At 34.7% G+C, this 72,089-nt stretch overlaps 1 protein-coding gene and 1 pseudogene across 1 annotated transcript; both read left to right on the forward strand.

Annotated features, from left to right (window-relative positions):
* The first annotated feature begins 41,579 nt into the window (after positions 1-41,579).
* On the forward strand, positions 41,580-42,005 carry LOC143613180 (putative mitochondrial protein AtMg00240 pseudogene; annotated as a pseudogene).
* A 2,349-nt stretch (positions 42,006-44,354) lies between these two features.
* LOC143613324 (heavy metal-associated isoprenylated plant protein 21-like) lies at positions 44,355-45,025 on the forward strand. Its single transcript, XM_077087063.1, has 2 exons — positions 44,355-44,563; positions 44,655-45,025. The coding sequence occupies exons 1-2, from the start codon at positions 44,416-44,418 to the stop codon at positions 44,945-44,947; spliced, it is 441 nt and encodes a 146-aa protein (XP_076943178.1). The 5' UTR covers positions 44,355-44,415; the 3' UTR covers positions 44,948-45,025.
* Positions 45,026-72,089: the final 27,064 nt, after the last annotated feature.

Consider the following 72,089-nt stretch of genomic DNA (forward strand, 5'->3'; position numbering starts at 1 on the left):
GTCATAATAATGCTGAGAATGAAGTATTGAGAAAGCTACTTAGTCAATATGATCCCATTCTTGAGATCTTTTCAGAAAATGGAAGAAATTGTTTTAAGATAAATACAACTGAAATTTGATCTCTAAATGCACCATTTGCTCTTAAACTATGATCTTTAATGAAAACTACATTTTGACAAGTAGTTTAAATAAAAAAGTGTTTCATTTTGCCTAAAAAGGTTTGAATATGTATTTTCGGGTAAAGTTTGATATTTTCTAACCTTTCCTAACACAAAACTGTTGAATAAGTATTTTCGGGTAAGGTTTGATGTTTTCTAACCTTTCAGAACACAAAACATTTGAATAAATATTTCCGGGTAAGGTTTGATGCTTTATAACCTTTTCGGGCAAGCTTGGTCACTTTTGACTTAGTTTATGATTTTCGGGCATGCTTTGAAGTGTTTACACTTTCCGGGTAGAGTACACTATTGTACTAATTTCCCGAGCAAGCTTGAAGTCTTGAGATGAATATGTGTTATAGCTAGCTTTTAACAAGGATTTCTTGTTCCGGGCAAGCTTTGCATTCTATATGCTGAATGATATACCAAGCAAACTTTGTGAACTTAGACTAGTGCACCAAGTAAGCTTTGTGATTTGTGTGAATATGTTTTTCTTTGAAATTACAAGTGTTTCCGGGAAAACCTTGTTTACCGGGCACACTTTGAGTTTTTCAAATGTTCCCTTAATATACTTGGGTAATTTCAAATCAGAATTTCCGGGTACATAGTATGCTATGAATCCCTTTCTAGCATTTTGTACTCTTGAAAGATTGTCGAGCATACTCTGTTTCAAAGTATACTTGACTGATTATTGTGAATGTTTACTAATACGGGTAAAGTTTGTGACTTGTGAAGACCCAAGCCCCGGTGTGGAAGCGTGAACAATCGGTATTATTGGTGGAACTCGGATCTAGGGTTAGGATCGAATCTCACTCCTATTCACTCTTGAAAGATGTTTGGACGGATGAGGTGTATTGAGAGAGAGCCTGATTTGATTAACAATCAATAATAGGATGAACAATTGTAATCAAAACACAAACAAGATAGAAATGGTAGTATGATAATATTAGTCGAATGATTCTCATAAAGATGAACCACTCATACATACATACATTCATACACACAATCGATTAAGAAATATCAGCCGCACCAGGAGAGCTCATCCTGGAGGCGGAGACTCTTTCAAAGGGATAAAACCCTAAATCTCACACATACACAATACACTCACTCATACTAGACAAATGAATAAAAACATCTATTTATACTAGTCTAGCATGACTTGGTCTTCAAGCCATCCACCCTTGGTTGAGACCAAATAATATATTTTTCACCCACAAATTAATTCGATGCGTCAGTCTAAAGTATAAGTTCCAACAATCTCCCCCTTAGACCGATGCCATCGAATTTCTTCCATGATCAACTCATAACTCGTTGTCTTTCGTTGAAATTCTCCCCCTCACATTAAGATTCGCCCATTGTTCATTTTGAATTATCACTCTTATACCACTTTTGGATATAGTTGTATGGGCATATGAACGAGGCTTTGAACTTCAAAGATCAACTTCAAGTAACAAGGTTACCACAAAAAGAAATAAACTCAATGTGATCATCAAATAATCTTCAATTCTTCAAATTTGTCTCTTCCCTTGTAAATCATCTTCAAACCATTCCCTGAATCAATATAGCATTCAAGTCAACCATAACCCGTTCTTGATTGTTCAAGTGACTATTTCATAGGAGGTTAATCTCTACTAATCATCCTTTCAAGATTGTTACTTGTGATGACTCTATCTTCTCATCCGTACTAGGAAATCTGAAAACTTACAAACGATGAAACATCTTTGAAAAACCTTGGATTATTTATCTTGATCAACTTTTCGTTAACTTGAGTCTTTTACTTGATTTGAAGCATGCCATATGCAATGAAATTCAAAGATTTTTACTCCCCCAATTTCGTTGCAATTGTCTTTAATAAATGTGTCAACAAATCAAGTGTGGGTGAAGCAATCTTGACCATCCTTATCAAGATTGTAAAAGTCTGAAAATAAACATATTCGTATGTTGGTTGACACTAAAAGTGATTAAATCCTTAAGCTTGGTCAACACTTGTTCTTGTAAAGCTTTTGATGAAGTCGTGAAATTGGATGAGGTTTGAATTCCATAAGCTTATTGATGATTGGAGAAAAATTACCAAAATACCCCTGAGTATATATCTTCCGTAGAGAACAGCTTGGTCAAACGGTCAAAGGCACCAAAAATCTCAAAAGTTTCTTCAAAACCTTGAATGTTTCACAAACTCTGTTTCCTAGCACACAGTGTGCTTGGGAGCACTTTCCTAGCAAGGCAGTGTGCTTGGGAGCCCTTTCCTAGCACAAAGTGTGCTTGGAAGCACTTTCCTAGCACAAAGTGTGCTCAGAAGCACTTTCCTAGCATAAAGTGTGCCCGAAAAGCAAAACGCTTGTGATTTTTTCATTTTTTCACTAGCACAAAGTGTGCTCGGAAGAACTTTCCTAGCACAAAGTGTGCTTGGGACTTAAAGATTGTTTTCTTGAGAAGACCAAGGATATACAAGGGGTTACTCGACACTGGAACTTGATGTGCCCGAGATAAGAAGTGCCCGAGATAAAGTGTGCCCGAACCAAAAATTTATGCTTGGGCAAAACACAAACTGTGCCCGAAGCAACACTTAACCATTATCATTACTCGAGAACAATCTTATATGTTTATTGTATGCCCGGTACATCAAAAATTCATTTCTGCATCATCAATCACTGATTTTCCCTTGCAGAACCTGCTTGAATATTCACTTTGCATTTGCTACAACAAACAATGATAATATTGCCTTTAGTACCTGTTCATTCTTGACTTGTACCTTCTTCATACAAGTTTGTACCAACGACAATGTTTTCCAACATACCATATCCTGTTTGTACAGCACACTTATCAAATTCAATATCGAGCAAACAAAACCCTAATTCTTTCAGATCGAAAAAGTAGTTCTGAAATCTGAAAAGAATCGATGAGCAATATCCAGGTCATCTCAAACTAAATAAAAGAAATCTATCTTCAATCTTATCCACAGCCTTTTCAGATCTGGAAATCATCAAATGAACAGAGTTGCCCCAAAACGAGCCAACTAACACTGTTACATAAGATCTAGACCATTCTGACCAAATAAACATGAAATTGATGTTGGATCTCCAAACGAGTCATCAACCCAAACATCAATCCATAAAATTTTCTCCAAATCATCAATTAATTTCAAAACCCCCAGAAATAATTTCAACGAACTTCATCATTTAACGTCCATGGTGGATTCAAGAGAGAAATGAATCTGTTTAGCGGTTAGTCTGAACGATTCGGTAACCCAGGCTCCGATCCCAATTTTGAAGACCCGAGCCCCGGTGCGGAAGCATGAATAATTGGTATTATCGGTGGAGCTCGGATCTAGGGTTAGGATCGAATCTCACTCGTATTCACTCTTGAAAGATGTTCAGACGGATGAGGTGTATTGGGAGAGAGCCTGATTTGATTAACAATCAATAATAGGATGAACAATTGTAATCAAAACACAAACAAGATAGAAATGGTAGTATGATAATATTAGTCGAATGATTCTCATAAAGATGAACCACTCATACATACACACATACATATATACAATCGATTAAGAAATATCAGCCGCACCAGGAGAGCTCATCCTGGAGGCGGAGACTCTCTCAAAGGGATAATATACACAATACACTCACTCATATTAGACAAATGAATAAAAACATCTATTTACACTAGTCTAGCATGACTTGGTCTTCAAGCCATCCACCCTTGGTTGAGACCAAATAATATATTTTTCACCCACAAATTAATTCGATGCGTCGGTCTAAAATATAAGTTTCAACATGACTAAATTTCTTAAATTAGCAAGGTAGTTAAATTAGATGTAAATTGTTTGGGCATCTTAACTGATTCCTAGTAAGAATGCATACTTGATGTGTTATACTTGATTAATGTTACTTGTGATTTAGTTCTCAAGAAATCTTGTATTTCGAGTAAGCTTTCTTCATTTTAACTTCTAATTTATACCAATTTATAATCGGGTAAGCTTTGAGTAAGTGGAAGTATACCAAGTAGACTTTGCAAAGATTTACTTTTCCGAGTAAGGTTTACTAAACCTAAATGATAAAAAGTTGTATGTTTTTCAAATGTTTTTAAAATATCAAGTGGATAATGTTATTGTATGACAGCTAAGAACTCACTAAACGACAAAAAGCATAACCCACTTTTCAAAAGGTATATAAGAGGGAGTGAGAGACGGTTTACACATTATTTTCCCTCTATCTCTCTCTCTCTCTCCTTCCACTGATTACACTAAGTAACACAAACCGACTCATCGCATTCGATTATTCCTAACCCTAACTTTACCAGCCCACAAATTCCGATTCGGTAAGCAATAATAACTTGTTTTCCGACCACGATTAGTTGATTATGAGCTTTGATTATGTACTTGATTACTAATACTCTGTTTTATTTTTAGGTTATTAATTTGTCGAAGATCAGGTTCTTAATAAAATTTCTCCCTTTCTTCTTCAAATTTATAACTTGAAATTGCTTAAAGTAATGAACTTTGATGCTAATTTCACTTTGAATATGTTTGATTGTGTTGTTCAGATATGGCAGAAGAAGATAATCAACCTAAATATGTCTTTGAAAAGAAGCATAATATGTGTGCCTTACTGCAAGTCACTCCTGACAATGAGACAGTGGCAAGGATGATTACTTGGATGGCTAGATCAAATGTGAGTTTTGCTTTCACAGAGTGCCCAATCATCAATAGAAATCATTCACTCGATTTCTGGCGCTCTGCAAGACTGGTTGATGACATAAATGGTCGAAGAATAGAAGCGATTGTTGCAAGACAAGAAATACACTTAACTGAAAGAATGATCAGGAGATGCTTGCAGTTACACGATGATGACCATAACCCTATAAACTTCAATATTGATCACCTGATGAGGATCTTTGAGCAGACGATGGGGTATCAGGGGACGGTACATGATGGGCAATTTCAAAAGGGGATGTTCCCTATGTTGTATAGATTCTTAATTCACCATGTGATACAGGGGTTTGCTCCAAGAAAAGGATCATGGACTCTGATGAGTAGTTACCTAGCAAATGCCACTGTTAGCATTATATATGATCTACCTTTCAACTTTTCAAATATGATATTTGAAGGCATGGTAGGAAACTTGAAGAAGTCCGAAGTGGATAGATTTCTTCAATACCCCAGATTCTTACAGATAATCTTTAATAGGGAGTTACAAGACTTACCTACAATTGGCACTACACATCTGTTACAGAATCCCGACACATATACAAGAATTTTTAATCCGGGAAGGGCAAACAGATTTAATCCCAACATTCCATTTGAAATTTTACCATGGCTGTTGAACCATGATTTGAATATTATGTTGGTGCCTGAGTTGAGCTCAGAGGAGGAAGTAGGGGAAGATAAGGAAGAAAGTGATGATGATGATGATTCTGATGATGGAGATAATGATGATGATGGAAACGAAGGAGGGGCTGGAGTAGCCATGGATGTTGATGCACTTGATCAGGGGGAGCAACATGAAGAACCAGAACAACCACCTCAGACACCACCACACCAACCTTTACCCACTGACCAACCCATACCATCACCACCACAAACTCCACCACACCAAACCACTCAATCACCTACCCAAACCTTAACCTTGAGCCATCCTGAAACATCAATTCACACATCAACTCATACATCCCCAACACAACAAACACCACCAACCAATAGCCCAATTCGAACAGATTCATTCATTCTAAGCCCACCCCATACACAATCACCACCCCATACACAATTACCACCCCAACCCATTATCCAAACCCAAACCATAAACCAAGAACAACCTGAACATGAACCTTTCTTTACATCACCACCTATAACCCCACATACTGATACAGACCTTTTTCAAAGAAATTTGGATTTAATGATAGAAAATGCTGAACTGAAAAGGAGGAATGAGGAGGTGACAATGGAGAATGTCATGTTGTTAGATCAGTTGGTTCGAGCTAAATTGAGAATTCAAGCCCTAGATCAGGAGGTTGAGAAGACCTCAGCTGCCCCAAAACAGGGGGAGAATATGAATGTGGTTGCAACTGATGCTGAGAATGTGGAAGTGATAAAGGAGACGGGTGATGAGACTGTGGATGGTTTAAAATATATTTTGAATACATATGATGATGATGATGATGATGATGATGAGGATAGTGAGAAGAGGAGAATGGAGGATGTAGACTATGAAGCTGACATGTCTGATGGTGGAGAACAAGATTATGATGTAAATGATGATATTGTGAATGTTGAGTGGAGAGAGGAAAATGATGAAGTGAGAAATGATGAGGAGACTGAAGGTAGAATTGAAAAGACAAATGATGAAGAGAATATGAATGATACTAATGAAGCAACTGATGTCTTAACTGACATTCAAACTGATGTGTAAATGAGGAAGATGCTGCTACTGAGGAGTTAATACTCACTGAACCTGAACAACCTGAAAGCTCCAAGAGGGTAGAGCATGATTCAGAGTTAGAAGCCCTTGAAAAGGAAATTGATGATTATCAACAATCTGAGGATGAGGAAGAAGTATAGAAAAGAATGGACAAAGGAAAGGCAAAAGTTACTGAAGAAGAGTATGTTGAGGCAAATCCTATGAAAGACATCTTGTTTAGAGATGATGCAGAAGCTTCTGCTGCTGCCAGGAGAGAACATGAAAATATTATGAGAGAAACAAGGGAGAGGGAGATACTGGCCCAAACCTTGACTCCTCAAGAATTGGCAAAGCAGGAAGTACTGATTTCTCAAGCCAATGTGGCCAAAATGTTAAATGAAGATGAGGCTGAGGATCAGATTGTTTTAGAAGCACTGATTAAGATGAAAAGAGTTGAGGAAGTAGACAACTCCTTAGCTATGGTGGTCAGCATGTTTCAACCCCAATGTCAACCAGAATAGAATTCAACAGAAACTGCTGAACCGACCAATGTGAATACAGAAATGATGACTTAAGAAGAGATTAGTGAGTCCATTACTTAAATGGCTGCCAAGAAATGGGCTGAGCAAGTAAGAGAAGATATCAAGAAGAACCCAACTGATAGCTGGCCACAAAGGGAAGTGTGACTCAAACTCATGAAACACTACAACAGAGGAAAGAAAGACTTTCCAATTTGTATGAACAATTTGCTGAGAAAGTCAACAAGTTTGCTAAAACCTATATGAGAAGAAAGAGGGCACCTGAACAATCTGAACATGAAAGACCTAAAAAGAGAGGAAAATGGGATGAAAAGAATAAGTGTTATGTGGAAACTCCTGATGATGAAGATAGTCCAATCAAGGTAGTCCCACTGCAAACATTGATGCCAGGTGAAAAGGTTCCAGGTGCTCCTTGAACTGAGTATGAGGGAAGCCAAAAAGAAACATCCATTGGTTATGAAACTAAGAAGTTCGGGAATAAGTTTTGAAACTTTGGCTGATCTAGATGATGATCAGTTGTAAAATAGACTGGACAAGGAGAGGGATGTGATCAAGAAAAAGAAGGAACAAAAGAATAAATATGGCCAGAAATACAGAGAATATCTAAGAAAACATGGCTATTCAAAGAAAGATCTAACTCACTTTAAGATTGACAAGCTTCAAGATCTTTACAACAGTGAAAGACAAAAGGTGATAGAAAAGTTTGTGAAGGAACATGAGAAGGATGAAAAATTAAAAGCCTTAAATGAAAAATATGGAGGAAAGTGTGGATACCTGCTGGAAAGAGGTATGAAACAAAGCATGGTTGAAAGTCTGGATGAGAAAACTATTGAAACCATCTATTCCAATATGAAAATAAAAGAAAAACTCAAATGGACACAACCTAAACCATCTGCTGAACAGTCAGGTAAAATTCAGGATGAACAAGAATCTCCTAAGAAGAAAAGAAATATAATGACTTTAAGGGAGAAACAAAAGATTCAAGGTGAAAAAGAAAAATCAAAGGAAGTACCTGTTGTTGAAACACCAATCCCAGAGGAATTAAATTCTGAACCAGAAGATGAACCTATAATTCCTTGGAAAAATGAAGAAATGATTAAGATATTAAGGGGCATAATGATAAATCAGAAGGGAATTGATGAAGCCACTTTTAATGCCTTGGAAAAGGAGGACTTGAAAGAACTCTTCTACATTCAAAAGGCTGAATGGGAAAAAGCTCTGAGGGAAGGTGAGATCCCTAGAAGCTTTGTTGATGGAAGGTTTGTACCTACAGGATTGTCAAACAATCCTGGGTTAGAGAAAATGATGATTATTCTTAATGAACAAGCAGGACAAAACCTTGTTGATCTTGCCAACCTTCCACCTGAAATGGTAGAGTCAATCTACATCAAAACTTTCAATTCGGGGCCTAGAAAACCTAAGAAGTCTATCCCAACTAGGCCCTCTGCTTCATGGTTGCATGCCTCATCAAGCAGAGGTGAATCAAGTAGAGCTAAACCCCAAAGAACAGTAAGACCACAATCAGATGTGGATCTTCCAAGAGAACTCTACTATGATTTTGTCTCTGAATCTCTGAAAGTGATTATGGAAAGCAGACAACTGAGAGACATAGTTGTGAGGAGTGACTTTGCTGAATACACTCAAGAAGAACTAGAAAGAATGGCCACACTCAAGTTGTATGACTATCGAAATAGAAATAAGATGGTTGGAAGACAAATGAATGATCTCTCAAAATTTTTAAAAGATGAAGCTAACAAGGGATTCCCATTCCTAAAAGAAAAGAGAAGATAGAATACAATTCAACTTCACAAATCAAGAAGGACAGAAAAGTTAAAGAAAATGGACAGTGCTGAACAGTACTACAAGATGAATGTCAGAGATAGGAATCCTTTGTCAAACATGAATACCTGTATCAGTCTTGAAAGAAGAATGACACGCCCCAACTACACAGTTCAAAAGAATGGCATCATAACTCAGATTGAATATAAAGAAGATGTTGGCCATTATGTGCTAAGAAACTCTGATAGAAGAGTATTGGGGATAATCAAAAGAGATGAAGACTTGACTTATTTTCATAATGAAGATCTGATGGATATAAGGGATTTGGTCATTCCAGAAAGTCACACTCACTACCAAATCCTTGATATCTTTAGGCTAAGAGTTGCATCAGTAATAGTCAATAGAAGACAAGCCGCCTACAATGCAAGGAACAGACAAGATTCTTAGAATAGGCTTTGTTATGTAATGTCTTCGAACAGAATTCTGATTATGTAATTTGTTTATGTTTTGATGAATATGTAATTTGACTTTAATTTGATGTGTATTTTTACCTATGTGTAAGTAACTGTAGAAGTGTTTTGGGTCAGCTGAGGTGTTCCAATTTAGGGGGAGATTGTTAAGTCAAAGATTTGACCTAAGAGAGATATATGGAAGATTGGAATCTTCTCAACCTCCTCAGAATTCGCTAAGTATGGATCCGGGCACACCTTAGACTTCCGAGCAAGCTTTTACTTAGCCGGGCATTATATTTTGTCTATCGGGCAAGGTTATCTTCTAGAATTCTTCTTTAGTGGATATCCGAGCAGGGTTCGCAAATTGGTGTATTACCGGGCAAGGTTCACCTGTTTATGCAAATCCGGGGAAGGATCACTTTATCAAGCAAGTCCGTTCTTCATAGCCAAGTAAAGTTCACTCCCGAGTAAACTTTTGGCTAACCAAGCTCATGAAGCCAAGTGATTGGAAGACCGGGCAAGGTATTCTTTAATAATACAGTGGTCCAAGTAGGCTTGATGTTTTAATGGAATATCTCTAAGTAACATCGGGCAAGGTTCAACTTAAGAAAGGAACAGTGCTTCCGGGCACACTTTGTTAATAAGCTATTCTCTAGTAAAGAGTTGAAGGGACCATTGAAGAACAAGGTTACTCGTAAGGGTTTGTCGGGCAAAGTCTGGCAAAGTCAAGAAGATTGAAGTCTACCCGGTGAGTATTTTACTTGGTAAAATACTCTTCAAGTAAAGTCTACCCGGAAACTGATCCCGGGCACACATCTATGTTACCAAGTACTGAAGGAAGGCAGAGCACACAGTCTACTCAGAAAGTCAATATTACTGCAAAGCCTACCCGGAAGACTTGTTTTACACTTAGAATAATTTTGAATATGTATTAACATTTGGGGTTTCTAGAAGGAATGACAGCTGTAAAGGAGGTGTCAGGCTTATAAATAGAATAATTTAGGACACACCTCCTGCGGCGCTAAGGACGGATTCAGGTAATCACACTTTTAGGATAAGAAAGAATATTTCTGAGTGTGACAGCCATCCTAGGAATCGTACGGATAAACTTTCCTTTCAAGAAACCCTAAATCGATTATCATTTGTATGATTAACATTATATGAATGGAAATCTTTTGAGTGAATCTTGTGTGTGTTAGTTACCTTTGATTATTGTTTAGCAACTACCCTGTTTGTTATTGATTCCGCCTTTAACAAACGGTAATCTTTCTAAATATAGCAACCCGTCATTAACTCCCTTGTCAACACATTTATTTGTGTGATTTATGACTTTATTTGAGTAAGATCTACCTAAAATCGGGGACCTGACAGGTTTGAATCTTAAGAAGAGTCTGTTCTAAATGGGATTGTAAATCAGCATTCTTCTTCTTTAACTCCTCATTCTCCCTCCTTAAATCACAGTTTTCAATTAGTACATTCATATGTCTGTCATAGAGTCTAACTATTGCATCAGGGGAAGGGAATTTATTGGTGAGATTGGAAATAGATCAAGGATTTGCGTTTGTTGAGTTTCATGGGGTGGGCTTTCTATGATATTTTCACTGGTAAGTGGTAATGGGTTTCTGGTTTGTATTGTGGGTGTATATGTATTTATGATTTGGAAAAGTTGGTATATGTGGTTGATCAAATGTTTAGGAATGTGTTGGTGATTGGAAAGGTGTATGGGGTTGATTGATTAGGTGGGCTGGAATGTATTCAGGTATCTAAGGTTCATGTGCAGATTGGTATGGTATTTGGGTTTGGGTTTGTACTGAAGTTGGTGGGGATGGAATATATGGGTCTTGTGTTTGGTATTGAAGTGGTGATAGTGTTTGTGGTGAGGTGGGTGGTGTGGGAACAAGGTTATCAATGGTTGGTGTCTCCCCCTGAACTTGGACTATCACATTATTTACAACATCATTTATATTCACAATCTCCTTATCCTTCTCAACATTTTGATCAACATCATCATCTCCTCCACCATCATTGTCATCGTCAGACTCAGAAGTCCCATCATCATCCTCACTCTAATCTTCATCACTAGTCACCCTTGGTTACTCTAGCACATCCATGATTTCAGTATTGTTGTGAATCAGCCAAGGAAGAATGTCATACTCAACCTCAGGATTAAAGTTACTTGTAGCCCCCAACCTTGCAATTCTTCTATAAACGTTTGGGTCTTGAAATACATGTGTTATGCCCAAGGTTAGTAGATCAGGGTAAAGAATGTTAAAGATGATCTGTAAAAATCTGAGATATACCAAAAATATGCCATCCCTCCTCTTTCGTAAATTAACCATCAGGCCTTCAAAAATAAGTTTTGAAAAGTTGAATGGCCGATTATATATGATATCAACAATAGCATTGGAGATTTCCCTGCTCATGAGGGTCCAAGTACCCCTCTTTGGTGTAAACCCCTGTATAATATGGTGTATAAGAAATCTATACATGATTGGAAACATCCCCTTATTAAATTGCCCTTCATGCACATCTCATTGGTACCTTGTTGTCTCTCAAAAAATCCTCAACAATCATTGGGTAGTAAAAGATATTTGATCATCTGCATCATCGTTCAATTTAAGACTTGCCCTTATCAAGTTTTCAGTGATCTAAATATCATGTCCATCAACGGTGGCTTCTATTCGTCTGCCATGTTCATCATCTTCCAATTTAGCGGAGTTCCAGAAATCCAAGGGGTGGTTTCTGTATATAACAGGGCTTTAAGTTAGAGAGAAGCGAAGATTCGAGCGAAGGAGCCACCAAACATATTTAAGAATAATATAGATAATGAATGGCATGCATTAATATAATCAGACTAACATAATGTTCAACTAAGACTAATTATGCAAAGTTTATCCTATCCTAAGAACATCATCATATCAGATTATTCAACATATTCAATATATCAGATAAGCATGCAGATTCATTAATTTATTGCATATGATTTACTTATCAAAATATCATAATCAAAGCTCGAATAAGATCTAGGCATCAATGACACCTAAGTCAAATATGGTCAATTAAAGCACATAGCAATCAATAATCACATAATCAAGCACAGAAACACAACTCATTCACTCAAGATTCTCTTAAAAGATAATCAGTCAACACATGTCATTAATCAGACTTCATCAAAGTTGATCTTGCCTAAAGCTTTTAGTAAGAAATGAAATCTTGTTTTATCTAGTCGCTTGGTGAAAAAATCTGCCAAGTTGTCACTAGTGTCAATTCTTTTCATTTCAATTAATCCTTTCTCACTGCATTCTCTAATGAAATGGTGTCTGATTTCAATGTACTTGGTCTTTGAGTGTTAGACTGGGTTTTCAACTATGAACCTAGCAACATTATTATCAATAAAAATAGGAGTGTTCAAGTAATTCAAACCATGGTACAGCAGTGGATTCTGAATCCAAAGGACTTGTGCACAGCTGGCAGATGTAGCAATATACTTAGCTTCAGTAGTAGAGATTCACACAGTTGTTTGCTTCTTGCATTGCCATGACACCAGCCTGTCTCTCAATAATTGACATCCACCAGATGTAGACTTCCTACTCATGTTGCAGCAATCATATTCACTATCAGTGTATGCAAGTAGATCAAAGGCATGGTTCTTAGGATACCATATCCCCAAATCAGGTTTTTCTTTCAAATATCCAAATATCCTCTTGACAGCAGTCATATGAGACACTTTTGGACATGATTGGAATCTGGCACACACACACACAGCAAACATAATGTCAGGTACTGAAGCAGTCAGGTACATTAGTGATCCAATCTTAACTCTATATTCATGTTCATCAACATGCTCCCCTTTTTCATCAGCTATCATCTTCTCATGTGTCTCCATTGGAGTAGAAGCAGTTTTCAAGTCTTGGCATTGGACCTTGTTCAAAATGTCTTGCACATACTTTGATTGATAAATGGATATACCATCCTTCTTTTGTTGAACTTGCAATCCCAGAAAGAAATTCATTTCACCCATTGAGCTCATGTAGTACTTAGACTTCATATCTTCCTCAAACTCCAAACACATATGTTCATTTGAAGATCCAAAGATGATATTACCAACATACACTTGAACAAGAAGCAAATCTCTTCCTCTTTTCTTGTAGAATATGGTCTTATCAATGGTTCCCCTATGAAAACCATTCACAAGCAGGTGGTTTGATAACTCATCATACCAGGCTCTTGGAGCTTGATGTAGTCCATATAGAGATTTGTTCAATTTATGGACTCTATTAGGAAACTCAGGATCCTCAAAATCTGGAGGTTGAGTCACATACACCTCATATTCAATCTTTCCATTTAAGAAAGCAGATTTGACATCCAGTTGAAATACTCTGATGTTCTTAGAAGTAGCATAGGCTAGAAAGAATCGGATTGCTTCTAGCCTTGCCACTGGAGCAAATACTTCCTCAAAATCAATCCCTTACTCTTGTAAGCATCCTAGTGTAACTAGTCTTGCTTTGTTTTTAATGAAAATCCCACTCTCCTCCTTTTTATTCCTGAAACCCCATTTGGTACCTATTGCAAACTTTCCTCTTGTCTTGTCTACAAGTTCCCATACTTGCAAATTTCTGAATTGAGCCAACTCGTCGTGCATGGCTTCTATCCAACTGTTGTCTTTCAATGATTGAACAATATTCTTGGGTTCAATTTGGGATAGGGAGCAGGACTACAAACAGATGTTTGCAGATTCCAATGCATGTCTTGTTACTCTTTCGTGTAGGTCACCAATTATGTTCTTATTCGGATGATTTCTTTCCAATAAGGAAGTTTGGATGATTGGATTTGAAGTGATATCTGAGTCAAGATTTGTGTCATTGATTTCATGTTCCTCAATGACCAGATCTGATGCTATATTGTTCATAGCAGTTTCTTCTTCAACATTTTGTTGGGTTGTGGAGGTAATATCACTTCCAATGTTCAAAGTTTGAAACAAAGTTTCAAAAGTTGATTGTCTTTCAGCTTGTTGAACTTGATCTTGATCTCGATCTTGGTGGTTATCAGGTTGCTCATCATTCATGACAGGATTTTCTTAATCTTGTGACTGATCAAGAATGTCATTTTGTCCATCTTCTTCTTGTCTGAAGTTGCTTCAGAGATACTTGTCCCACACAAAGTATCATCAAAATCCTCTGGGTAAAGCTTAAAGGATTTGATTAACTTCTCTAGATCAAATAGCCATGTTGTTCCATCCACAGTGTTGAATTGATTCTCATTAAAGATCACATCTGAAGATTCAATTACACTCAAATGGTCTTTCACATAGAATTTGTAGGCTTTTGAATGTGTTGAATACCCAACAAAGAAACAATCTAAGGATTTAGACTGAAACTTGTTTAAATAGTCTTTTATATTCAACAAGGAGCACTTGCATCCAAAAGCCTTGAGGAATTTGATGTGGTGTTTTCTTTTGAACAAAATCTCCTAGGGAGTTTTGTCTTGACTTTTGTTGAGAAGGACTCTGTCTGAACATAGCAAGTAGTGTTTATAGCTTCTGCCCAAAATGTTACAGGAAAATAAGCATCTGCTAACATGGTTCTTGCAGTTTCAATCAATGTTCTGTTTCTTCTTTCTACAACTCCATTTTGTTCTAGGAGCACTAAATTTTTGAAATATTCCTTTGGTTTTGCAAAATTCATCCATTGCCTCATTCTTGAACTCGGTCCCGTTATCACTCCTCATTAGCTTTACCCTCACATCAAATTGATTATCCATCCTTGTTACACAACTCTTAATCAACTCAGCAGCTTCATCCTTGGAGTTCAGAAAATAAACCCAAGTATATCTTGAAAAATAATCAATAATCACTTAACAATATCTCTTCTTCCCAATACTAGGAACACTCACATGACCAAAAAGATCCATATGAAGCACTTCCAACACTTGTTCAATGGAGTTTATGAGCTTTGTCTTGTGTGATGATTTATGTTGCTTTCCTTTTTGACATGAAATACACTTGTTATCCAGCTTGAACTCCCTTGTGGGTAAACCAATGACATGCTCACCTTTTACAAGTTTGTTCATATTCTTCAAATTAACATGACAAAGCTTTCTGTGCCACAATTTTGTTTCATTTTCAGTGGCCTTTGACACAAAACAAGTAACACCTTTAGAAATGGCATCTTTCATTCTTAATTCATATAATTTTCCATTTCTAGGAGCCATCATCGCTATCATATCAGGAGGAATTACAAATTCAAGTTTGAGGAAGAAACAATGAGAATCATCAAATCCAACCTTATAACCTTTATCACACATCTGAGATATGCTAAACAAGTTATATTGTAATCCTTCCACATAGAACACATTATCAAATGACACTTTGCCATTGGTAAGAATACTTTTCCCCACAATTTTCCCACCATTTTCATCACTCCCAACTGCAACAGGTCCTTCAAATTTTTCTTCATAGTTAACCAATGACCTCTTGTCATAGGTCATGTGCCTAGAATATCCACTGTCCATATACCATACATCATTCATTGGTGTGGGCTGTTCCTGCACAAATCAAGGAAAAAGAATCGGTTAAGTGGTGAAATGCAAGCTGTTTCAGCCTACACATCATCAGCAACAAGACTAACTGTTGCATCTGGTTTGGGGTCCTCATAAACAATCTCACAAGAATCATCAGATTCATAGCCATATTCACATAATTTTCCCATATAAGGAACTATGTTTTTGCATTCTTCAATGACAAATTCCCTTTTCACAATTGTTACTTGTGTTTCAGTTCCGGGTTTCCACAAGAATCCACGTGGCTCAAACCCATGTTTCAGAAAATATTTCTCATAACCATTGAGTTCTTTTGATTTCTTTCTTTTGAAGACTTCCTTCTTAATCTTGCTTTCTCCTAGACAACTGGTTGATTTCTCAGAATCAACAGATTTTACAGATTGTTGACACATATCAGACTTCTTTCTTGTAGGTTTCTTGTTCATTGGAACCTTCATCTTTTCCTTAAGATCTTTCTTCTTACCCTTGTCAGTTGTATCATCTCTTTTCTCACTTCCTACTTTAACATCATTCACTGAATCATCAATCATCTTCTTACCTTTGCTTAAATATTCATTGTTCTTTTTCTTGTAGAAACCAATGTCTTGTCCAAAATTTGTTGTTTCATGGACATGAATTGGTTTGAAAGTAAACCTTTCATTACATGAGTCAATGTGATGTCCATACACATCACAAATTTGGAACCAAAATTGTCCTTTGAAGCTCTCACTTGAGTTTCCTCTTTTAAACCTTTCACTTGGTCTTGGAGGATCAACTCCAATAGTCTTTTGAGTAATGAGACCATCATAGTTAATTGAAAAAGGTACAAATTCTTCAATTTTTATGTCTTGTCTCTCAACTGAACTCTTGACAAAGGTTATCTTCTCCATCTTAATTGGTCTTGCATCTTTGTCATTTCTATGTCTTGACCATCTTCTTTCATATTCTTCCATGCTTTCCACCTCTCCAATATCAAACAATTCTTGATTAGAGAAAATATGATAGATAGGAATAAATAGATCATCATTCTTTATGGTTTCTTCATTTTTCTTGTTTTCTTTGACACTTTCCCTTCTTTGTGGTACTTTGTATGTTGATCTTTCAGTGTTCTTCTTTTCCTTTGATCCACTACATAGATCAAATGATTTATGTTCTCTTCTCATTTGCTAATGATGTTTCTTCATTTTGGGAGTAATCTTTGGCCACAAAGGAATCTTTTCCTTTCATTTTCGTTTTCGTTTTCCCCTCCTCTCTTCTTTTAGGCTTTCACAACTTGAACTCTTGTCACTTGAATCACTCAAGTCATCTCTATTCAAACAATCATCATCAAAATCATCTAGTGAAAGTTGCACACCAACAGAATTTTCAATAGATTTTTCTTCTGTTTCAACAGCTTTCATTACAAACACACCCTTGTCATCAACCTCAACCAACTTGTAATTTTCAACAAACTCCATTCTATCTTCAAGCGCCTCTCTAAACTGATCAAGGTAAGCATTTCTCTTTTCCTTATCCACTTTCAATGAGTAATTATCATTAAAAGATGGAGGAACAACGTTACACTTATCTTCTTCCTTGATATTTTTCAATTTACCACAAATATTTTTAGTTGACACCAAATTCTATAGAAAATTTACCTCAACTTGAAGTGGAGTAACTTTCAACTTCTCATCAAGATACATTGTCTTCAGTTCTTCAATTTCAGTAACATATCTTGACTGAATTATGTAACTATCCATACAATCTTGTTCCAAACTTTTGATTTAGTTCTTATATGTCACATCAATCATTTCATATCATTTCATACACATTTATGATGCTTTGTTTCTTAAATCATTCACTTTGCAAATTACCAATTATCTTTTTCAAAAAATCATTCATTTCAAGTAATTCAATATTTGTAAGATTTGAATGTACCTGAGATGAAGAGGACTCTGCATCATTCGATCTCTATCTTTTCCATGAATGCCACATTGGCTTTTTCAATATCATCAGCATGGTTACTCCAATCAAACACACCATCTTGTTGTGGTAGAGCTAAGGCAACATTTACTTGATTTCTTGGTTGGTTTGCATTGTTTCTCAACTGATTTATAGGAGCTTGTGGAGGGTCTTGTTGGTTTCTCTGGAATGGTTGTTGTTGTGGGATCACATCTTGATGATTTTGCTGTTGAAAGTTGTTGTTGTTAAACTGCCTTTGTTGACCCTGATTCTGGTTTTGGAACTAAAACTGATTTTTTTGTTGGTTATTGTTGTTTTGGAACTCATTCTCTTGCAAAATGTCCTGGTAATTGACAATTGTAGCAAATTGATTTGGACTTATCAAACCCAATTCGGTCATTTGGTCCAGACACCAATGACATACCAGTTCTATTATATAGTCTTTTACTCCTCACAGCTAGCATTGTAGCCTGCCATTTCAGATCCATATCTTCCAAACCATCTGCATCAATATGCTCAAGGTCTTCTTGAACTACACTTGTGTGAATCAGCTTTTTGGCAAGAAATGCATTATAAGACTCAGTGAACATTGAGGAAAGAGCTTTATAATCATTTCCATTATTCACATTTCCAGCAACATAGGGTGCTTGTCAACTAGCCATTGATGATGTATCACTATCATCTATCATTTGAACATTTAATCTTGACTGTCCTCTTTGATTACTTGACTGACCAGCAACAAACACTCTTGGTGTTTCAGCACCATACTCACTTGGTTTGCAATTATAGGGATTTGTTGTCGGTTCTTGGTTGACAGATTTCCCATTGGTGCAATAAGAGCATTGGCCACTTGAAATCTTGGCTTATCTTCCTTAATCATATTGTTCTCAATCATTTCTTGCTCAGCAGCTTGCAAAAAGCAAATAACATCATCAACCTTGAAAGTTGGGAAATTAACTTTTTCCTTAATGAACTTGCTTGTTGTATACCAATCTCTAGACAAAGATGACAATAGATTTTTGTTTAGATCAAAATATGTTTTTGCAAGGTCAGAAGTCCAGATTTCATTAACAATAGCAACAAACCTATGCAATACATATTTCAATCTTTCTCCTTTTTTGAACTTGAATCTATCCAGCTGTTGTTTTAATATATCCTTCTTGATGTCTTTAAGTTAAGTGTTTCCCTAAAACATTTCCACAATGGCATCAAACATAGCCTTTGTAGTAGTGTGATGAGCCACAGTGGTCAAAATCTCCCAAGATAGACCAAGTTTCAGCATAGACAGTGCTCTGTCATCTTCTTTCGCATATGTCTTTCAACCTTTTTATTATTGTTTGTGCCATCAGGGACATAAGGTCCATTCTTGATTGAATTCCACATTTCCACATCATTATAGCACATGGCAGCCTCAAACATAATCTTCCATTTAATGTAGTTTTCTTGTCCTAACAATCTTGGAATTTTGTTAGTTGACAGGTCTTGTTCATCCACTATTCCAGACATGTTTTTGGTATTTTAAAAGATTTTTGAATGAAAAATTACTTAAAATCTAATAAAATTTAAAAATAATCAGATCTGTGAAATAAATGCTCAGATCTGATGAATCTGAATAGATAATTACAAGATCTAGACTCATAAGGAAAGAAATCAAAATAAATCTGAGTAAAGAGTATTTTTAAACCTCAACAAAACCGTAGATCTGAGAAAAATGAAAAACAGGGCAGCTGACGTCACAAATCAATGGAACGGTTGTCAGCTGACGTCATTCTTCATCTTCAAAATCAACAGTTTTTAGCAACAAATCAGCAATAGTTCTTCACAAATGCAGCAACACAAGCTCTGATACCACTTGTCGGGTCCCGATTGGCTCACTTAGGCTCATAATAATCAGTATCGTAACCAACACAAACGTGTTGACAAGACGGTTAGGAAATACCACTTTTGTGAAGAAACGATGAATATTAAAGGCGGAATCAATAATATTCAAATGATTGTTTATACGAACAGAAAAGTACCAAACACACAAAGTAACTCAAAAGATTCCATTAATATTGTGAAGGATACAATGAAAATCGATTAGGGTTTCTAGGTGGAATGTTTGTATTTGTGGCAATTTTTCCGTACATATATATTCTTTTTAGGAAAGAGACAACCATCAAATCACAATTTTCGTTTTGTGTCCGTTTTCATAGGTGTGCCCTAAATTTTCCTTAAATAGGCACACCTGACATTCCTTCAAGAAACCCTAATGATTATTTCTTAACATATTTAAATATATTACAAAAATTACTAAGTGTAAACAGGTCTTCGAATAAGATTGGAAGCTTTCGTCTTTGTTGAGCGGACCTGGTAACCATTAAGTGTGCTCGTAACAGTCTCCCAGTATGCTTTACTTAGAATATTTTCCTAAGAATATATTCTTCAAGCAGACTTTAATCTTCTGATTTATATCAAAATTTGCTCGATATGTATCCTACGAGAAAACTTGTTCTTCTTGAATCCCTTCAACCTTTTACCTTTTGTTACTTAACTTATTGGAACAAGTTATGTGTGTTGGTGACACTCTAGCTTGCTCGAGGTTGATCCTTGCTCATTCGAAGTCCTTAGTCATTTCTTCAAATAAACTTCCTTCAAGTACGCTGGGACCATTGTTTATTGAATCTTGCTCTTTTCACCAGTATACTTGGTTTTAGCTTGGTTAAGTCAAGAGTTTGCTCTGAAACAAACCTTGCTCGACTTGATAAACAACCTTGCTTGATGAAATGTAGTTTGCTCAAACTATCACTTAAAAGGCTTCTAAAAGATAACTTTGCTCGAAAAGCAAAATAACTTGCTTGAAGAAGTTTAGGCTTGCTCGAAGGCCTAAGTTTGCTCGGTTTCCATACTTAGCCATTTTCAGAGGAGGTTGAGAATATTCCAATCTTCCTTTAGTCATTTTCTTATCCCAGCATTATATTTATTATTTGTAAAATTAGTTTTATTTATCAAGATTTAAGATTATAAAAGATAACTTTGCTTAGGCTTCTAAAAGATAACTTTGCTCGAAAAGCAAAATACCTTGCTTGAAGAAGTTTAGGCTTGCTTAAGATTATATAATATAAATAATATAATTTAAATATATACATAAAATATAGTTATAAATAAAATACTTAAATAAATATAATACATTATATTTATTTACACAAATATCATTAATATTAAAACATATTATAATATATAATTAAATATTTATCCTTGAATTTACCGAAACTTTGATTAATAAGATTGACGATACACACGTTATATATGTTTATTTATAATATAATATCATTATAAATACTTAAACTAATCATCAAAATTTTGATAATTTATATAATAATGTTTAATTTAAATATTTATTTTAAATATTTAACCAACTCTCGTTAATAAGATTGATAAAAACACATTTAATATATTTATTATGATTTCATTTGTTAAAACCTTTATTTTATAAACATATTGTGTGTGTGTGTGGTTTCAACAAAGATATTAAGCGTTAAACCACCGGGATTATCGTTCTAGAGTGTCGGCTACGTAAAAATAATGTTTATGTAATATCTATATTATAGCTATTTAATATATTAACAAGCATAAAAAAAATCAAACCAAAACAGGGCTGGGCGCGGGTCGAATCCGTGCCCCAGCTGGTTCATGTGACCGGACAACAACACCAGCCAAATGGTATTTGGCTGGTGTGTTATTTGATTATTGAACAGAAAACAAAAATTTATTACCAAACACCCGTTTCATCACCAAAACCTAGAACCCTAATTTTACAATCAAGAAATCCGACCCATATACGATCTAATTAGGTTCGGGATAATGTTAGTTGATCAGAACCGAGTCTAATGCATGTAACAATTACCTTTACTTGTAACGAATTGATGACAAACGAAAGAACTGAAGCCGGCGGCCTATATATGAATCGGATTGATGTTCGCAGATGATTTTAAATCAATTACACTTCCGGTTTTGGTCGCGAGGGTTGCAGCAGCATGTGTGTACAATTAATTTGATTAATATTCGTTCAATAAACAGATTCAATGATGTGTGTACGTCGGTTTGTTATTATTGTAAACTCGTATCGAGTTAGTTGTGTTTTCCAAATTGGTTGCGTCGGTAAATCGTATTAAGCCTACGATTAATTCTCCAAAATCAATTCCACTTATCAAAAACTTATTGATCAAGAAAAGGTTTCGGTTTTGGGTGGGTTGTTGGCCAGATTGGGTATGGATACCTGTTTGAACAGGGTTAGATGATAAAATTATAAGATATTTACACTTCCGCCCTTGTAACTTCTAGATTGAACGTATTAGGTTATAACTTAAGTTTTGGGTGGGATTTGCGCATTAATAAAGTTGTTATAATAATAATAATAATAATAATAATAATAATAATAATAAAATAAAATAAATAGAAGGATGTAACTCAATAATGCGCATTTTTATTAAATGAAACACTCAAGCTATGAAATGGGTCAGGCAATGGACATCTAATTAATAAACGCATATATTCGGATTGTCACATTCTAGCCTAAACACCTACTCCCAAGAACAACCCAAGATAGGTAGAATATAAAGCTCTAACAAATCAACAATCGATGTTCCTATGGATAATTACGTCTAGCAAAACCATAAAATAATCACAAACACACAGTAAGTGACCTAAACATGTATCCATAACTAAAAGACATTCAACAAGGCACATGCGGAACAAGGGTCAATAATAAATCAAAACTAGATACGCATACACATCAAATCAATTCTAAAAAGATTGTTTACACTAGCATTAACCCAACAATAAAAACCAAAAGCCAAGATCATATTCGCAAATCACAGAGTAATCATCAAAAACCTAGGTAGCTAATGGGTTTAGTCAATAATCATACTTAAGAACAAAACAAAGTAGTTAGGTCTAAAAACTAAATTCATAATGAAAACAACAAATGCAAACCAAAAAAAAATGTTTGAAGGAGTAGATATTAATCTTAAACGCTCTAAATGCTCGAAATAACCCGCGCTTGCTTTCCTCTCCTTACGGCTGCTTCCTGTTCGCTGTTGTCCTACTCTTGCGTATGCCTCTCTGTTGTGTTCGGAAAAACCCAATAATAATAATGTTGTCAAATAAAAACAAAACAAAACTTCTGTTGAAAATTGTCTTCCATGATACCCAAACATTCCTCTATTAATTTTAAACAACCGAAACCATTTTAATTTTTCTTGTGGGCCCATCAATTATATTGAAGTTTTCATCTCGATTCAAGCTCATCTGAAATTTGGTGATGCGTGCCGGCCCATCAATTATATATGTTGGCATTTAAAAAAGCAAATTAGGATTAAAATAATAAATTGAACGTTAACATGTAAAATAGAGTTTATTGTACATGACATCTTTCCTCTTTCCTTTTAGGTCTTATATAAATATATATATATATATATATATATATATATATATATATATGGTAAGGATTCTAAGAGAACCCTTCGCAAATTGAGAACTTTGAGAACCATTTTGAACCACTAAAAACACATTTAAAAAAAATATTAAAAAAAATCATAAAACCAAAAATATTAGAAATTTTAAAAAAGTAAAAAAACCAAAATTCTTATATTTCATTCGGGTTTCATTAAAATAATTAAAAAATGAAAAAAAAACGTCGTATTATACGCATATGTATAATTTTATTTAATCTTTAGTTACGTAATATACACATATGTACAGTATCATTTATCTTAAATTATACACATGTGTACAAAAAAAACATGTAAATGTACATATATGTATATATTATACATATGTGTATATAATTTAGCTAAAACGAGTTTTTTTTATGAAACCGGGATGATAAAATAAGAATTTTGGTTTTTTTACTTTTTTGATTTTTGTGTTTTTTTTATTTTATGATTTTTTTTATTTTTGGGTTTTTTGTGGTCCAAAATGGTTCTTATAGTTCTCAATTTCAAAAAGGTTCTCTCATGATCCTGATCCTATATATATATACACACACACACACACACACACACACACACACACACACATATATAGGGGAATGTTAGCGCACAAATGAAATTAACGTGTTAAACGTGAGAATCTAGTAAAGTAATTTTATATACAAATAGAGTATTATCATAGAGTAATTACATAATTACTCTATGATGTAATTAAATAATTACTCTACTTGTATTTATAATTACTCTACTTGATTCTCACGTTTAGTACGTCAAATTCATTTTATTTGATCCAGACCCTATATATATATATATATATATATATACACTAGGTTATAAACCCGTGTACTACACGGGGCTGTGCACAAAAAAACTAAACTTAACATCATTAATCATGTTTAACATATATTGGCAACAGCAAATCATCAAATTTTATGATTGAATAATATGCAAGTAAAAATTTGGATATGTAGATAAAAACTTTTTGATAACACAGGAATTTAACTCACTAGTAAGAGCTACAACCAATTCTCTCACTAATTTAATAATTTAAGAATCCTTTTGCAAACGTATATGCATCCCAATATCAAAATGAAAAACCAAAGTTAAACTTGAAATACATGAGCAATAAAACTAGTGATTTTGTCAAAATTCCACTTATATTTCCAATCTCCATACACAATATATAAAGCGAAAAGAATGTAAAATCATTCATAAAACTTCAGAGAAATATACATATATATTAAGTTAGTGAATACTTGTCAAGACAAACTGGACACGAGGGCTCTGTATTGGCAGGTGAAGTTTGTGTGTTTTCAATTAGACATGTATGTTGCACATAGCCTGCATTCAAATGCAACAATTAACAAAGATTCAGAATAAAACTTTATTATGAACTATGATTAGTGGAACAAAGACCTCCGAAGATGAGAAGCGTCTTCCATTAAAATGCTTATGTAATGTATCCGTTGAGTTTTGATCATCAAATGTTACCAGAATACTATATCAATTCCCCATTCCATCATTTCTAAACCGCAATACATACAAAATTAACAAAACTTTAAAGAATCGATATTGCATACTAATGACTATTGACATCAAACCTGACAACGGGCGTTTCAAAAATATTATGAATGAATGAACCACAAAACTGACAGAAATCAGCATACGTCTCAGTGATTTGACACCCTAAGTATACAGATAAGAGACATTCTTCCAACCTAAATAGCTTTACAAAAACTAAATCTGTTCACTAAAGATAATTAGGAAAAAAGTGTTAGATATTAAAGAATCAATAAATATGTTATGACTGTTGCGTATCATAGATACTAAAAATAGTGTTAAAAAGTTTCAAATATTATAGAGATTAGAGATTTGCAAAAGCAAAACAAAATTGATGATAAATTGATAATACAACACATTAATTGACTTTCTTGCTAGACCCGTATCTTGACTTTCGCGTAAATTGACTTTCACATGTATCATTGCAGATTGTACTTTGACTTTCAGATATCTTTGCACTTTGACTTTTATTTGCAAAATAAATTGCAGCTCTAAAAATAGCACAAACTCACTTGTATAAAACTTTGCTTGCCTAACCAAACATTCATTTCTGACTTAAAACAAAATCTAAAGCTTTGAACCGTAAACACAATCTAATCTGTAACAACTTTTGACCAAATAAAAACAATACACAAAGAAAAAAAAATACATTTTCAACAAAATCAAAAGAACAAATGATTTACAAAAACAAAAAATAACAAAAAATCAAAACGAAAATGTTTCAGATGTCTTTACACTTTGACTTTTATTTGCAAAATAAATTGCAGCTCCAAACAATAGCACAAACTCACCGGTATAAAACTTTGCTTGCCTGACCAAACATTCGTTTATGACTTAAACCAAAATCTAAAGCTTTGACCCGTAATCACAATCTAATCACGTAACAACTTTTGACAAAATAAAAAAATACACAAAGAAAAAGAAAATACATTTTCAACAAAGTCAAAAGAACAAATGATTTACAAAAACAAAAATAACAAAAAATCAAAACGAAAATGTTTCGTGTCAAAAAGTTCATGTTCTGACCAGAACCCATTCTGGTACGTTAACTCACTCGTCTGACACGTCCGTTTGCAACAACATAAAGCCTAAAGAAACACGAACCTCTTGGTAAGAATGAGAAGCTGGTGGAGATAATACATGAATATGCAACATCAAATGATTGCTGAACCTGATAGTGAGATAAGAATATGCCTAAAAATTTATTGTAATGGATTTAAACGGGATGTATCAAGGTTGTAATTTGTAAACGTATTAAACGAATCATAAACGGTTAAACTGGCTGGTGAAACAAACGTTGTTTTTCTGAAATCTTTTGTTAACTGAAACATGTCAAAATTGGTTTTGAGGGTATTTGTGGTATTTTGTTTAAGGGCATCAAGCTACAATAGATCACATTCAGATTGTCAGTTCAGTTTTCAGTTGCATCGAAGGAAAATTTAGGAATTATTAAAGTCAATTTAGCACTAATAACTTCTTAATTTTTTGTGTTACTAGACGGGTGCCCGCGCGATGCAGCAGATGTTTGAACATGTTGATCACGTACAAATATAAGTGTTTATGAGTCGGTTATAACCTTGAAATCGTTTAAATCAGTCATTGGTTTGACTTCTTTTTTCTTTTTCTTTTTTACTTTCGGTTTGTTGGTCGATTTCAAAATTTTCAAAACGTAGTAAACGGTTGGTTCGCGGTTTATATCGGCAACCAGCCATATGAAACCAGAAAAGACTGTAAATTAACCTAATTGCAATATGATTCCTTTTGTAATCTTTGTTGTTATTATTTCACGTCCTAGATCTTCCATTAATATTTACCATTTATGTGGCTAAAATTATCATTTTTTATTTATGATCATCTCAAGTATGTTTTTAGTTAAAACTGACGGTACATTTAAATTATTAATTATTTTAAACTAAATTTATTATTAAAGTTTAAACTGTGAAACCAAACTGGAACCAGGCCGTTAGTAACGATTCGGTTTCAACTTTCAATGGTTGAGTTTGGTTTTGGACGACAAAAAATCGATTGGACTCACAAGTTTAACTTAAAAACCATCAAAACCGACACTGAACACCCCTACATAACATATTAATTTATTTAAAATGAAAAAAAATTACAACAATATCATATCCAAATTAAAGATAATAAAATGATCGTTTTTATGGTGCAATTTGTTTATAAAAATATTAACGTATGAAAAGGTTATAGTCGTTTAAAAATCATGGGTGGGAAGTTAGTTTACAAGTTAAATTAAAAACATAATATTGTTAAAGATGAGGGACCAAACTTGTAAGTTGAATAGATTGTGTTTAAAAGACATGTTTACCCTTACTAACACATGTACCTCATGCTTTAAGTGTTGTAAATTACTTAAAAATGGGTGTTTTAATTTGCCTTTGTTTGGTGTATTATATATAGTAGAGATAATTCTATAACTAAATTACCAGTGATACTTCCAAAAAACCGCGACATGTACTTGTGAAAACCGCGAACCATTGTTATCTTCTAATATTGTCGGCTCCTTTAAATCAACCTGCGAATCGTACTAACCAAGCCCATTAAGCATCTTTACCAGCCTTACCCTCAGGGTCCGGGACACAAGTCTGAAAATAACACGAGTTGAAGAAGACATAATCTGGTTGGTAAATGTGTTAACTTTGTTAATGAAAACGAATATGTATAGTATTAGATATCAAAGGAATAATCATTGATACAAAAGAAATCGAATTTTAGGATCTAATATAATAGTGATTGAACCTGTGAATAGAATTACAAAGATTGATCGATTGAACCCGATTGAAGTTGCGAATCCGATTGAATCTTTTTAGGTGAGACGATTGAATATGTGAATTGGATTAATAGTTACGTGTTTAGGTTATTGCTAGGGTTAGAACTTGGCAATTGGGTGCTGATAAAAATGTAATCTGAAGTTCTGAACTTGATAGCGCGATACTGAGAATTTAATTTGGAATTAAAATACATAAATAAAAATTAAGAATTGTCATGTGTCATTTTAAGAGCATCTGGTTAAATATAAAAGGAGAAAGTTTTGGAAAATACATTGTTTAATTATATCTATACTATATATAATACACCAAACAAGAGCAAATTAAGACATTTGATTTTAAGAGTTGTGAAAACACTAATGCATAAAGTACATGTATAATTAAAGGGAAACTTGTCTTTTAAACACAATTCACCCCACTTACAAGCTTGCCCCCTCATCTTTAACCATATCTTGTTTTTAGTTTAAACTTTAAACCAAATTCTCACCCACGAGTTTTAAACGACAATAAGTTTTTCATACGTTAATATTTTTGTAAAAATATTGCACCATAAAAAAGAGTATTTTATTCTCTTTAATTTTAGTATAATATTATTATATTTTTTTCAATTGAAAAAGTTAATAAGTTACGTAGGGGTGTTCAATGCCGGTTTTGATTATTTTTAAAAGAAAACTAAACCATTGAAAATTGAAACCACTCTGTTATTAACAGTCTGGTTCTGGTTTGGTTTAACAGTTTAAGCTTTGATAATAAAATTTGCTTAAAATGTGTAAGACCCCGTTACCGGTAGCCCTACTTTCGTGTTGGATTTACTCATAAACACAGTTCTAAATATCAGAGTTAATTAAAACATTTACGTGGAATATGAAACTTTCATAAAACATTACATAATTCATAACTTGTCTCAAAACATCCTTTGTCTTTCAACATTAAAGCATTAAAATTAAAACATCATAAGTCTTCAGATGCCAGACTCTTGTTCAGTGCCACGTGTCTCCTCAAGCAAGCTGCCTCAATCTACTCACCTGCGTGCATACTAAAAGTCAGCTACGCTGAGTGAGTTCTAGTTAATCACATAATCATACCATACACATAAAATTATATCTTTTCATTCATACTTTTATACTTTCATACTTTCATACTTTCTTACTTTCATACTTTCTTACTTTCATAATTTCTTACTTTCTTTTGTATTAATTTACTTTCATATCTTACGTTATAAAGAGCATTACGCCCTACATTCCTCGAGTATTATTAGGGCTCGGTACCCTCTTTCCTCGAGTATTATTAGGGCTCGGTACCCTCTTTCCTCGAGTATTATTAGGGCTCGGTACCCTCTTTCCTCGAGTATTATTAGGGCTCGGTACCCTCTTTCCTCGAGTATTAGTAGGGTTCGGTTCCCTAGTTCTCGAATATTAGTAGGGTTCGATTCCCTCTTCGTTACCATACAACCATACATCATACCTCGAGTATTAGTAGGGCCCGGTACCCTTTTCGTAACCATACAACCATACATCATACCTCGAGTATTATTAGGGCTCGGTACCCTTTTCGTAACCATACAACCATATATTATCATTTCTTTCTTCTATTATCTCTATCATGTTCATACACATAAACATACATAACATACTTACCTTATACATAGCGTTACAACCTGACAGTACGTGCAATATCCGAAGATCGTTCACGTACCATCAAGCAATCATTCATACATTTCACATTATCCACATAAGGCATACACTTATCTCTTAGGATAAGTGTATTAACAAACATATTGAGTATGCACACAGCCCCGAAAACGTAACACATAAATGGGGCTAGAAACTCACCTGAACACGGTTACGTTCACCGTTAATCGTAATCCCTTTCTTCCGTTGTGCACGGCTGACTGTATAACAAGTATACGTATCAATTAACTATCACTTCTCATAATGTATTTCTATCTTTATATGACCCACAACGAACGGGGGTCCTGGGGTAGCGCCCCTGGCAGCGGGGTCTAGGGGCGGCAGCCCCTAGCAGGGTCCAAGGGGCAGAGCCCCTGGCTGGGCGAAGTTAATTTATTTCCATTAACTGTCTTAACACATTTTTCATTAGATTTTTAATTTATTTTCTAATCGAACTTGACTTTAGGCGAAGTTAACCCTCGGGCGAACTTAGCTCTAGGCGAAGTTAACCTTAGGCGAACTTAGCTTTAGGCGAAGTTACCAGCTAGGCGAACTTAGCTTTACAGCGAAGTTGCCATCAGGCGAACTTGGCTTCAGGCGAAGTTGTCATCAGGCGAACTTGGCCTCAGGCGAAGTTACCAGTTAGGCGAACTTAACTTTACAGCGAAGTTGCCATCAGGCGAACTTAGCTTGCAGGCGAAGTTCATCAGGCGAACTTAGCTTGCAGGCGAAGTTCATCGCTTTGAAGGCGAAGTTGCCCAGTTGCAGGCGAAGTTGTCCAGATCAGCCGCTGTTCGGTTTCTGACCAGCATTTCGAGCGATTTTAACACCCTTGCTATGGTTCAACATCACCCACTACGCTTCCCGACCATTTTCGGTCGCTTATACACTAAAAAGCTTGGATCTTTAAACTTCAAAGATCAAGAATCATACCTTTTTGAGCTTGTTTGGATCTCGTTTAACTTGTTAACACACTAATCGCTCTCTCTCTCTCTTGGATCTGCCCGGTTCTTCCCTTGGTCCGGCCGGCGAAGTGTGGTGTGTGGTGTGTGTGTTTTTCTTTTTGGAGTATTAGAAAATGAAAGGAATGAAAGATATCTTGGGTTTAGGGGATATTTATATCCCTTAGATCCCATTCTCATTTAACCCATCTCAATTAATCCAAGTCCATGGTCCGCTCCTTACCCGACCTTAATTAATTACGCGAAATCACTAAACATAACTTCCTTTATTCATCATTAAAATTTTAGGATGTTACAAAATGATTATTAATTTAACCGTATTATCAATTCCAACTAAGTCAAAATATGATACTTGAAAGGATAAAGGAAGCAAAAAAACCAACTGAAAGTAAAAAACCCAACCGTGAAACCAAACCGATAACCAGTTTAAACAGTTTCAAGATTTCAAACCGAACCATGGACACTCATAATTGTTACGTGATTAATAGAGTCCGCGTTCAAAGACCCACTGCATCGCGCGAGCACCCGTCTAGTATATATATATATAGGGGATAGTTCAGAAGAGAAGTCGTTTTATTACGAGAAATTAATATGAGCCACTGATTTGTCTAATCAATGGTCTATAATTACCATGGCAAACTTGTAATAAATAAAAAAATTATGGAAGGTTTTGAAAGGAAGAGCACTATTACATTAATCATTTTAAAAATTAGAATGTCAGCTTCTATAATTTTATTAAATTGTTTCCTAATTTTTAGCTAATTCTATCACTCCAAAAGAATCAACTTCACGTTGGGTTTCCAAAACAACAAATATTCTTTAAATTGATATGGTGGAGAAAGGAAAATGTTTTGAAATGGATTATAGAAAAAATCAATCAGTGTAGATATATTATACTTATTATCTTGTTTGGTTTTGTGATTTTCAATTAAAATTTTACATAAAGTGTGTGTTGTGTGTATTTTTCGATGTAGGTTGTATAGAAATTATTTCACTATAAGTAATATTAAAACAAATTTGAACAGTGTAGAAATAATTTCAACTCAGTTAATAACATGTTAGAGAGAAATTATTATTTCATTGTGTATGAATTATTTTAATTTGGAGTGTATAAATTATTTTACTATGCAGGGATTATTACACTGTGTAGGTGAATGATAACAAATTCACCTACAGAAGTAACATGATCATCTACATTAATCAAATATTTATATATAGGAAAATATGAGTTATATGTTAGTAAATATAAGTTATGTGTATGTGAATATTAGCTAAGTGTATGTTAAAAGAAAAATGAACTAACGATTTTTTAGACGAATATGAATTATGTGTAGGTGGATATTAGTAAAAAAAAAAGCTTTATGTTATTAAACTTAATTAAAATAAAAAAATTAAAAGAAAATAAAAAATTGGCTAATTCTATATGGTATGATTATCATTCATTTTGAAGTCAACGTGATTTTTATAATTTCTAATGTAACTATAGTTACCACAATAAGAAAATCAATAGTTTTACTAATATGTCCTAATTAAATAATCATAAATTGAAAGGAAAATGATGTGATTGATCAGAATCATTTCTCATATTTCTCATAATAACTTGACTTCTCTTCTGAACTTAACCAAATATATACATTAAAAATTTTGATAACCATGATTAATAGAGCTTGTTCAAAGTTTTATTCATCCTCAAATTTACTAAAGGTACTTAATCTCTTGTCATCTCTTAAAAACATTAAAATTCAAATATAAGCCAAATAGAATAATATTGAATAAAAGTTGGCTCAAAAGTATATAAAACATAAAAGTGAAAAAAATATTTATATAATAATATGTATATTTTAGACCACATCAAATATCCATGCAATTAAAAATTTTTCGTCCCCGAAAAAGTAATCTGCAATGAAATAAGAATTCAAGATCGATCTTTAAAACACATTAACTTTAAGCATAGATAAACGCAAAAACCGCGATTGCCGGTATTTTTGGCCAAATAAACCCAGCAACCGCCACATCAGGGCCCCAATTGCATTTAGAATTATGTTTAAGTTTATTAATAAGATTATGGGTCTCACACTCCAGAAGCCAACTAGACCTACCCCATCTCAAGCAATTCAAACTAGGGTCAAATAAATTGGTTAACCTATCACCGTAAGACAACAACTCTTTAGTGGAAAGAACTAATGTTAATTTAGGTGGAATTTGATGGATGAATGGTCATGTGAAAGTCGTACGAGCATGTCCTAAGTATTATTGGACTTTGTCATATATATTCCCTAAGACAACTATTTATTGACTAAACCTCAAGACCCTAGTGTACCCTCAGAGTCACCATCCCCAAGGTAACACGTAATCTCTCAGCTTTCCTAGTTTGTGGAACTTTTGCCTTTTTTCTATTTTTTGAGAATGTTTTTTTGGCATTTACAATGCTTAAATTTCTCTCTCTTTTGCTTTTCAGACCAACTTCTTGGAATACACTTTCAAAATATATTTTTTTCTTTTATCTATTTTTTTTGCACACCTTAATAATAAAAACCAATGAATAAAGCTTGTATAAAAAATAGACTTTGTGGGGGCATCAACACTCTTTATTTACTTTCGTAAAATGGAGTGGTGTGCCATTTTTAAAACCAAACCCTAGGTTATAAACCCGTGTATTACACGGGTTTGAAAATCAAATAACATCATTATCTTATTATATGATTCCGGTTCTTCAAATTACAATAATCATGTACAAAAAACACATCATAACTCTTGAAAAGTCACAAGAGCTGAAAAGTGTAAAAAAAAAAAACTGTTCCTAATTATATTTTTGTGTTAGTTTCAACATATATTGCTACTGAACTAATAGTTGCAAGAGTTTCTATCAGTAAAAAAAAGTTACCAAAGGTTTCAAATTGAGGATTTAATGATATTAAATTATTAACCCATTCGTAACCAACAAAAAATAAACTTGTGAGGCTTACTTCATGCCTTTTTTTTCTAATTCATGCCTTAGGTTATAAATTAGAAGGAAGAGCAACTATATATTTAGTAATATCGGCAAAGAAAATGTAACGGTAACAAAGTTATAGGCATTTTATCACAATTTTCCGGTTTCAAACATGCCATCTTATTAACACATTTTACTCAATTCCAACAACATACAAGAAACTAAACAGTTATAGTGAAATTTATATTTGTGTGTAAATGTAAAAAAAAGTGTAAAGAAAACATGCTCAGAACCAAAAGTAATATTTTCTTAAAATAACCAGTTCTAACCCTAACTTGTACCGACCAAACCGGTTCTTATGCGTTGCGCCGACTGATACGACCCATCCTTTTGCCGTTATAAGAGAACACAAGTAACAAATTTGACCGATTTACCTAAAGGGTCGAATATAAGTTGAACTTGCCCGAAATGATCCAAGTCATACTAAAAATGGCCATGTTTCAATGAAACTTGTTATCACCCATTACGTAAATCAGAGTAAAAAAATTGTTGCAAAGATTGTATTCACAACAAATAATTATCTCACTGAAAACCAAACTATCATTCCTCCCATATATCAAACAATTTTGAGATTATTGTATAGAATATAGAACATAAACAAATGAGTTTCAAAAATTCTACATACGTTCTTTTATTTCTAACTTTTTTAATTGTATTTACTATTATAAAAATATAGATAAATTATTAATATGAAATATTTAAATATTTATTAATTTTTTTACTTATATAGTTATGATTTTTTTACTTTATTTACTACTATAAATTTATAGTTAAATCATTAATATGAAATGTTTAAAATGTTCATTAATTGTTTTGATTAGATAATTATGATTTTCAAAATTGAACACATTAATTATGCCACTTGGCAAAATAATGGGAAAATTAGGTGTCATGTGGCACAAAAATGTTTTTGTTTATTATAATAGTAGATATGCACAAATCATGTATCAAATATTTCTAATCCATATGATAATACGAAATGGCTTTGTAACACTTGAATTTTATTTCCAGGGAATGGTTTGTATCACCACATCTTCAATACTACCACAACTTCGACCACCGTCCAGCCCCACCAAAGAAAACTGCATAGAAGCTTCATCATCACAATTATGGATCCTATACCTTTGCCTCCTCCTCACCTCCCTTGGGTCTGGCGCAATATGCCCTAATGTGGTCACGTTTGCAGCCGATCAGTTTGGCATGTCCACGGGGAAATCAAACCCTAGTTTTAATTTATATTCTTGTTTTATATTTCAGAAAAAGACAAAAAAAAAGTTCGTTAAAGCCCATGTTCACCTGAACCACAACATGTTTGTTGACATAATTACCCTTGCCATAAGTAGTTAGTGTATTTTACTCTGTTATGTATTTAGTTTGAGTTAGTTAGCAGGTGTAACGATTCCGACGAAACCAGGTATACCCTAACCGGTAGACTGTAGTTACGTCATATTTAATGTCGGGTATATGAATTACCATAGTAATCATACGAGAATACATGGTTCATTGTATTGATTGTACGTGAATACATAATTCACCGTATTGAATATGCGATCAATCGATCGATAGTTATTGAAACCCGAATGAATCGAGGGTTCAATTATAGACGAGATATATGATATTTAGTGATGTTACGAAGTATTAAAGCTTCGGGATAAGTGAATTAAAGCGCAGAAAAAGGATTTCGATTTAATGGTACGTCGGTACGTTAAACGAAACCTTTATTACCAAACCGAGCAAGAGACGATCGATCAAGCCGAAAAAGATGCACAATTATTAATACTATGATGTTTTAAGTTAATAAATGTCATGGTTTAAGTTTTTAAATCGGTTTTATATATATTTCATTTTTAAGCCGAAAAAACGACCGTTTTAGCCTCGTTTTAAGCCGAATTAAACGTTTAACCGAAAAACGAACTGAACCAGATTATCCAAAACATTATCCGGATATCCGATATCCAAATGAGTGGCCAAGAATGAAGAGGTGGGTCCCACCCCACCCCCTCCCTACTTCCGGTCGCAACCCCCTCACCCCATTTCATTTTGTTTTTCCTTTTTACAAGCAATTCCATGTTCTCCCTTTCCTCTCCACAAGATCATGATCCAAAACCGAGCTTTTGTAGCAAGAAAACAAGGTAAAGAATCGAGTTAATCACGTTTCCATCTTCGTTTCTTGAGTTTATTTGCAAGAAAATGAGGTTTCAAAGATGAAAACCGATTCTTGCATGATCAAGTGATGTATACGGGTTATACAAGGGATCTTGGTCCAAGAAAGGAGTTAAACGAATCAAAAACGAATTTTTACGGTTAAATCTTTGTTTTAGTATCATAACCGTAACCATGAAAGAAATGGCTTGATCGTGAGTGTAACTTGCTTAGTATTGTGGTATGTTGTTTGTAGGCTCTGTATTTAGTGGTAGATAAGGCGGAAAGATGAACGAAAGGTATATTCGGTTATGTTCGGTTTTGGGAAATTTGGACAGATTGTTGATGCTTTAGAGTTAGGTCATGAAATTTTACAGAAAATATGAGTTCTGTGAATTTTTGGTAATTTTTGGATAAAGGATGAATATTTGGTGAATTTAATGCTCGGTTTTGGCTAAAAATGGTGAAAAATAGTTAAATATTATGAAAAATTCTGCAAAATTACAGATAAGCTTTTTATATCATGTATAAGTCACACACAAAATTTGAGGTCAGTTGGAGAAGTCTAAGTAGGCTTTTCGGTTAAACGAGTTCTAGGGTTTTCTAGCTCGGTTTTAGTGAAAATGACATGTAAAAGAAGATTTTGGTTCTGGAAATATTACAGGGGACTATGTGGATAGCAGGGGACATCCAGGAAAAATTTGGGATTTTTCTAAGATCGTTTGGTATTTACGACATATTTAGTGTTTAAAAGGTGTTAAAAATAGATAAATAAATTTTAAATATAAGAATTAATTCTGGAAATATTTTTATAAAATTCCCCACTGTTAAAAAGTGATTTGTGCAAAATTTCAAGATCCGAGAGTAAACGGATAATTATTTGTGCTAATTATCAAACTTTTAAAGTTAAAACGCGTAAACCGGTGAAGTTCGCTTAAGCGAGCTGACTGGTGTATAAAAACCCTAAAAATGAGCTATTTTCATATAAATGAGTTAGACAAGTAAAAATAAATCATCCGAAAATAATTCGGATGATTTGAGTAATTTTAACCTATTTTAACAGTTTCCGGTACGCTAAAGACGGAAACGGGTCCCGCGGCCAAACGGGGCGTCTAAATCGAGCTCAAATTTCACAACCTTACTTAAATTATCAGTCAACGACTATTTTCGGGTCGTGTGTGACCAAACTCATTTTTGAAACATAAAAACGAATAACCGTGCTAGGCACGCAAAACGAGAAAAAACGACTAATAGTAATTGTGACCATGGAACTCTAAACGACATCACAATCTGAGTCCGGAGAAGTGTTTCTGGGTTAACCTTGCCCCCAGAACGGGTACAGTGCCGGGTTAACAGTGTCCCCAGATGTACCAGTTGATACGGTTAAAAGATTATATAAACAATAAGTGTATAATAACGATCTTAGGGATCATATTATAGATTGGACGCGTTAATTGATAATAATTGTTGTTACCTGCTTGCATGTGCTAAGGTGAGTTTCACGAGCCCCTTTTTACTGAACTGTTTTAAATATTTTCCCTGGGCGGGAAGCATGTTTCTATCAAAATGTTTAAGTACATACTGAACGCATGGATTTGCGTGGATTTTACTGAACGCATGGATTTGCGTGGATTTTACTGAACGCATGGATTTGCGTGAATTTATATATATTGTTTATTGTACGGGAATCGTACGGAAATGTACTAAGATGGTAATTGTCTGAGTTGTTAATATTGTAAGGTCCCGCAACAGTGTTTCTGGGTTAACAGTGTCCCTAGAGGATATTAAATGGGTTTCTGGGTTAACAGTGTCCCCAGAGGATATTAAATGTGTTTCTGGGTTAACAATGTCCCCAGAGGTTATTAAATGGGTTTCTGGGTTAACAGTGTCCCCAGAGGGTATTAAATGTGTTTCTGGGTTAACAGTGTCCCCAGAGGATATTAAATGTGTTTCTGGGTTAACAGTGTCCCCAGAGGTTATTAAATGTGTTTCTGGGTTAACAGTGTCCCCAGGGGTTATGGGATGTGTCTCTGGGTTAACAGAGGTTGCACTTGGGGGCTCAGCATAATTACATCGCTAATATATGATTATTATAATGATTTGTCATCGTTTACTTAACTTAGTGAAACTCACCAACTATTCGTAGTTGACCCGTTTTCTCACATGCTTTTCAGGTACAATTAAGATGAACTGATTGCTTACGTGCTAAGTGTTTGATGTGTGTAAGATTTGCGTGCGGGATGTTAGGATACATTATGACAGATAGAATTATGTATCGTATGGTATGATGTGTGTATCACCTAGACGGTAATGAAATACGAGATAATGTAATTTTGAAGTATATTAATGCATTCAGTTTTCTTTATAAACAATGTGGTTGATATCAGAGGTGTCTGTCGCATCCCGTTTACGTTTCCGCTGCGGTTGCGGGGTGTTACAGCAGGTTAGTTAATTTTTCTTTGTATATAATACTTTGTAATTGGCTGAGTTAGATAATAAAAAAATGAATCATTTTTCACATCTCTTTTCTCTCAAAAACAAGATGGTATTAGAGCAATCTTAAGCTCCGATCATCATTTTCTGTTCATTTTTTTTTTGTCTCAATCATCAGAATCATTTGTTTCCTTTAGATTCCTTTCAGTTTGTTCATCTTTTCTCTTAATTCTTCCATAATCTTCAATCATTTTTCAATCCGCCATGTCTGATTCAAGTTCAAACGTCAATAATACATCTTTTGATTCTTCAAATCCATTGTATTTGCATCCATCCGATCACCCTGGTTTGATTCTCGTATCCAAATCGTTTGATGGATATGGTTTTCGAGTGTGGAAGCGTGCGATAACAATTGCCCTATCGGCGAAGAACAAATTAGGGTTTATTAACGGAACGATTTCCAAACCTGCAGATTCGTCTCTTGCTTTATGGCAACGATGCAAAGATATGGTGATTTTTTGGATTCTCAACACATTATTCAGAGAAATTAGTGAAAGTGTCTTGTACACAGAAACTGCACAACGACTTTGGAATTAACTAAATGATAGGTATGGTCAAGCTAATGGTGCAAAATTGTATCAGTTTCAGAAAAATTTATGTCAAATTTCTCAAGGTACAAACGATATTGCTACCTATTTCACTAAAATCAAGTCCAATTGGGATGAGTTAAATGCTTTGACCTTAATTTCTCAATGTTCATGTGGAACATCTCATCTTCTTGCTAAACGAGAAGAGGATCAAAGATTAGTTCAATTTCTTATGGGACTTAACCCTAGTTATGATAATGTGAGGGGAAACATTCTTATGATGGAACCAATTCCCTCAATTAATCAAGCATATGCTCTTCTCATTCAAGATGAGAATCAAAGGGAGATCCATTCCACTAATCCTTTTGATTCTGAGTCTGTTGCGATGAATGTTGCAAGTCAAGCTTCAAATGGCAGATTTGATAACAAGAAGTATCTTACATGTTCACATTGCAAAAAGAGTGGCCACCATTGTTAACAAATGCTATCATCTTGTTGGATTTCCTAAAGATTTCAATATTCACGAAGGTTAAGAGGTTTGTTGGAAATGTTGTTGTTGATGAGGATAACATTGATCAGGCTATTAACTCAAATATTTCACAATCAAATACTGGTATATCTCAAGAACAATACAATGGCTTGATGAATCTCTTGTAGAAGGTCTGTTTGGACAAAGGGACCAGCGAAAATAATCCATTCAATTCCACAAACATCAGTCATGCTAACTTTTCAGGTATTATGGCTTGTTCATGTACATCTTTAATCACAAATTAGATTATTGTTACCGGTGCTAGTGATCATATGTGTTATGATGACAATCTTTTGTCCAATGTTCAAATTCTTTCAAATCCAATATTCATTGGACTTCCTAATGGACAAGCCATCTCTGTCCATAAATTTGGTTCAGTTCATATCAATCCCAATCTTACACTTCTTCATGTCCTTCATGTTCCTCAATTTAAACACAATCTTCTCTCTGTTCCTAGATTGTGCAATGATTCTATTGGAATTATTTAGTATACTGAAAAATCATGTATATTGCAGGCCCCTTCCATGAAGAAGCCTCTTGGTAATTTGCTTCAGGGGTTGTATCTGTTGAAAGCAACCATGGCTTCATTTCTGTCTACATCGAATAATTCTTTTTTTCTTTACTAAATCATCTTGTAACACTGTTGTTAATAACAAGATTTGGCACCATATACTTGGGCATTTACCATTGTACAAATTGAAGCAATTAAATCTTTGTTCTCATTCACATATGGATCCAATTACACCTTGTGATATTTGCTCAAAAGGAAGGCAACATCGCCTTCCTTTTCCTATTAGTAACAGATCTACTACTCATGTTTTTGAGCTTATTCATATTGACATATGGGGACCATATTGCACATCTACGTATAATGGTTTCAACTATTTTTTTATGACAATTGTGGATGATTTTAGTCATACCACTTGGACCCATCTTTTATCTACCAAAAGTAATGCTTTTATTTTCCTTCAAGGGTTCATAGAAATGGTTAATACTCAATTCAATACCAAAGTTAAATGCATACGATCCGATATGCTTTTGAATTGGATTCTGGTACAAAACAAGATGAATATATTTAAGTAAAGGCATAATTCACCAAACAAGTTGTGTTGGTGTTCCTCAACAAAACGGAATTGTTGAGAGGAAACATAAACACTTACTAGAAACAGCCCATGCTTTGCTATTTCAATCCAATCTTCCACTCAATTTTTGGGGAGATTGTATTCTCACAACTAGTCGTCTTATTAATTTGTTTCCCACTGAACTTTTAGATGGGAAAACTCCTTATGAGGCATTAACCGGTAAACAACCATCTTATAAGCATTTGAAATGTTTTTCTTGTTTATGTTATACTTCCACACTTAAACAAGGAAGAAACAAGTTTCAACCCCGTGGTATCTCATGTCTTTTTATCGATTATCCCATTGGCAAAAAGGGATACAAACTTTATAATCTTCATACTTGTTCTGTTTTTGTCTCAAGAGATATGATTTTTTTTAAACTCACTTTCCATCTCTTAAACATATTGATCCATCTTACATATTTCCTCCTATTGATCATTTGTTTGATGATCTTTCCTCTCCTCTCTCTTCTGATCTTTCTTCATCTTCCACATCTTCTCTTATTTCTCATTCTCATAATCCAACTTCTACCAATACTTTTCATTCTATTTCTTCTTCTGATCAACTTATTCCTCATTTTCATCCTCATGTTCGACGATCCTCAAGATCTACTCATCCTCCATCGTATTTGGAAGATTATGTGTGCAATCATATATCCACTGCTTCTACTGATTCTCAAAATCAGCCTTCCTCTTGCTCTCATACGCTTACTAATTTCTGTTTCTCCACTATTTATATCCCTTTTCATGAAGTGCCATTACAAAGTCAACAACTTGTTCATGCACTTGATACGATTCATGAACCAAGTTCTTACACAGAAGCTTCCAAACATCTTTCTTGGCAGGAAGCAATGCTTAAAGAATTTCAGGCTTTAGAAGGTAATCGTACTTGGCATATAGTTGATCTTCCTCATGGTAAGAAACCTATTAAATGTAAATGGGTTAACAAAGTGAAATATCATGCTGATGGAACAGTAGAATGATGTAAAGCTCGATTTCTAGTTCGTGGTGATACTCAAAAAGTCGGCATTGACTATACAAAAACTTTTTCCCATGTTATTAAAATGATTACAATCCATAGTCTTATTGCAGTTGCAACAAAAATGAAATGGCAACTTTGTCAATTGGATGTGAATCATGCGTTTCCCCATGGGGATCTTGATGAAGAAATCTATATGCAACCTCCCCCGGGTATGAATATTTCCTCTTCTCAATTCCCCCGTCTTAAAAAGTCACTTTATGGTCTCAAACAAGCATCTCACCAATGGTATGCCAAGTTATCTGATGCCCTTAAATCAAGAGGTTATGTTCAGTCTTCCAACGATTATTCTCTATTTTTCAAAACTATGGGAAAATCGGTGGTGTATGTGGCTGCTTACGTTGACGATATCTTGCTTATTGGTTAAGATTCTGAAGAGATTAGTAATTTGAAGTCTTTTCTTGATTCAACATTTAAAATCAAGGATTTGGGACTTATCAATTATTTTCTTGGTATTGAGGTGTTACAATATTCACATGGTCTTAGTATGACTCAAAGAAAATTTGCAAAAGATATGATATCTGAATTTCTCCCTGTCACTGCTACTTCAGTTTCTTGTCCATTGCCTCTAAATTTACAGCTTAAAACTATTGATGGGATGCCCTTTTATGATCCTCTGAAGTACAGACGTCTTGTGGGAAAACTGAATTATCTAACTCATACAAGACCTGATTTATCTTTTGCAGTCCAGTTTCTAAGACAATTTATGCAAGATCCTCGTTTGCCACACTGGGATGCTGCTTTACACACTTTGGCTTATGTCCATGGTACATATTCTCAAGGGTTATTTTTTAATGATACTGCCAAGTTTGATCTCACAGCTTTTCGTGATTCTGACTGGGCTTCTTGTCCAAATACTCAACGATCTGTTAGTGGCTATTACATATCTCTAGGTTGTAGTCCAATCTCTTGAAAATCCAAGAAACAAACTACCATCTCCCTTAGTTCTGCAAAAGCAGAGTACAGGTCTCTTCGAAGAGTTACAGCTGAATTAACATGGCTCACACGCTTGCTACATGATTTTCAAGTCCCACAAGTTTCACCTATACCTGTAAAGTGTGATAGCCAAGCAGCGATTCGTATCACCAAAAACCCGGTATCTCATGAGCGTACTAAGCATATCGAACTTGATTGTCATTTTGTTCGTGAGAAACTACAAGATGGACTGATTTCGTTAATGCATACTCCTTCAACCGATCAGCTTGTTGACATATTAACAAAGAGTCTTTCTCGCCCAAACATCATCATATACTTTCCAAGTTGGGTGTTTTACAACCTCCAGCTTGAGAAGGAGGGGGGGGGGGGGGGGGGTGTTGACAAAATTACCCTTGCCATAAGTAGTTAGTGTATTTTAATCTGTTATGTATTTAGTTTGAGTTAGTTAGCAGGTTAGTTAATTTTTTTGTATATAATATTTTGTAATTGTCTGAGTTAGGTAATAAAAAAATGAATCATTTTTCACATCTCTTTTCTCTAAAAAAACAAGACAGGTGGTTTTAATAGGGACTTCAACGGATGTCGATCAACATTCAGTGAGCATTGCATGACAAAATATTACAGAATGAATCTTGAATGAGACTTCAACGACAACACAAAGTCTAATACCTATAACTTTAGACAACTAGATAATCTTATTAAATAAAACAAACACTTATCTTAGCCCATACTTGATACACACAAACCAATAAACTAAACTTAACTCTCGAATTCTTCTTTGTATCGACTCACCTAAATTATCTCCTTCTTTACAGTCGGCCAATCTATCTTTATCTCCAGGACCTTTTTTCATTTGAACCAAATTTTCAAAAGACTAAGAGAGATGAATATATATATGTGGCAAAAGAAAGGCAATTCTTTAACAAGAGCGCTTTAATAATTTCTTTTCAAAAGGAATACGTTTTGAATATTTCCTTTTAAAATCAATTTCTTTTATACAAAACTACTAGTAAACAGATATTGTACCATGATCTTCTCTTAAATAGATTTACTTAAGTTGAAAATTGCATAAAAACTAGTGTTTTTATCCCGCGCGTTGCGCCGGGCAGGTCGGTAAAACCCGGACGATGGTAAAACTCAAGCGTTGAGATAGTAAGTTGAAGAGAATTTGGTCAGTTTTGGTTACTTGTGTTATTATACCGGAACTAAAACAAAAAATTATAAAATTGAGGTGGGCAACGGTGTGGAGTGGTCGGTAAAACCCGAAGTCTAAGCAAATTTGGTTGGTTTTTGTCACGTTCGTTTTACAGTACCATAACTAAAAAAATCGGCACTCAGTTGGTTTTGTTACGTTTGTTACGGTACTGGAACTAAAACAAAACGTAGTCTATGCAAATTCTGTCGGTTTATTTCACATTCGTTACAATACCAGAACAAAATCAAAACAACAATCGACATTTCATTTTTGTTTAGTAACGAACCAAAACTTAAAAAAACACCCATCTAAGTGGCCGCATGGGATTGGTGCCCCATGGACCATCAAGAGTCGGCGACACTAAACCTTTAAATTATTATTATATGTAATAATATGATATCAAAATTCTTCTTTTTTTCATAACATGACCTTAATAGTGGATCACAGATATAAATATAATTTATTTTCCAAATTAATAAGAAAAGGCCATGTACATCTGTAGAAAATGAAAGCAAACAGAATAGTACTTTACAACTTTTGTTGTGATTAAACTAAGTAAAAGTTTGGTTGCTGCGTGTGGACCGATTTTCACCCTTTCAAATTCTTCAAGAATTGCCATCCTGTAAAAGAGATAATTTTAGTTTTCTTATAAGCCAACCTCTCTTTGTATATATATATATACTTGACTTATTGGATTTTAATAATCAAACTTTTGTACATTGGTCTTTATTAAACTTAACTTACTTACAAAATGTTTGAGGCTCAAAAACAAATTGTGTAATTTAAGCCGTTAAAAGAACATGTTATATTCTCTTAAATCAAATCTTCTAATTAATTTATATGCTATCATTCAAAATTAGGGGATAAGAAAAACCTTTTGTGCAACGTAATAAAATCCTATAGAAACGTTACAAAGTATGCCTTGCGTTTCTCTTTTATTTGTTCGAACACATCTAGCGTACTTCCTTCTAGCATCTTATATACTTTAAAATGAAATTCAGAATCATGTTTATTCTCATTCTAGTGTGCCTGAAAGGGTCTAGAACCACATATATTTACATTTCCATTGTCCAATATATCCAAGTAATGGTTAATTAGCATTTATAAATTATATATATATATACCACAACTCTCACCTCTCTCTCTCTCAACATCTTCTTTCTGCAAAGTGAAGCCAATAGCAAAAGAGTTGATGGGTGCCCTTGATTACCTCTCCAACTTTTGTGTAGTCACAAGCACCAGAAGCAGAAGAAAACCAATGCAGACAGTTGAAATCAAAGTCAAAATGGATTGTGATGGATGTGAAAGAAGAGTCAAGAATTCAGTTAAGCACATGAAAGGTACGTACACATATACACATACTCATCTTTTCTCCATCTAATCTAACAATATTAATTAATTTGTATATATTTGGTTTGGTGTGTTCATAAGGTGTAAAGACAGTGGAGGTTAACCGAAAGCAAAGTCGGGTAACAGTTAGTGGTTATGTGGATCCAAACCAGGTGTTAAAAAGGGTAAAGAGCACAGGCAAAAGAGCTGAATTCTGGCCATACATACCTTATAATTTGGTCAGTTATCCTTACGTGAATCAAGCGTATGACAAAAGGGCTCCTGCCGGTTATGTCAAGAACGTTGTTCAGGCAGTCTCAGCCCCGAATGCGACTGATGAGCGGATGACGTACCTCTTTAGTGACGATAACCCTAATGCATGTTCAATCATGTGACATACTATATATTTAGAAGCTTATGCTATCTCTTTGCTTGATTAATTGTTTGCTCTTTTGTTTTGACTTGTACGTGAGTACTATGATGTGAAAAATTATACTTTTAGATACAATTTGTCACGTCTAGTAATGAAGAAAAATTATTTTTTCTGGCGAGGCTCGTGTAACTGAATATGATGGATATTTGGTAATTTATTGTATTTGTATGTTACTATCATTAGGTAGGGGTGAGCGATTCACGGTTCGGAACCGCTAGAACCGAACCGTATTATTATATTTTAGGCTCGGTTTCGGTTCTTAAATTTGGGTGAAAACGGTTCCCGGTTCGGTTTCGGTTAGAACCAACGGTTCCAGTAATTGAACCGCTAGAACCGGGTTAGGTTTAAACTTTGGAGATTATATTTAAAATCATATATATTTAGTAGGCTTTCCAACTTCCATGTACTGACGACCATCCACGTTCTCACTTTTCGTGGTTATATATAATCTCTTAACGATAATCATCTTCCACTGCCCTAAATCTGTTTTAAGATATAATTGTTTTTTGTAATATTTTGAGTAATTCTAATCTATTCTCAATCCCCTCTATTAAAACTAATGTTGTAAAAGTAGGTCTGCAAGCCCGAGTACTCTCCGAGTACTCGCTACAAGGTATGGTGCCGAGGGGAGTTTCTTTAACTCCGCCTAGTTACAAAAAATTGGTCAAAGGTGGTCAACATTAGCCTGAATCATATCTAGTCGGTTAACTTGGGTCTATTTTGACTTAAAAAATACAATATAATTCGTATTTATATAATATTAAAGAACGAATATCATATTTTTAATTAATGATTAACATTTTTTAGAATAATTTAGTGTTTAAAAATGTATTTCTCTTATTTATATTGATATTCATTTATTTTGTTATAAATATTAGTAAACTTATGATATTTGAAATATATATATTACCTGAAAATTAATTTTCTTTATATTTATCATTTCCGAGTACTCTCCGAGTACTCCCCGAATACTCCGAGTACTCCCTCCAAGGGGGTCGGCCGCCTAAGGACCTCCTAGCGACTTTTGCAACATTGATTAAAACATAATATGTTGATATGATACTATTTTATTTCCCGGATTGTAGCTTGTTTCTTGCACCTTCTAATAGTTTATATTAAGATGTACGTTTAATTGAAACCAGTTCTGGCAAGAACCGTTTACACAAGAACCGTTTAACTCTGTTCTGAACCGGACTGGAACCGCTAAAATATGATCTGGTTTCGGTTCTTATATTTAGCATTTAATGGTTTCGGTTCGGTTCCGAACCGTTGCACGACCATAACTATAATGTAGTATTTTCTGTCTAACTTTACTAAATTATACTTTTTTGGACATCTACCTATACTATTAAAGCAATAAGGTTTTTGAACACTTGCCTTCTTTTTTATTAGTCAATTCTCATAAATTCCATATATACTACACATTGTTAAAATTTCTTTGAATTTAAATAAGTCAAAACTAAAATGTGTTGTTAGAATTTCTTGGAATTAGATATTTCTACTCACCAAAATTGTTCTAAAATAAATAACTATGTTTGTTTAATTCATATATTAACGTAGCTGCCCTCACTACAAGAAAACAGAGCATTAGGGGCGACAGTGACATCTTGATTGTCACCGCTAATGCTCCTAATCAGTGTGAAGAATCAGGGAATCAATCTTGGCCGTTGATAACCAACAGATCTAATGGATGGTGTTTCATCTTTTAATTTGGCCAGGTATTTCACTATTTCCACCTTCCTTCCCTCCACAACTTCCTTCCTTCTCAAATCTCCGACGTTGCTTCTCTCCGACGAACACCACCTTGGTTGGAGGTTTTCCCTCTTTCTCTCCACCGAACACTTCCGCTGATTAATTCTGACAACAACCTCGGGCCACCGGTACTCCTTAACTTTGGCTACCAATGCTTCGATTCATCACCAAACTACAAGTAAGTCTAAGATTTGGGGATTTTAGCTGATGGAGTACATGCTAATTTAGTTTAATATATATTAATATTTGGAATTTAGGTATAACATATGTTAGAGTTGTGAATTATAAGTATAATAGATGGATTTTAGGTATAATACATTACCTTTGTGTTCAATGTATTATTTGTAGTTATAGTTTGCTTGCATTTGATTTTGGTTTTTGTAGTTAGGGCATCTCTCAAGTATGATTATTTTCTTTCAGCTTAGGGTTTTATTTTATGATAGGATTTTGTTTAACTGCTGGATAATCATTGGTTTGTTTTGGGTTGCAGTTGATGTTTGGTTGTAGGATTTGGAACTTCAGGCCTTAAGTTTTCTTATGCTAATTCTAACCGCGTATTCGTGATCAAAATCGCCCCCGAGCCCCATTGTTCCGCCAACCGCGTATTCGTGATCGAAAGACCGCTAACGAAACTTTGATACGTCACTATTTTAGTCCCAATCCCACATATGGTGAGGATAGTTTTAGAACCCGTTTTCGAATGACTAGACGATTATTCATGCGTCTAGCAAATGACTTGCCGGAGCACTTTGATTATTTTCAACAAAGGGATGACGTTAGAGGTAAGCCCGGGTTCACGGCTACTCAAAAAATTACCGCCGCTCTTCGACAACTAGCTTATGGTGTTGGATCGGACATGTTGGACGCGTATCTACAAATGGCTAAAAAGACAACTAATGTTTTATATTATTATTAATGTAATGTTTTATATTATTATTTAATGTATTATTTAAAATAATTAAATAAATAAAAAACTGGATCAAGCCCCTGCTCACATGGACCACTACACCCTCTGGGGCTTGATCCATGGGCATGTCATCGCCTACGTGTCAGATTTTGCTTGGCTCACCTGGGGCTCAACCAAGCCCCATTATCCTCAGCCTTATACAGGGAAATCAATATCAACCAACCTAGATACCACTGCATTTTGTACGGCCTTTTGAATATAAAGAGGTACCTTAATATAATCCATTAGTTATTTTATTCATATAATTCTCTTCAATTGCTTAATGTTGTTATGCAGGTAGTATTGAAGGAGGAATACGAGATTTATGCAAACTGCCAAATAAAATAATCACGCCTTTGAAAAGGGTAGTAAGTTATTATTTTTTTTTGAAGCTCAGCTCGTTTGAGTTATGAGGGTTCGAGCTCTTTTTTTGAAGCTCAGCTCGTCAGTTATTTTTTTTTCAAGCCCGGGCTCGAATTGTTTATTACTTAACAAGTAATTTAAAACTTAATATACATGTAGTACCTTAAACAAGCCAAAGCTCGGCTCGAGTTCGTGTAGTACCTTAAACGAACCAAAGCTTGGCTCGAGCTTGAGTGGGTAATGTAAACTAATACATAGAATTCTGAAAGTGGTAAAACATAAAAGCTCGCAAGGCGGCTCGAGATCGACTTTAATGAAACTTAATACTTTAAGAAAACCCGTTAATATGTAGAGGACAGAAATAATTTAGAAAAGCTAACACTCGCGGTGCTCGAGCATCTAGCTACCGCCGTATTATTTGTTCATGATTTAACCGGAGAATGTGGGACCAACCCTTCAGATCAGGTACCAATTTGTGTCATTACTGTTAAGTCATAGATTATTCAAATAAGCATCTGTAGTATAAGTTTCTTCCATAATAATGCAGTATTATTTACAAAGAAATAAAATGAAAGATTCAGTACCCATCTATGGATTGATATCGTCTCCAAGTGTGATCTGTTGCAAGAGTTTCCAGCTTTTTACATCACAGAAGATGCTGAAGCTAATGATTCTGAATTACAAAAATATCGACTAGTGGGACCTGATGGGGCACTTTGTGTATCGACAATGACTCAAGTCGGGATCAATGAGGTAAGAACTTGACAACTCATACGGGTTTTTATAATGGGTCAAAACCATTCTTTTATTGTGGGATAAAATTGGCACAGTTTTGCCTGCAGTTACCTTTTGTCCCTTTTTTAGAAATAACTTATGTGCTAATTTGATAACCCAAAAACTAATACATATAATTTGTGTTCTCTTAACTTTAAGCAACCAAACAATTAAACACCAACAATTACAAAACGGGATTTTTTTTTGAATAAAAATGTAGTTAGAACCACTGAACTAGTAACACACAAATGTAGAAAACTTCAATTTTGGTTATCGCATACTTTAAGGCAATTGTTAACCTAATATCAAATACATTAGGCCGAAACTCTAAAAAAAAGGAAAAATTGTATGGGCTATTTACAACAATCTGGTTTGGTGTAACATCCCGAAATTTCTAAAGTAATATTTAATATATTATTTTGTCGGGTGAAATAAACGAGTTAGTGGAACGATAATAATAATAGCAAAATATGAAGACTTAGTAGGATAGTTAGATGGGATTAGATAGGGACCAAAAGGAAATATGGGCCTTCGGTCCATGGGCTTAAGGGAGTATAAATACCCCCTTAAACCCCAATCATTTCCATTCCATCCATTTATCCATCCTAATCTCTACACACCCCAAAACACACAACCCGAACCAAGATCCAAAGGCGAGGACACGAGCTCGTTGGTGCCAGATCGTCGTGACGAACCAAAGCAACAAGACCAGCTCGTGTTCGTAGTTCGACTCATTTAGGGTACGTTTATATCGAGAACTTGTTCGTTTAGGTTTGGATTAGTATAGAAATGATAGATCTGTGTTTGTATGGTAAAAAACGAATCCAACAAAGCTAAACTTACTAAAAATGGTTACGATTTGATGGGTTAATCGATTGATAAAAGAACCCGTAACCTATATGTCTAAATCGCACCCTTTAAACATCGATGTTAGGTCGATTTGATGGTTGGGGTTTGTAGGCGCTGGTCAGACGATTCTGTGGATACCTAAATCGAGTTATTTGGTTAAGAAACGAAGATGATTAAGGACGAACAGTAGCTGCAGCCGACAACTTCGCCTGCAAGCTAAGTTCGCCTGATGAACTTCGCCTGCAAAGCTAAGTTCGCCTGATGACAACTTCGCCTAAAGCTAAGTTCGCCTAAGGTTTAACTTCGCCTAAAGCTAAGTTCGCCTAAAGCTAAGTTCGCCTAAGGTTTAACTTCGCCTAAAGCTAAGTTCGCCTAAGGTTTAACTTCGCCCCTTGGACCCCAGCCAGGGGCTCTGCCCCTTGGACCCTGCTAGGGGCTGCAGCCCCTAGACCCCGCTGCCAGGGGCGCTGCCCCCGGACCCCCGTTCGTTGTGGGTCATATAAAGATAGAAATACAATGTGAGTAGTGATAGTTAATTGATACGTATACTTGTTATACAGTCAGCCGTGCACAACTGAAGAAAGGAATTACGATTAATGGTGAACGTAACCGTGTTCAGGTGAGTTTCTAGCCCCATTTTCTTGTTATGTTTTCGGGGCTGTGTGCATACTCGATGTGAAGTGTGAATACACTTACCTTAAGTGGTAAGTGTATGCTATAGATGTTATACGAGGTAGCTATTATATAATACTTGTTGGTGCGTGAACGATCTTCGGATATTGCACGCATCGCCAAGGATAGTGATTGCCAAGTGGTTATTAGTGTGTATGAATGCTATGATGTGATTTGCTTATTATGTAAATGATATGAAGCATGTTGTAGACAAGTAGAGGTAGAGCGTGTTAGAAGTGGCAAGAGTGTAGTAAGAGTGTTAGTGGCACGACGATAGTACGTGGTAGGGTAAGCCTATACGTGACTACGTTATTAAAGCGGCAAAGTGGCAAAGTGGCATAACGTTATACGTTATCAAAGTGGCAAAGTGGCATAACGTTATACGTTATTAAAGTGGCAAGGTGGTAGGTGTAAATAAGAGGCTAAGTGGTAAGGTAAGCAGGTTAGATAGTGGACTACGTGTCTGCGGATACGTATATGATGCATGTAGTGGTTGTATGATAAGTTGCTTGATTAACTAGAACTTACTCAGCGTAGCTGACTTTTAGTATGCACTCAGGTGATCAGACCAAAGAACTAGCATGAGGATGGCACATGGCATGGATTGAACGGCTGGCATCTTAAGATGGAAGAAAAGATGTTTTAAATATAATGATTTGTTTTATAGTATCAGAGAAGAGATTGAATGTTTTGTAACGAATGTTTCAAGTAAACGTTTCCGCGAAAGTTTTAATTAACTCTGATTGCAAGAACTGTGTTTATGAGTAAATCTGACGCTAAAGTAGGGCTACCGGTTTGGGGCCTTACATTTGGTTTTTTTTCCAGATGTATGAAAGTGGGTTCGGCTAGTTTTGACGCATTTGGTAAATGTTGTAGACAAGTTTAAATTTTTTGTAGCGACAATATGTATTTTTTTTCTTACAATGTGTATCTTATTTTGTAGGATCAACTTGACTATTTGTTGCAAGACTCGACTTTTTCTACATTGCCTTTCACAACTTATGGATTCGAAGAAAGGGATCAAAGAAAGGCAACGAAGATGATACGGATGAGTGGACGAATGATGATATATTGATATGGACTAGCAACTCTTATGGTTTAAATGGTAGTTTTTGTTTGACTTAATTAAACAAGTTATATGTATTGGTTGACATTAATGTGTATATATATATATATATATATATATATAATATACCAAACAAGGATAAATTAAGACACTCATTTTTAAGTAATTTACAACATTTAAAGCATGAGGTACATGTGTTAGTAAGGGTAAACATTTCTTTTAAACACAATCCATTCAACTTACAAGTTTGGTCCCTCATCTTTAATCATATTATGTTTTTAATTAAACTTGTAAACTAACTTCCCACCCATGATTTTTAAACGACTATAGCATTTTCATACGTTAATATTTTTATAAACAAATTGCACCATAAAAACGGACATTTTATTCTCTTTAATTTGGATATGATATTGTTGTAACTTTTTTCATTATAAATAAATTAATATGTTACGTTGGGTGTTCAGTGTCGGTTTTGATGGTTTTTAAGTTAAACTTGTGAGTCCAACCGTTAATACTGATTTTTTGTCGTCCAAAACTAAACTCAACAATTGAAAGTTGAAACCGAATCGTTACTAACGGCCTGGTTCCAGTTTGGTTTCACAATTTAAACTTTAATAATAAATTTAGTTTAAATTAATTAATAATTTAACTGTACCGTCAATTTTAATTAAAAACCAACATAATATGATACTTGAGACGATCATAAATAAAAAATGATAATTTTAGCCACATAAATGGTAAATATTAATGGAAGATCTATGACGTGAAATAATAACAACAAATATTACAAAAAGAATCATATTGCAATTAGGTTAATTTACAGTTTTTTCTGATTTCATATGGCCGGTTGCCGATATAAACCGCGAACCAACCATTCACTACGTTTTGAAAAATTTGAAACCGACCAACAAACCAAAAGTAAAAAAGAAAAAGAAAAAAGAAGTCAAACCAATGACCGATTTAAACGATTTCAAGGTTTTAACCAAACCATAAACACTTATATTTGTACGTGATTAACAGGTTCAAACACCCGCTGCATCACGCGGGCACCCGTCTAGTATATATATATATATATATAGGATTGATTTCTTTTGAGAACCACTTTGAGTTTTAAGAACTCGAAAGAACTCAAGGTAACAACTTTTTTTTTCGAATTTTTTTTACACATGTGTAATATGTAAGTGTAAGTGATGTACAAAAAATTACGGTATTTTTTTACACACCGAATCGACTTTTTACACATGTGTAACTAACGTTTAAACTTGTGTAATTATCAAAAATATTTATTCTCTCTCCTGCTTCATTTTTTAATTAAATTTAATCTTAGCCACATATTTCATATCATTTAATTAAATGAGTGGTTCAAAACTGAGTTCTTCAAGTTCTTAAAACTCATCATGGTTCTCAAAATAACCCTCCCATATATATATATATATATATATATATATATATATATATATATATATATATATATATGTATTGGATCATTTCAGGAGTTTTTTTACAGCGAGAAGTGCGAGAAGTGAAGGTGTTACTCCATTAATCCCTAATTTCACTTCATTTCATATGTGTAGGTGCATATGTATGTGTGTAGGTACGTATGTTTGTATATCTGTATGTATGTTTGTATGTGTGTAGGTACATAGGTTTGAATGTGGCTCGGTACATTTATATGTTTGTAGGTAGGTTTGAATGTGTAATTAAGATATAAATACAATCAACCTACATATATGTATGTAACATCATATGAAAGGGAGTGAAATTAGGGATTAATGTAGTTATACCTTCACTTCTCACACTTTTCACTATAATATCACTTCTCGCAAGATCCATCCCATATATATATATATATATATATATATATATATATATATATATATCTCAATTGTTGTGATGTGTTTATGATAAAGTATGCATATATCTGCACTATGTTTTTGAATTTTAGAAATTTTGAAAATTCTAGAATACGGGAAAAAAATGCTAAACATGGCAGATTCTTTTAGCGGCGACAACATAGCAACGATAACTTATAACGACGACATACGCTTTTAGGGATGACAACTTTTAGGGGTGATTATGGCACTTTTAGGGACGTCGTAAGGGTTATTAGTGACGGGGTAATAGGGCCCTCCTATAGGGACGACCCGTCACCCCTAAAAGTATTAGGGACGGAATTTTAGGGTTTTAGGGGCGACAGGTGTCGCCCCTAAAAACGCATTTTCTTGTAGTGTTTAGAAATTCATAAATTAGTAGTAAATGCATTTTTTGGTGTTTAAAGTCAATTCAACCATTCTCTATAAAATATTAAGCCAAAAAAAATCATAAAATTAAATTAACAAATGTATTTACGTTTTTTAATAAATTCACACAACCATATATATTTAAAAAATTATCACAACCATAAATACTCAAAACAATCATCAAAATGCAATTTTTAGTTCACTAGTCCACTATGTGTTGTGAATCAATATTATATATTCGACTAATTAGTAATACAATTTGTATATATTCTGGCACAAAATATGTGTCTATTTATGTGAATACAATTATTTTCTTTCTTTAAAACAACTTTCCATTATAATATCGTTTTATTAATTACCTTATTTAAATCGATTCCAGTTAACATTCTTCGTAGTTTTCTAATTTGAGCATGGATAGGTGAATACTATTTAAGTTTATACATTTTATTGATTAATATGCAATACATAATATCGGTGGGTTAGACACTTTTACATAAATGAATTTCTAATCGTGTATGCCGATTCAAGTTAACTGATAGTCTTTTTATCCAGTAGAGTAAGTTATGTTTGTAACATCCTACTTTCGAAAGGAAATAATAAAATAAATTTTGTTATTTTATGGTGTGTCGTTTATCAGGTTAGATAAATAAACTAATAGAATGCGAGCTTGGACTTTAGATGATGGAATAAAATATGGAATGGGCCTTAGGTCCATGGGCTTAAGGGAGTATAAATACCCTTAAACCCTAATCCTTTCCATTTTTATCCATCTCTTCACCATAGCCTACACCATTAAAAATACACACAAACACTATCCTATAACCCGAGCCAAGATCCGAAGGTGGAAACCCGAACCCGTTGGTGCTTGATTGTCGTGAGGAACCAAAACAATATCAAGACTAGACCGTGTTCGTACACCGACTCGCTTAAAGTACGTTTATAATTAGAAATCGTTCATTTAGGTTCAGATTTGTTTGGGAAATCTTAGATCTGTATGAGAATGATAAAAACGAACCCAACAAAACAAATCTTACTGAAATTGGTTAATATTTGATGGGTTAATTGATTGATAAACGAGCCGTAGGTGTTTATGTATAAATCACACCCTCTAAACGTGAATGTTAGACTGATTTGATGATTAGGGTTTGTTGGCGCTGAGTAAACGAGCTCAATGAGACCAAATTCGTGTTATATCATCAAGATTTGGGGTTTAATCGTGAATCTGGTTCGTGTTGACTATTTATTGTTCTTGACGATTTTGACTTTGATCCTTGCGTCAGTCTGGATAAGAACTGGGATGATTCATTATGACTGATCAATTCGTTACGCGGTCATAACGAATGGGACTCATTCGTGTGATCTGATAACGAATGAACATATAATTCGTTATCTACCCATTCGTTATATTAAGGTAACGAATCAGGTCACGTCAAGATAACGAATTAGGATAACGAACTAGGATCACGAACCAGATAACGAATCAGGTGATTCGTTACTTGTCAATTCGTTATGATAAGATAACGAACCAGATGACGAATCAAGTTATGATAGGATAACGAACCAGATGACAAATCAATTTATGATAAGGTAACAAATCAGATAGCGAATCAGGCTTAATTCGTTATAGAGAATGAGTTAGCGAATTAAATACTAATTTAAATCCTAATGAAAAATGTGTTAAGACAGTTAATGGAAATTATTTTTTCCAAGCTCGACCCCAGCCAGGGGCTCTGCCCCTTGGACCGTGCTACGGGCTGCCGCCCCTAGAACCCCGCTGCCAGGGGCGCTGCCCCCGAACCCCCGTTGTTTGAGGGTTATAAATAGACTAGAAACGCGATATGGGTAGTGATAGTTAATTAATACATGTAATTGTTATACAGTTAGTCGTGAACAGCTCAAGAAAATGGATAACCATAAACGGTGAACGTAACCGAGTTCAGGTGAGTTTCTAGCCCCATTTTCTTGTTTGTTTTCGAGGCTGTGTGCATACCCGATGTGATAGTTAATACACCTACCTTAAATGGTAAGTGTATGCCATGTATGATTTATATTTAAATTATGTATATCTTGAATGTGAATGAAAGCTTGTCGGTACGTGAACGATCTTCATATATTGCACGTATTTACAAGGGAGCTATGTATGTAATGAATGAGTGTGTATGATAGATATATTTACAACATATGAATATGTATGATGAGTAAAGAATGTATATATATGTTATTGGTATGTAAAGACAGAATGTACGAAGATGTAGAAGTTAGGGATCAGACCCTAATAATACCTGAGATAGAGAAGAAAGGGATCAGACCCTAATAATATCTGAGATAGAGAAGTAAAGAGGGATCAGACCCTACTAATATCTGAGATAGACAAGAAAGGGATCAGACCCTAATAATATCTGACATAGACAAAGGAAAGAGGGATCAGACCCTAATAATATCTGAGATAGAAAAGGAAGGGATCAGACCCTAATAATATCTGAGATGGAAAGGATAGTAAATATATAGTATGAAAGTAATAAAGTATGTACGTATGTATGAAATTATGTAATGAAAGTAAAATAGTTGATGTGGTAAAAGTAGTCAAATAATTATTAACTAAAATTATACTAATCTAGACATTAAGTAATACTCTGACCCTTAAACTTAACTTAAACTAATAACCGGCAAGTGAACCGATCGACTCTAGTACAGTAAGTAAGTCCGGATATCGAACCCACGAGACTCTTTAAATTACGAAACTAGCAAACAAGACTCAACTACAAGACACGACTATTATTTGAGGGGGAAATTTATACTAATTAATTAAAACTCTAAATAAATATTTAACTAGTAATTAAAACTACTAATAATTAACTAATGATTACTTAACTATTAAACCAATTATTAAATACTTAACCCTAAACCTAATTAATATAATAATATTAATAATAATAATAATAAAATATAATCATAACCTTAAACTAATTAATTAATTAATAAACCTTTAACCAAATTTACATAAACTAATAAACAAATAAGAATGCTTAGATTAATTCAGATGATAAAGATTACCTAGGCTAGAATCCCCAAAGTTACAGTTATTAATTAAATGGAAAACTCAAGTTATGGAACTGGGATCATGAAATAGACCATTAACAGAAAACATGAACATGACCCTTGAACTACAAGAAGACGCCTATGAATTTCTAACAAGTTTTAAGACTCACCAGTTTTATGAATTAAACTTCGTTACGGTTATTAATAACTTATGTCTAAGTATATTTTATAACGAAAACCTACCTTACAGTGCGGAATTCAAAGATAGCAAAGTAGACTCAATTAACTTAATAGAATAAGCTGACAATCAAACATAGACGGAATCCTTACGAAGAACTAAATCTAGTAATCAAGACAAGCAAATATCTATCAATAGCCTATCACCTTACAACTTTTTAGACTAGCAGCTCACATTTATCTGTTTAATTGATTTTATTGTTTCTATGATTTTAATCGATATTAATCACAAACTAGTCAAGAACACACAGTAAATGACCTAACAAAACCCTATCCTATGAAACAATCCACAAGGGCAATGTGAAACAATAAATCATAGTAAACAAAACCAAGCAATCAAAAGCATCAATTAAATCAAACTTAGCAATTTACTTAGAACATAAATTCCATAACAAAACGAAATCCAAACAAAATCAAACCGAACTAAGGTTCATCACGACCTAGGTAGTTTATGGAATTTAGCCTAGAATCATATAGTCTAAATCAAACAAAACAAGTAATACTGAAAACATGGTGAAAATCTAAATAACGAAAGATTAAAGGCGATAAAACCCGTTATCTCCAAGCGTGAGCGTGTAACTCTTCACCGGTTGTCCTCTTGCTTTAAAAATCACCAAGAAACTCGAAAGATAGCTCCAAGATCTCTCAAAATCGGTTGGTGGCTTCAGGTTATGTTCAGGTTAAAGTTAGGGATGCTTATATACTGAAAACAGGGCCCAACTTAACAAAAAACGTCCAAAAAAATAACATCAGCATTGCCTAGGTGTCACGCGACGGGAATGGGGTGCCTGGTCGCGCGACGCGGCGTGTCTCAATAAGGGGGCCGGTCAGAGTGGCCTGGTCTGACCGGTTCTCTGTCCGTTTCCTTCCTAATGCGTTCCGGATCTCCGTTTTGGCTCTTTTTAACTCGTTTTCCCCCTTTTTGATCATGATCAACTTCCGTTACCTACGAAACATAAAGGTGTTAGTAGTATACAAATCTCGACTAAAAACGAATATAAACTATTAAATAGTAAAGTAATTATTATGTATTTTCGGATGCATAATTGAAGGTAAGTGTACGTATTGTATAATATGTGATTAACTAGAAGTCACTCAGCGTAGCTGACTTTTAGTTTGCACGCAAGTGAGTGGGACGAGACAGCTGTCTTGAGTGGGGACACATGGCAGAAGAATAAAAGTTTGGAATCTGAAGACACAAGATGTTTTATGTTTAAATGTTTGATTTTGAAAGATAAGATGTTTATTTAAGATATGTTTATGAATTAATATGTAATGTTTCATGAAAATTTTAATATTCTGCGAATGTTTTAATTAACTATGATATTTAGAACTGCGTTTATGAGTAAATTAAACGTCCAAAGTAGGGCACCGGTAACGGGGCCTTACAAGTTGATATCAGAACAAAGTTCGAGAGATTTAAGCATCCTACACGTTTAGACTTGAACAGAGAATGGGATTTAACTAAGAAAAGAAAGAAGATGCCAGTTTAAGATAGCCATGTGTCACTCAAGCAAGCTCAGTAAAGGAAAGAGTATGGTTAAATATGTATGTTAATGTCAGCTTAATTGCTAAAGAAAGGATATGTGAATGTTAGGGATAAGACTAATTGATTGTTTGGTTGATTGACTGTTTAAGGTAGAACCTAGCACAAATAGACTCATAAGGGGAAGTGTATTGGACACGGAAAGTAACGTGATCAGCTAATCACAACTAGCCACTGTTATTACCTGTTAGCCTTTCTATCATTGTACTAAATAGTTCCTTGAGTGATGACGTCTGTGTTTTCCCTTCCAGAATACGATGGTTGGATCTAGGGCAGGTGTTGGAGCAGGAGGCCGCACTGGACATTGTGGAAGTCCTTGTCATGTCCGAAATCCTTCGGTAGAAACAGCTTCCAACACCGGAGATGAAGGAAGCGCAGCTGGGCGAAACCCAAACAACAACGAAGGGTTTCAACTTGACCCTGCAATTCAAGCAGCTATTGTTCAAGCTGTAGCCACTGCTGTGAAGAACGAATCCTGAAGGGTCTGCTGGAGTCCGTGAAAGAACCGCTTAAAGGGCGGGAGGTGATGGTAAGAAAGATGATGAAAGGGAGAGGGAGGCCTTGAATATGGTTAAATATGTGAAAGTTGATGATAGGAGGAGAGGCCGAGGTGGGTGCAACTACAAGTAATTTAAAGGTTGCGACCCGCCGAAGCTGACTGGTTTGGGTGACGTAATCGCTACTCTGCAATGGATAACTACTATGGACAAGGTTATCCGTATTAGCGAGTGCTGTCCCGATCAAGCTGTGGGATATGCCACCCAATCATTTGGTGATGAGGCAATGTATTGGTGGGAATCGATTGAGCAGAGGAAGAGTCCATAAGAGATCAAGGCAATGAAGTGGGAGGATCTGAAAGAGTTAGTTATGAAGAGGTTCTGTGCTGACGCTGAAGTTGAGAGGGCAGAGATGAAGTTCCTGAACCTGAAAGCTGGAACGATGACACATCGTGAGTATACCACAGAGTTCAACCGAATGTCTAGGTTGATACCCGATATGGTTAACACTGAGGCTAAGAGAATCAAGTGCTATGTGAGGGGATTTCCACAGAAGGTTTGCATGTTGGTCAAGGAAAATAAACCTGCTACTTTTGACTCTATTGTCGAACTTGTAGAGATGGTTTATGAAGACCTGGCTGTGGATGATGTTATGGTAGAAGAAGAGAAGAAAAATAAAAAGTGGGTCAATCATGCTAAGCGACCCGGAACTCAGTTATGGAACTCCAAGGATAGAAGCAGAAAGTGTGGGAGAAGAGATCGTACAAGACGTGTGGAAAGATGCATGGGGGTGAGTGTACGTGGAGTAAAGGATTAGATGTTTGTTATAAGTGTGGTAAGGTTCATGGTGGGGAATGCAGGCTGGGATCGAATGCCTATTATAAGTGTGGAAAGGTGGGGCATTATGCTCCCGATTGTACTAAAAAACCCGCATGCTACAAGTGCAGTAAGCCGGGCCATTATGCCAAGGAATGCACCGATGGTGGAGCCAGAGGGAGTGGAAAGAATGATACCGATCAGACTAGGCCGAGGACCAGAGCTTACATGTTAACCAAGAACAAGCCAAGCATATTACAGATGTTGTCACAGGTACGTTTCTAGTAAACAGTATATCCGCTTCAGTATTATTTGATTCGGGTGCGAATAAATGTTTCGTAGCTACACCATTTAGTAAATTAGCTAAAATGAAATGTTGTCCAGTTTCTGAAACTTTTATAGTAGAAACCGCTAGTGACACCTCGGTTAAAATAATGAGAATGATTAAGGACTGTAAGATAGAGTTAGAGGGACATGAGTTCCCTGTTACTTTGTATGTTATGGCCTTAGGAGGGTTCGATGTGGTTTTGGGGATGGATTGGATGTCTGAGTATGAAGCTTAGATAGTGTGTAAGAGTAGGATAATAAGGTTGAAGTCCTTGGATGGTAGTGTGGTGATGGTTAATGGTGATAAGAAAAGTTCTAGGCTTAATGTCATTTCGATGATAAAAGCCGAGGGGTTGTTAAAGCGAGAGTGCGGTGCCTTCCTGGCGTATGTTGTCAATGCTACGGTCGAGACAAAATAAATGAATGATGTTCCTATCGTGCATGACTACACAGAAGTATTCCTTGAGGACCTTCCGGGGTTGCCATCGGAGCGAGAGATAGAATTTCAGATAACTTAATACCAGGAGCCCAGTCCGTCGCGTAATCGCCTTACCGTCTATCGCTGTCTGAGTTGAAAGAACTGATGTCCCAACTCTCCTCGACAAAGGTTTTATTATACCGAGTGTTTCCCCGTGGGGCGCACCAGTGTTGTTCGTGAAGAAGAAGGATGGAAGCATGAGAGTGTGCATAGACTATCGCGAGTTGAACAAGCTTATGATAAAGAATAGATATCCTTTGCCAATGATTGATGATCTGTTTGACAAACTAGAAGGTTCAAGTTGGTTCTCATGGATAGATCTCAGATCAAGCTATCATCAGCTGAAAATGAAAGAGGCACACATCCCTAAGACAGTGTTTCGGACGCGGTATGGACACTACGAGTTCCTCGTAATGTCTTTCAGTCCAAAAAATGCTCCCGCGGAATTTAAGAACATGATGAATAGGGTGTGTCGGCCAATGTTGGATAAGTCAATTATCGTATTCGTCGATGATATATTGATTTATACCAGAAGCGAGTCTGATCATGCTGAGCATCTGAGAGAGGTATTGGAGACTCTGAAGAAAGAGAAGTTGTATGCTAAGTTTTCGAAGTGCGCGTTCTAGGTCACGTGATCAATCCTGAAGAAATTACCATGGACCCAGCTAAGATTGAGGCGATAACGAATTGGAAGACTCCATAGAATCTAATTGATTTACGAAGCTCCCTAGGGTTAGATGGCTACTATAGGAGATTCATCGAAGGTTTCTCCAAGATAGCCGCACCGTGACCGGTATAACCCGAAAGTCGGTAGTATTCAGTTGGGGTAAGTTTTAAGAAGAAGCTTTTGAGGAATTAAAGAAAAGACTCACGCAAGCTCCAATCCTTGCTTTACCCGATCGTGACGAGGATCTGGTTGTTTGTACTGACGCTTCACATCGTGGGTTAGGTTGCGTGTTAATGCAACGAGGGAAAGTGATAGCTTATGCGTCTAGACAGTTTAAAGTCCATGAGAGTACTTATCCGACGCACGACCTAGAGCTAGCAGCAGTAGTGCACGCTCTTAAGATATGGAGATATTATCTGTATGGTACTAAGTGTACCATTTACACGGATCATAAGAGCTTTAAGTACTTCTTCGAGTAGAAAGAGCTGAACATGAGGCAGAGAAGATGGTTAGAGTTGATAAAAGATTACGACTGTGATATTAAGTACTACCCTGGTAAAGCTAATGTGGTCGTCGATGCGCTAAGTCGTAAGAATGAGGAACTCATTGCAACAGTAAAGTCATACCAGTTGATTATGAACTCAAGTCTATTTGAAGAAATCATCAAGGTGCAGTCAGAAGTGCTGGTAGATGAAGGGCTAGTGAATAAAGAAATGATTTTCGGTCAACAAGACGAGCTGATGGAAAACACTCATGGTGTTAAGACTAGGTTTGACCGCATGTGGATTCCACGCCATGGAAGTCTCAGAGGTCGAATCTTAGATGAAGCTCATAAGTCAAGGTATTCAATTCATCCAGGATCCACTATGACGTATCAAGATTTGAAAAGAGACTACTGGTGGCCAGGTATAAAGAATGATGTTGTAGTTTATGTCAGTAAGTGCTTAACTTGCTTTCAGGTCAAGGCAGAGCACCAGAAACCTTATGGAAAGATGTAGCCTCTAGAAATACCAGAATGGAAATGGGAACTCATCACCATGGATTTCATAACTAAGCTAACGTGTACAACTAAGCATCATGATACCATTTGGGTGATAGTGGACCGTTTGGCCAAAAGTGCTCACTTTCTTCCAATACGAGAGGCCATCTCGTCGAAAACGTTAGCAAATTTGTTCATAAAAGAGGTTGTGGCGAAGCATGGAGTGCCGTTATTGATCGTGTCCGATAGAGATACTCGGTTTACTTCGATATTTTGGAAGAAGTTCCATGAAGCTATGGGAACGAGATTGAACATCAGTATGGCGTATCATCCTCAAACAGATGGACAGATTGAAAGGACGATTCAAAACCATGAGGATATGCTACGTGCTTGTGTTTTAGACTTTGGAGGAAGTTGGGATGATCACCTGCATCTAGAAGAGTTCTCCTATAACAACAGCTACCATTCAAGTATTGGTATGCCACCGTTTTAAATGCTTTACGGTAGATGATGTAGAACCCCGGTATGTTGGGGAGAGATTGGTCAGAAAGAGATGGGAAGTTTAGAGGTTGTGCAAGAAACTTCTTCAAAGTTCGATCAGATCAAGGCATGAATGAAAGCTGCTAAAGACAGATAGAAGTCGTATGCTGATAAGCGGCGACTACCGATTGAGTTTAACGTTTGTGACAATGTGATGCTCAAGGTCTCACCTTGGAAAGGAATTATCCATTTTAGGAAGAGGGGGAAGTTGAGTCCGAGGTACATTGGACCGTTTAAGAGTATGGATCATGTGGGTGAAGTGGTTTACAAGCTAGATTTACACGAAGAGTTAGAAGGAATTCGTTCTGTCACACCCACAAATTTTGACTAACGGAGTTTTACCGCAAGGCGTGTGACATACCAGGATCTAGCTCATTTTTTGTAACAAACATCAAATTCAAAATATTCAAAATTATTATTTATGTCTCAATCAAACATGAGAAAACAAAAACCAAACTATACAGTTTTGAGTTCTGCGGTAGCGTAAAGTAAATGATTTAAAATAATAAATCCCCTGCTCAAACATGCACAACCCATCAAATGTAAACAATGTGAAATAAAAGTTCATGCGACAACTGTGACTCCTGACATATGCAATGCAACCCGCTCCTTAGCACATCTAGCAACCTAGTCAAGTATAAATACTCAAGGATCAACACGAGGTTGGTTAGTTCAAAAGTTGTAGTAAAAGTAGTATAAATAGTATATGTAGTATACATAGCATAAGTAGTATATGTGTAAGTAGATTTAGCATTTTTCAAATATACCAGGGTAGCTAACCCATTTACTAGCCACTAGACGTTTTTTAGAAGCTGACTGTCTGTATGCCTTCTTACCAAGTATATCACAAAACGCTGGCGCAAGTATATTAGGACAATTTACACCCGTCCGACCTCCAATCGAGGTTTAGCAGGTGGGGTTTGCCAAACCCAGTAGTACTACTTAAATTTCCACGCGATCCCATCCTAACGGTTCAAGGTATGTAAGGACATTTAGTGATATGAGGACATCTAGTATGCACTTGTGATATATAAGAAATTACATAAATTCAAAATAAGTTGCTGCGTTTTCCTCCAGAAAACCAGTATGTAAATACGTCCGTGTTTTCAATCCAGAAAACATGTATAGGCAAATGTTTTGTGTTTTCAATCCAGAAAACAAATATACTAAAATAGTTTAGTGTTTTCAATTCGGAAAATATGTATACAAAAATAGTTTAGTGCTTCAATCCAATTTATTTAACTAAGTATTCCTTATAAATAAATCCCAAAACAATTACCACAGAAGTATGTATAGATTGAGTTTTTCAATATATTTTTACTATATTTTTCCTTAGTGTAAACTATTCATAAGAAATCAATCATCACATGTAGGTACAGATAATTCATCAGATTGCGCAATAAAAATTACTTTCATGGTTCTCTTAGCCCACATATCAAAATTGTGCAAGGCCAATCGTATTTCTTCTAAACTCATAATACTAAGTTTCAGAAGTGAAACCAACCCTATTTGTTTTGTTATTAGGGAGTTATGGTGTCGGAAAGACAAACCAGAATGTAACTCCCTGAATCATCTTTGACACATATTTTTGTAAAAACATAAAAATGATTCAAATCGTATCATAAAATTATAAAATTGACCTTTCTGGAAACTAGACTCAGAATACTATATCCTAGAACCAAGAATCGATCAATAACAATCAATTATCATCGAATTAAAGACCAAACAATTAAAAAGACCGAATCTGTCAGCTAACTGTTGTCGTCAAAACTCAAACCCTAACATGTTTATGTCATCTCTAGGGTTGTAATTCATCAATTAACATCATAATCATCAATATTACAGAGATTTAACATCTAGGGTTTTACAATAACTCATTAAAAACATGACTTCAATGCATAAAACTTACCAACTAGTGTTAGGAATGAAGAGAATCACTCAAAGACACCACCAATTGCAAGAATTGAGGTTGAATTGAAGATGATTAGGGTTTGTTGGTGATTTGGAATCGTGATAGAGGGTGAGCAGGTAGATTGACGGTTTGAGGGGATTAGGTTTGGGTTTTTACTATTTTAATATTGTTTTAATCAACATTTACAAGACCAACCCCTTATTAAACGAGTTTTGACATAAACGAGCAATTTTAACACCAAGTCGGGTCATAATGAATCATTATGAATAAAAATAAATCAAGCTAATAAAAATAAGCCTCGTTGATATTATTGTTAAAAATATTTTATAAAGGTCGAAAACATACAAATGACGCGCAATCGATCACAAATTTCATGAAACAAAGTTCGAACTAAACACATAATCATTTAGCATGTAATTTCACATAGATAATATTATAAACATATGCTCGAGATATTATTTGCATATAATAACTAATAGCATGTTAAGCGAACATAATACTAAATGGTGTAACACATAAAATCATCTAGCACTTAACAATTGCATCTAAATTATTTTAACAAATCAGTTTCGACATTGATCACCAACGCGTACTAACGGACTAATGTGTGTGACTCGTTATTGACTCGTGTAAATGTTATGCATGACCTTTAAGATAACGGAGTTCGGGTTAACGAAGTTAACGTGAAAATGAAGGGTGTCACATTATCCCATTGTTAAAAGAATTTTCGTCCCGAAAATTGAGACGTGTTGCAAAGTAAATAAGTAGACTCCAGTCTATAAGTATGATCAAAATGAATTAAGTTGACTTCTGTCTATTGGTTAGTTTCACAATTGTTTCAACAATGTTGCAAAAGTTTAACCAAAAATTTTCCTGTTGTCACATCATCCCCTTGTTGAAAAAATTTCGTCCCAAAATTCTTGATTATGTATATTTGAAACTATAACCATAGTTTATTGAAGGTAAAGACGTCAAAACGTATAACAGTACAAAGCGTTGAGAAATGGCGTGTATGAATGATTATGGTGATGCTTTATGAAAGTTGACATTCATGGTCTTTGGTGCGAGTACCAGTTTTGCAAGGTCAAAGCGGAAGTGTCTTATGGGGCTAAGATCGGTAATTGATATGGCTCTAGTCCCCACCATCAACATACTGTTAGTTCTTATATATAGGGTGTACCGCAGCTAACCCACCACACTAATAGAACATTGCAAGTAGCTCCTATCACCAATCATTAGTTTGCCAATGTGAAATATAACTGAAGGAGAAATATAATAATCTGAATTCTTTCCTTAACTTTATCCCGAAGGATTGAGCTTAAGTGTCTTGTCTAGGGTCATATCCATAAGAATAATCACATTGCTGACCAGATGCTTCACTTCGTGAATTACAAATTTAATGGTTTTGGTTGGTTTCGCAAAAGAGGGTTTTGAAAATAGAGAGCCTTACGCCGGCTAACAAAGGTTGTTCTTTCTGGTTGGCTGCATGATGTATTTATGCCTCATATGTGCGATATAAGATGCTTCAAGTTTAAAGGCAAATTTTTTTGTGTGAAAGAAGTTCATGTCAAGGTTCCATACCAAGGAAAGAAAATGGGAAAAAAATGAGTGAGCTCTTATGTGTTCGTCGCAGGTAACATTGTCGCAGGAGTTTGATCGATTATTCAGAATTGTTCCTATGCGGTAAAGGTCAGTCAAAACGAAGTTTAAGGAGTTGAGACAATAGGATTATCTTGTAGAAAATCTAAAGGTAGAGTTTGCTATAATAGATCATAAAATAGGTAAGGCTAAGGGTTGAACAAAGGTCAGAGTAGTAGAGTCAAACGGGAATTCATAGTCAGAGCATAAGGAATAGGTTCATGAATTCATGGAAACACTTGTAATAATTAATCAGGATATATAAAAAATTCAGTAATGATAGTCTAGGGCTTGTAGTCGTCAGTAACTTTAGATAATCGAGTTTAGAGTTTTAAGAGTTTGGTTTAGAAAAGTCTTTACACAACAGAATCCCATCTCACACCAAGGTATCTATAGATTCACTATTATGTTCCGGAACGTACTTGTCAATTTATATTACATTGGGATGTTATGTGTTTTCCATTATGCCGTTAAGAATAAAAGCAATTAACGTTACTGAGGTAAGGCCAAAAGCAAAGGAAGGGGAAACTAGTTCTCGATGACTCCGGTGCCTAATTAAGTCCATTAATTACTGTTATTCCTTGGTGTCACCTAGGGAATTGATGTGTGTTGACTCCTCACGTGCCTTCTCACCTTTCACTGGTGCTAGATTGGGCCTCTTCCGAACTAGTGGTGGCGTCCAAGGACATAACGGGATGCGGAGCAAGACGTGAGATAGCATGTTAAAATATATCTTATCAGCCATGGATGGTGACATGACAAATATAGGCATACCAGTGACATAGTGTATGTGAATGAAATGTATGTATGTAATGCAATGCATGAAAAAAATGTACTGATGGGTTGAAACGTTTGAAAAACTGTTGTTGAGCTTTTAAAAGGCCATAGACCGGTTCTTCAAAAACAAACCGAGATCACTATAACCAATGGATCTGATACCAATCTGTCACACTCCCAAATTTTGACTAACGGAGTTTTACCATAGGGCGTGTGACTTACCAAGATCTAGCTCTTTTGTTGTACCAAAAATCCAATTCAAAATATTCTAAATTATTATTTATGTCTCAATCAAACATGAGAAAACAAAAACCAAACCATACAGTTTTAAGTTTTGCGAAAGCGTAAAGTAAATGATTTAAAGTAGTAAACTCTGTGGTTAAACATGCACAACCCATCAAATGTAAACAATGTGAATTAAAAGTTCATGCGACAACTGTGACTCCTGACATATGCAATGCAACCCCCCCTAGCATATCTAGCAACCTGGGCAAGTATAAATACTCATGGGTCAACACGAGGTTAGTGAATTCAAAAGTTGTAGTAAAAAGTAGTATAAATAGTATATGTAGTATACGTAGCATAAGTAGTATATGTGTAAATAGATTTAGTATTTTTCAAATATACCAGGGTGGCTAACCCATTTACAAGCCACTAGACATTTGAACTGGAGCTGACTGTCTGTATGCCTTCTTACCCGGTATATCATAAAACGCTGGCGCAAGTATGTTAGGACAATTTACACCCGTCTGACCTCCAGTCGAGTTTTAGCAGGTGGGTTTGTCAAACCCAGTAGTACTACTAAAATTTCCTCGCGCTCCCATCCTAACATTTCAAGGTATGTAAGGACTTTAAGTGATATGAGGGCATCTAGTATACACTTGTGATATATAAGAAATTACATAAATCCAAAATAAGTTGTTGCATTTTCCTCCAAATAACCAGTATGTAAGTACGCCCGTTTTTTCAATCCAGAAAACATGTATAGGCAAACTTTTTGTGTTTTCAATCCAGAAAACAAGTATACTAAAATAGTTTAGTGTTTTCAATTCGGAAAACATGTATACAAAAATAGTTTATTGTTTTCAATCCAGAAAACAAGGAAAATGTTTGGTGTTTTCTTTCTAGAAAACAATTATACGAAAATAGTTTTGTGTATTCTGTACAGAACACAAGGATAACGAATTAGGTGATTCGTTACTTGCCAATTCGTTATGATAAGATAACAAACCAGATGACGAATCAAGTTATGATAGGATAACGACCAGATGACGAATCAAGTCATGGTAAGATAACGAATCAGATAGTGAATCAGGCTTAATTCATTATAGAGAATGAGTTAGCGAATTAAATAGTAATTTAAAATCCTAATGAAAAATGTGTTAAGACAGTTAATGGAAATGAAATTTTTCCAGACTCGACCCTAGCCAAGGGCTCTGCCCCTTGGACCTAGCACCCTGCTAGGGGCTGCCGCCCCTAGAACCCCGCTACCAGGGGCGCTTCCCCTGGACCCGCGTTCGTTGATTGTTATAATTAGACTAGAAACGCGATATGGGTAGTGATAGTTAATTAATACATGTAATTGTTATACAATTAGTCGTGCAAAACTCAAGAAAGGGATAACCATAAACGGTGAAAGTAACCGAGTTCAGGTGAGTTTCTAGCCCTATTTCCTTGTTTGTTTTCGCAGCTGTGTGGATACTCAATGTGATAGTTAATACACCTACCTTAAATGGTAAGTGTATGTCATGTATTATATATATGTTAATTATGTATATCTTGAATGTGAACGAAAGCTTGTCGGTACGTAAACGATCTTCAGATATTGAACGTATTTACAAGGGAGGTATGTATGTAATTGATGAATGTGTATGATAGATATATGTACAACATATAAATATATATGAATAAGTAAAGAATGTATATGTATGTTATGGGTATGTAAAGACAAAATGTACGAAGATGAAGAAGTAAGGAATCAGACCTTAATAATATCTGAGATAGAGAAGAGAGGGATCAGACCCTGATAATATCTGAGATATAGAAATAAAGAGGGATCATACCCTACAAATATCTGAGATATACAAGAAAGGGATCAGACCCTAATAATATATGAGATAGACAAAGGAACTAGGGATCAGACCCAAATAATATCTGAGATTCAAAAGGAAGGGATCAGACCCTAATAATATCTGAGATAGAAAGGACAGTAAATATATAGTATGAAAGTAATAAAGTATGTACGTATGCATGAAATTATGTAATGAAAGTAAAATAGTAAAGTAATTATTACGTATCATCGGATGCATAATTGAAGGTAAGTGTACGTATTGTATGATATGTGATTAACTAGAACTCACTCAGGGTAGATGACTTTTAGTATGCACGCAGGTGAGTAGGATGAGAGCTGGCTTGAGTGGGGACACATGGCAGAAGAATAAAAGTCTGATATCTGAAGACTCAAGATGTTTTATGTTTAAATGTTTGATTTTGAAAGACAAGATGTTTATCTAAGATATGTTTATGAATTAATATGTAATGTTTTATGAATGTTTTTATATTCCGCGAATGTTTTAATTAACTCTAATATTTAGAATTGCTTTTATGAGTAAATCAAACGTCCAAAGTAGGGCACCGGTAACGGGGCCTTACAATGTTATTGTTATTTTTCATGTAATATTTCTAAATTCCTTTAAAATTTATATGAACACCTAATATAAATAACCTACAATTGTCATTAAAGTTAATACTATTTGATGTCCCAGTTTTCTAATTTTTCTATTTTATGTACTAAAATCCTTCACTAAGCCAAGAAAACTAAAACATCATGCTCTATAAGTTTCGATTTTCATATTTATGTTGTTCATATTTGTCATATGCTAACCGTATAATATTCTATTACAGATGTCTAAACAATCAAAGAAACGTAATTTTGGTCAATCAACGTCTTCCGTAACAGATGAATTTAAACAATTTTTAAGATAGTTATTCTAGACTACATTATAACTTTTTTATGATTTGATTCTAAATAATATTGAATGTGTGTTTAAACAATTTTATTTTGTATATTTTATTTTTGAAATAAAACGAAACATAATTTTCATGTAACCAATACTATTTTATTTTCTTAATCCAATTAAAATACATGTTTTAATTAACATGTGTATTCGAATCAATTTATTTTAATTAGAGCAGCAAAGATATTTCTCCATAATTTATTCACTTATATTTAGTTTACCTAATTTATATCATTTTCATAGTTGGCAACAAAATTCAAAAATTTAGATATGGACCATAATACAAACATGTTATTTGGCTTTTTTATATGTGATCTTACCAATATATATATATAAATTTTAACTAAAATGTTTCATAAACACATTATGGTAATTAAAATCAACAAGACCAATATTACTCAAAGTCATACAAAGTTAACTAAAAAATAAAAAAATATATATATTTAAATACTTGATTGTAGGGTTAAAGAACCATATGCACTATAAGCATATGTGTTTTTTTTGTTAATAATAATTGACTTGATTCTTTATGTTTGGTAACAATTTAAAGTTTTTAGATTATATTTATCTAAACAATTCTTTATTGTTTAATTAAACAACTTAATAAATTTAACAATTATCGTATTCAGTTTGGTAATTAATTTGCATCCATAAATCAGTACATTATTTATATGGGTTTTCATTATTTTTTTATTATTATTACAGATAACTATGATTTTGCTTATCCAAGTTCATCATTTAATAATATTTGATTATATGGTGGTAAAAACAATTAAGCCACAAATATGATACAAGGTTATATGCCAACAACATCAAGTAATATCCGCATGGTGTCTTGAACAATTTTTTTACACATACAACATGTAATCACAGTTGATTTTCTTTATTGCATCACATTTTATTAAACCATGTTTTTTGGTGTTAATGAAAGATTAGGTATGTTGTCTTGAACCTTTAAATGAGGTTGTGCAAGACATTAATGACATAATTATGGCGTTACTTTTGGGAGATGAAATTGAATACCTAAGTTCTGACAGTATAGATCAGTCAGGACTGTTGGCCCTGGTTTCAATACAGCTTTACACTCATCAAATTTTCTAAATGGTTTAAAAATACCTAGATTGCCTAGCCATAGATTGGTTCTAAAAGTCAGTGTGTCAATAATGTTACTAAGGAATGTTGATCAAAAGAACGGTTTGGGAAACATTACTTGATTGCAAGTAACTAATTTGGGTAGGAGTTTTATTGAAGTAAAAATTATTTCATGTAATAATATTGGTTATCGCACTTATATAACTCATAGTGGTCTAACCCTTTAACATAAGAAATTTTAGAAAAAACAGTTTGCAGTTGCAGTTTGTTTTGCAATGAGCATTAACAAAAGTTAAGGTCACTCTCTTTCAAGAGTTGACATATATCTCGTAGACCCGGTGTTTACACACGGACAACTTCAATTCGATTTATCAAGAGTGAAGAGTAGAGAAAGTGTTAAAATACTTTTATTAGACAAAGAAGGTAAAGTTACAACTAAAATAAGAAATATGATTTATAAGAGAGTCTTTAGTAGCTTATGAATTTTACTTTTCAACTTTTGATTGTGTTATAAAGATTGTAATTTTGAATGCTATTTTAGTTTGTATTTATGTTTCACAATCATTTGTTTTCGTGCCAATATTATTTACAACTTGAAGTATGTTGTCATCCCAAAAAACATGTAACAACTTATGTTGTCCTTTAAACTACATGCGTTGTACACAGGTCATTAACCTAGTTGATTTATATTAACTGACTACACCTATATTCCTTTAAACCCTACTGTTTTTGGTAAGTATCATTATATTCAACTAAACATATAAATTCCATGTTTTTTTATTATTATTATGGGACCTAAAGCTTATATTTATATTAAGTTTCAAGTTATCCCCGGCTTGAGGCTTCTTGGTAGGAAGTTTGGGACTCTAGTGAATACTCA

Source organism: Bidens hawaiensis, unplaced genomic scaffold (genome assembly GCF_021521415.1).
Source record: "Bidens hawaiensis isolate Kalapana, Puna unplaced genomic scaffold, B.hawaiensis_p1.1 tig00002265_1, whole genome shotgun sequence".
In the NCBI taxonomy this organism is placed as follows: domain Eukaryota; kingdom Viridiplantae; phylum Streptophyta; class Magnoliopsida; order Asterales; family Asteraceae; genus Bidens; species Bidens hawaiensis.

Bases quoted from the DNA above. Each gene is read 5' to 3' on its own strand.
- LOC143613324 (XM_077087063.1), top strand. From the start codon at position 44,416: ATGGGTGCCCTTGATTACCTCTCCAACTTTTGTGTAGTCACAAGCACC. The intron at 44,564-44,654 runs GTACGTACACAT...TGTGTTCATAAG, and splicing joins TTCAGTTAAGCACATGAAAG to GTGTAAAGACAGTGGAGGTT.